At 44.1% G+C, this 72,089-nt stretch overlaps 1 protein-coding gene and 1 pseudogene across 1 annotated transcript; one reads left to right on the top strand and one right to left on the bottom strand.

Moving 5' to 3' along the window:
* Positions 1–5,221: 5,221 nt before the first annotated feature.
* Positions 5,222–18,793, bottom strand: LOC115853937 (protein FAM32A-like; annotated as a pseudogene).
* Positions 18,794–20,616: 1,823 nt separating this feature from the next.
* Positions 20,617–50,230, top strand: MTURN (maturin, neural progenitor differentiation regulator homolog). The gene is made up of 3 exons (XM_030857451.3): positions 20,617–21,145; positions 30,764–30,886; positions 44,794–50,230. The coding sequence occupies exons 1-3, from the start codon at positions 20,984–20,986 to the stop codon at positions 44,902–44,904; spliced, it is 396 nt and encodes a 131-aa protein (XP_030713311.1). The 5' UTR covers positions 20,617–20,983; the 3' UTR covers positions 44,905–50,230.
* The last annotated feature ends 21,859 nt before the right edge of the window (positions 50,231–72,089 follow it).

Below are 72,089 nucleotides of genomic sequence, written 5' to 3'. Positions count from 1 at the left end.
CAGCTCACAGTAATCAAGAAATCAACGCAAACCCATGCAGCTGGACAAAAATGTGCATTTCCTGTAAGTTACTCCTTGGCCCTCCCCAGTTAAGTCACCACTATGCAGTATCTTAGCCAAATGGATTTGGGTTCCAAATTAGGTTCTTAAAACTCAGATTAGTTCCAATTTAGGCTCTTGAAATTTATAGTAGAAACAATAGTCTTAAAATCTAACACTTTTGATTTACAACAGCCAGGATTTTTGAAATAAAAAGGAATTTCAAGTTTCCAAAGACTCTCCCCCCAAAAGATCAATGCACAAGGTTATTTTGTAAGCAAGATATTAGAAAGAAATCAGAAGAATAACTACAAGGCTCTACTTCCTGCAGATTAAAGATTGTTCAGATTTTGTCAAAACCATTTTTATTAAAAACAAAAAGATATAAAAAGATTTGGATGCTAGTGAGTTCCTAAAAGGGGCACAAAAGTGTCTGACAGTGAGCAAAGAGCTGTAGAGGGCTGTGGTGCAGAATCAGGTGACTGGAGAGTGGCTGCAAGGACATGATGACCCCAGAGCAGATGGAATGCATCGAACCACGGTTACACCTCTCTCCAGGGAGGTGAGCATGGGCTAAGTGCCTCCTCTTGTTGGCAAGAAGGATGCCCAAGAAGTCTGGAGATGACACTATGGTGAGAAGGAAATGTGTGAAGATACCCTGAATTGAGTGAAACCTAAAATGCCCAAAAAACGCTAAAATGACTGAGTTTACCTGAAGCTGAACTTGACTGCTTTTCTGCCATCAGGTGGAATGAGAACTCACATGTAGTTATGTTACAGGAAATAAAGTTCAGTCACTTGCTCACTGGAGTTTGGTGGCCTGTGAAAATCTTGCCCACCAAACTCCGAGAAGCGACCTGAGGGAATTTATTATAAGTCTGTAGGTGGGTGTCTCATGGAATCCAAGGGAAAATGTGTGAGCTGGGCTCAGAAAATACTAGAACCAAGTACTGGAAAACCACTGGGGTCTCTTCTAGGCTCTCATTGCTGCTTCTTTCTGCACATCTACTTCCCTCTTCTCTCTCTGAGGACCAACTTTCTGCACTCCCCCATCCATATGCCAGAATGTAGTGGCATCAAGATTCTAAATTACGTGACACGCTTCTAACCACATACAGATTCTAACTTTCTGCCTCTCGGTCTCAATTCCAAATTCTTACACAAGAATGTAATTGGCCCACTTTAATCCCATGTCTGTCTCCCTCAATTCAATGAGCAATGACCTGAAGGCTGTGCCTGTGGTACGAACATGACTGCTGTGGTCCATCACCCTGGTTCAGCATGCAGTCCTCAGGGAGCTGGAAATGGCTGTGAGCTGGGAAGACAGGATGATGACTCATTCACTGTGAGGCTTGTGCCTCACTCCTCCCATCTACAAAGTAGGAGGAATAATATCTGTAATATCCCTACTTCTAAATGAAGGCAAAGAGAGCTAACATTATTAACTTCTCTCCAGGTACCAGACATTGTAGTACGTTAACCAGGTTATCCTAGCTCATCCTAAAAACAACCTAAGAGATGAGCGTTTTAATTTCCATCTTTCCAGATAAGGAAATTGATGTTCACAGAGGTTAAATCTCATAGCTAGTGAGGGGCAGAGCTCAGATCTGAGCCCAGACAGAACCAGTGCTGCAGCAGAGGAAAGAGCTATTTATTAAGATTGAGATAATGTCTGAAAGCTGCGCATTACGTTCTCAGCTATTAATAAATTGCCTGGGACAGAATCTTGCATGGAGTAAATGCTCAGAATTAAAAGTCTCATTAATAAGAGCACCTGACTCTTCAGTTGCAGCGGACGTCTTATCATGAAGTGTTTGGCTCACATTAACCCACCAAACACCTCTACAAAGTGGGCACCCATCTGCCTTAAGAGATTTCTGCCAAGACACGTTTTATTAAAAGTGAAAAGGGAGATGAAAACAGAAGCCAATACCGATTTTCATTGTAATTGACCTTCAGCCACCATTTGGTGCAATGGATCAAATTGCTTCTAAAGCTTCCATTGCTGTGTCATGTTGAGGTGTGAATCTGCCTTCTTAGGGGCCTGTTGTCAGAGTCTTTAGAATGTATCCATGTGCTCTGATCTTCTGACCTCCTGAAGCTAAATAGAACTCTTGTTGATTGGTGCTGAGCTCACACGAAGCCCAGACTCTGCTTGTAAATGTTTGCCAAATGAAAAATTTGTCAGCAGGCAATGATTAAATCACCTACTGTGTTCTCAGCCCTGAGAATATTAAACCTCTAAGGTACAATCCATGCCTCTGAGAGTAAACAATCTTTTCTGTGCAATCAAAAACCTAAGAACTTAGTTATTAGAGAAAGGCAACTCGAAACCACCTTGAGATTCCCTCTTCATACTCACTAGGTTAGCTGTAGTCAAAAAACGGAAAAGGAATGTTGGCCACGATGTGGAGAAATTATAACCCTCATCATGTAACCCTGGTGAGAATGTGAAATGGTGCGGCCGCTCTGGAAAACATTTTGACAGTTTCTTAATAAGTTAAACATAGAATTATCATATGACCCAGCAATTCCATTCCTGGGTGTATACCCAAAAGAATTGAAAACAGGTGTTCAAACAAGAGCTCGTACACAAATATTCACAGCAGCACTATTCACAATAGCCAAAAGGTGGAAACAACCCAAATGTCCATCAACTGATGAATGGATAAAAATATGTGGCATATCTGTACTAAATGGAAGAAGCCAGACATGAAAGACCACACATATTATATGATTCCATTTCTATGAAATCTCCACATTTATTTCTCTCTATATATAATATAAATATTTATTTATAAATAACTATAAGAGGTATGACCAGAAATGAGGGTATCAGTATGAAATGCCTTGTGATTCCACCTGGGCATTCCGTCAGATGGCCTTTCTTCTAAGAGGTGGGATCAGAACATATTAGCTTGGGAGCTGCTGTTGGAAATTGATCCATCTGGTTTTCTAATTGAGTTCAGAAAAGAAATACCACCAGATCCACATATTGATTATCAGAATCCTCATTGCCAAATATATATAAATCATACAAGACACTAAAACTGTTTGTGTTATACTTTTGGTTACACTTCCCACTGTGTTTTTTTTCCCTACTGCGTTTTTAAAATGGTGTTATTATGACTCATGCTCAGTTTCCTCTACTCTATGAATCCATCCCCTTCCAAGAAGTTTTTTTTTTTTAACTCATGTTTATCTATCTAAAAGCCTTATAGTTGTAAAGTTCTTTCTTTTTCCTTTTTAAAAAATTGAGATATAATTGACATATAACATTATGTTAGTTTTCGGTGTACAACATAATTATTTGATTTCTGTACATACAAGTGTTGTGAAATGATCACCACAATAAGTCTGGTGAATATCATTCACCACATGTAGCTACAATTTGTGTGTGTGTGTAATGAGAACTTTTAAGCTCTACTCTCTTAGCAGCTTTCAAATATACAATACAGTATTATTAACTGAAGCCACCATGCTGTACATCCCCAGGACTTATTTATTTTATAACTGGAAATTTGTACTTTTGACCACACTTTGACCCATTTCACCCACTCCCCCCCCCACCTCTGGCAACCACCAATCTGTTCTCAGTATCTATGAGCCGTTTTACTTGTTTTTTTTGATTCAGCATATTAGTGAGATCATATGGAATTTGTCTTTCTCTGTCTGTCTTATTTCACTTAGCATAATGTCCTCAAGATCCATCCAATGTGGTCAAAAGTGGCAAGAGGTCCTTCTTTTTCATGGCTGAATAAAATTCCATTGTGTGTATATATTCGTCTGTGTGTGTATGACATCTTTTTTATCCATTCTTCCACTGATGGACACTTAGACTGCTTCCATGTCTTAGCTATTATAAATAATGCTGCAATGAACATGAGGGTTCATATATCTTTTCAAGTTAGTGTTTTCATTTTCTTCAGATAAATACCCAAAAATGGAGTTGCTGGATCATATGGTAGTTCTATTTTTAATTTTTCAAGGAACTTACATGCTGTTTTCCATAGTGGCTGCACCAATTTACATTCCCACCAACAGTGTACAAAAGTTCCTTTTTCTCTACATCCTCTCCGACATTTGTTATTTCTTGTTGAGTTCTTCTTTCTTAACAATAGTACCTTGCACTTGTCGGTAAAAAAAAAAATTAGCCTAACTGTTGAAATAGATACCTTTGGGGGTGTCTTCCCAGTTCAGTACCCCCATTTCATTGAGAACATCTCCATCTCCATGAGGCAGCCATGTTTATGATTGATGACCCTGCTTTGCTGGCCACGAATGGACACCTGACCTGAGGTGAGGCAATCAGACTTGGAGGTGAGCTTCAGGGATGATTGTGTTGTGCCTTTTAGCTGGAATGAGGGTTATGGAAACTGAAGAGCAGAAGCTGCCATCATGGAAAACCATTCTCATCCACATGCCGGGAGAAGCAGAGAAAGTAGACATTTACAGAGGAGAACGGAACAGATGTGCAAAATATAGGGAAAAGGGGGAAAAAAATAATCTGGTTAGAGAGAGAGAGAGAGAGCAAGAGGGAGGTAGGAAGGGAGAGGGAGAGACAGAGACTGAGAGAAAATAATAGTTCCTGGTAGTTTTGTAGTTCCTGCTGCTTGGCTTTCGTGATGTCCACTTCTGTCCTTGGGTTCTGTGAGATACTCCGGATTTTTGTACAAAGTTCTCCTGACTTTTTTTTCTTTCGCTTAACTTAGCTTGAATACGTTTCTGTTATTGACTAGGACTACTAGAACTTACTTCTACATCTTGTTTTGAGCCCCCAAACAGACAAATAAACATTGATTCTTTCTGAATTAATGAAAAACATTTATAGACATTTAAGTCTGGAATCACCTAATCCAACCCATTCATTCTATACCACAAAATACTGGTGTCTGAGGAAGTGAAATTGCCTGCCCAAGGTCACACAGTTAGGAGGTGGCAGAGCAGAAGCAAAACCAAGGTATTTTGACTATCAGTTTAGTGTTCTTTTTGCTAAACAAGGCTGCCTTTTCTTTATTTTAATAACTTTTTTGTTTTATTCTGCCTTTCACATATGACAGTCCCAAACCCAACACTTGGTTTTTCTTTTTTGACTTTCTTATTCTTTCAGCATCTATGTCAACACACTTTCTCCCAATAGCACATGCAATTTGATCTTCATCTGGTGGGTACACATAGGCCCTCAAAGATCCTGGCTCTCCAGCATGGGAACCTCAGTCCTTCCTTTCAACTGTACCCATGTCTGTTGGTTCTGGAGCTCTGCATTGGTCCCATCACACCTGAGGTGTCCTGAGGCCAGGAACGCCAAACATGTTATGTGCCAACTCTGAATAAATACGGGGAGCTGCTTGGAGCCCAGGGTGGAGGGTAGGAAGGCAGGTTGGGTCTGGGTTCCATTACAAAGAATTCTGTGCTCAACTGGCAATGTCTGCCATGGCAACACCCACTAGACATGTCTGGAATGGGGACATTGGGGGAAGAGGCTACACACTGGCCACAGCTTCAGAAAGGGACAAGATGTACGTTCCATCCTTGCCTTAGGTGGTTGTTCTGTTTCCCAGGCCACATTGTCTCAGTGGCCAGGTGGCTGAGGAGGTAGTCTGAAGGCCACGAAGCTACAAGTGGCTTCCCTGGACCCTGGACGGGACAGCATGAGCCCCAAGCTAGAGGGAGCTTGGAAAGGCAGCCCCTGCAGGGCCCTACAGCGGTCTGCATGCTGCAGGCCACGCTGGCATTAGCCCCTTGTCTCTGGAGTTGGTTTCATCTAGGCAAAGCCAGCTGGCTGGCTGTCAAAGAGTCAGATGCAACTCGGGGGTAAAAACACTTTTCCACAGCACTTACACAGAAATAACCTTAATCTCTGGGTAAACTTTCCAAGCTAAAAGCTTTCTCTTCTACGTCCTACCGAGAAATCAAAATAGAGTAAAAGGACAGTCTTACTTTAATCAAGTTCCAGAATGAGGACATAACAGTTTTGAAAAGCACTGTCTCAAGCAGAAGACGTAAGGATGGGTGTAAGAGAATATTTCTAGAAAATGCCAAAGGCACCAAACATAATCCCAACTTTGCCTCGATGCTACTCCGTACCCCGGATGGGGAGGCTCCTTTGTTCAGCTAACTTTAGGAATGTCATAGTGCTCCGTGAGTGTGTCCAGGTGTCTGTTGAAGTCTTCTACTGTCTGCTTGTGGGTTTTGGATGCTTTCTTCAGGATCCTTTCCATTTGCCATTTCTCCCGCTTCTTCTCAGAGGCCACCTGGGCCAGTGTCCGCTTGTCCAGGCTGCGCCACTTCTCCTCGTTCTTTTTGCTTGTTCCCATCGCTTACAGGAGTTTCACCTTGTCTTTGTTCTCTTTCTTCTTCCGCTTAGTCACTCTGAGCTCTGCCACGCCTTTCAGCTTCAGGGGCTCCTTTTGGATCTGCTCGTAGGCCTCCGTGGCGCCCTGCTGAAGTTTCAAGACTGCCTTTTCATGAAAACAGTGAGCATCATGCTTGGGGCAGAGAACACCTGCTCCCTATTCTAAATGATCACAGGGGTGGGCAGGTGGTCCAGGCTGAGCATTTGGAGTATCCCAGACCTCTGGAGTCAGCTATTGGCCCAGGGATGGGCTTCTGCTCCAAGTAGAGCTACTTAAGGACCTTTTAGGGAGAATAATCAGATACTAAAAGAGATGATCTGAATCTCCATTTTCTGAGCTGTTAGACACTAAAGATCATGTGAGCTTAGTGCTGCTAGGGACTTTCTTTTCGTCATGAGAAGGCAGACGGCTCTGAAGAACAAGGCCAGCTCAGAGGAAAACAGAACCAAGAGATGAAAAGAGACAGATGCCCAGTGACTTTATTTGAGCAGCTAGAGTCAACCATGCCAAAGTTATTCCACTCCTAAACTTCTCAGTTACCCGACCCCGTGTATTTCCTTTTTGCTTAAGCTGGTTTGGCTTTCTGGTATATGCAACCAGGTAAGTTAGAATACCAAAATGTGGACTAGTAACCACTATTTAATTGTATGTACTTTGCTTCTTATTTTCATATGCTACAGAGAGGATACATCTTTGGGTCATTATAAATGGAAGTTAATTATTGTGATTTAAAGTTTAATTAGTATGAGTTATTGGGACTTCCCTGGCAGTCCAGTGGTTAAGACTCCATGCTCCCAATACAGGGGGCACGTGTTTGATCCCTGGTCAGGGAACTAAGATCCCGAATGTCGTACAACACAGCCAAAAAAAAAAGAGTTATTGAGGCTACGCTAGGAATAATAGCGACAAAGAAATACAACTGTATGTGCTTTTTAAAAATTGAGGTATAGTTGATTTACAGTATTACATGTTTCAGGTGTACAACATAGTGATTCACAATTTTTAAAGTTTATACTCCATTTAGAGTTATTATAAAATATTGGCTATATTCCCTGTGCTGTACAATACATACTTATAGCTTATTTATTTTATACATGGTAATTTGTACCTCTTAGTCCCCTTCCTCTATCTTGCTCCTCCTCCCTTTCCTTTCCCCACTGATGATAACCACTAGTTTGTTCTCTTATCTGTGAGTCTGTTTCTTTTGTGTTATGTTCACTAGCTTGTTTTGTTTTTTAGCATCCACATATAAGAAATATCATACAGTATTTGTCTTTCTCAGTCTGACTTATTTCACTAAGCATAATACCCTCTAGGCCCATCCATATTGCTGCAAATGACAAAATTTCATTCTTTTTTATGGCTGAGTAGTATTCCACTATATATATATATATATATATATATATATATATATATATATATATATACACACACACCACATCATCTTTATCCATTCATCTGTTGATGGACACTTAGGTTGCTTCCATACCTTGGCAATGTAAATAGTGCTGCTGTGAACATTGGGGTGCATGTATCTTTTTAAATTACTGTTTTTGTTTTCTTCAGATATATACCCAGGAGTGTAATTGCTGGGTCATATGGTAGTTCTATTTTAAATTTTTTGAGGAACCTCCATAATGTTTTCCATGGTGACTGCACCAATTTACATTCCCACCAACAGTGTTCTCGGGTTCCCTTTTCTCCACATCCTCACCAACATTATTTGTAGACTTTTTGATGGTAGCCATTCTGACAGATGTGAGGTAATAGCTCATTGTGGTTTCGATTTGCATTTCTCTGATGATATATGATATTGAGCAGTTTTTCATGTGCCTGTTGGCCATCTGTATGTCTTCGTTGCAAAAACATCTATTCAGGTCTTCTGCCCATTTTTATTTTTATTATTTTTAAAATTATTTATTTATTTATTTGGCTGCACTGGGTCTTAGTTGTGGCGTGTGGGATCTTTAGTTGTGGCGTGTGGGATCTTTAGTTGCGGCATGCACGTGGGATCTAGTTCCCTTACCAAGGATTGAACCCGGGCCCCCTGCATTGGGAGCATGGAGTCTTACTCCTGGATCACCAGGGAAGTCCCCTTCTGCCCATTTTTAAATCAGGTGGTTTGTTTTTTTGATGTTGAGTTGTATGAGCTATTTATACATTTTTGGATATTAACCCCATATCAGTCATATCATTTGCAAATTCTTTCTCCTATTCAGTAGGTTGTCTTTTCATTTGTCGATGGATTCCTTTGCTGTGCAAAAAGTTTTAAGTTTAATTAGTTCCCATTTTTAAATTTTTGCTTCTGTTTCCTTTGCCTTAGGTGACAAATTGAAAAAACATTGCTATGATTTCTGTCAAAGAGTGTTATGCCTATGTTTCCTTCTAGGAGTTTTATGGTTTCTGGTCTCACATTTAGGTCTTTAATCCATTTTTAGTTTATTTTTCTATATGTTGTTAGAAAATATTCTAATTTCATTCTTTTATGTGTAGCTGTCCAGTTTTCCCAGCATCACTTATTGAAGAGACTGTCTTTTCTCCATTGTATGTTCTTGCCTCCTTTGTCATAGATTAACTGACCATAAGTGTGTGGGTTAAACACAGTATATCTTTCCATCTGTTTGTGTCATTTTCAATTTCTTTCATTAGTGTCTTATACTTTTCCTAGTACAGATATTTTACCTCCTTAGGCAGGTTTATTCTTAGGTATTTTATTCTTTTTGATGCAATTGTAAATGAGGTTGTTTCCTTAATTTCTCTTTCTGATAGTTCATTGTTAGTATATAGAAATGCAACAGATTTCTCTATATTAATTTTGTATCCTGCAACTCTACTGAATTCATTCATGAGCTCTGGTAGTTTTTTTTGGTGGCATCTTTAGGATTTTCTATGTATAGTATCACGTCATCTTCAAACAGTGACAATTTTATTTCTTCCTTTCCAATTTGGATTCCTTTTATTTCTTTCTTGTCTGATTGCTGTGGCTAGGACTTCCAAGAAGACTATGTTGAATAAAAATGGCAGGAGGGGGTATCCTTGTCTTGTTCCTGATCTCAGAAGAAATGCTTTCAGCTTTTCACCACTGAGTATGATGTTAGCTCTGGGCTTGTCATACGTGGCCTTTACTGTGTTGAGGTAGGTTCCCTCTATGCCCACTTTCTAGAGAGCTTTTCTCATAAATAGATGTACAACTGTAGGTGTGCTTTTGTTTTCCAAGGAAAAGGAATAAATTTATCCTAAGGCAGTACTTCTTGGACTTTTTTTGTTTGTTAGTTTCTGGGCCCCTTTGTACACTCATGATTTATTGAGGGCCCCAGCGACTTTTGTTTATGTGGGTTATAACTTATCGACATTTACTGTATTAAAGGTGGCAACTGAGAACTTTTAAAAATACATATTGATTCATTTGCCAACAGCAATGATTAATGCACTGCATGTTAACATAGATAACATCTTAGTGTTATAATAAAATTAGTTTTGACCTTGCAGCCCCCTAAGATCTGTTCTAAAGTAAAATGTCAGTCTGTTTCAGAATAGGAAAATGGATAATGAAAGACAGAACTTGGAAATTACATTTTATTTGCCTTAGTTTCTAATACTCGAGTCTGAAAAGTAGCTCTGTAATGTGTTAAAATCTTAGCAAAGTTTGCCCAATTTTGGTAGGCTTGTTGCCTTGATTTACTGAGTAATGCCTCAGCCTACAATGTAAAGGTTATCATTACCTGCTGTGTAACCAAAGATTCTGGGTTTTACCAGAATAATTTCCTGTGCTTTATGTTGACTTCACTATATTCTTGATTATTTAAGGAAGAAAAAGAACCAAGGTTCTTCACTTGTGAAAGAACATAGATTTTTTAAAATCCTGCTACCATCTATGTTTATTGTGACTCTAATTAAATAGGTAATCAATTACTGTTTCTAAGTCATCCATGATCCCATCTTAATTAAGTATCCAAATATCTTCTGATAAGTTTTTTATTTTCATTTCCCCAAAAATTAGATCTTAAATTTAGAAAAAGTAAAATAAAATCAGGGTTCGGGGTGGGGGTATTCTTTAATTGTAATTTAAATTTTTAAAAAAATCTTTTTGTTGTGGTAAAATATATATAATATAAAACTTACCATTTTAGCCATTTTAAAGTGTACAGAAAATCAAGATGTCTTTTACATCTAAAACAATCTTGAGGTTCCCTAGAGGGTCCCTGGAAGTCACAAAGCCTTGTTCTTTCACCTTGTAAAAGGAGAGGCGCTAGATTTGTTTAATGCATTACTATTGTAGGACTTGCATGAGTAGAGCTGTCAGATCAGAAGAGGAGCTCAGCTTTCCCTAGGTTAAACTTGTACAGATAAACTATTGTTAATATAAATATTTCAGAAATGGTACGCTTTCCAGGAAATCCCTGGAGATTTGTAAATGCCCTGTCTGTCCGTGTTCTGTTGTTTTTGTTTGTTTGTTTGTTTTGCCATACACGGGCCTCTCACTGTTGTGGCCTCTCCCGTTGCGGAGCACAGGCTCCGGACGCGCAGGCTCAGCGGCCATGGCTCACGGGCCCAGCCGCTCCGCGGCATGTGGGATCTTCCCGGACCGGGGCACGAACCCGTGTCCCCTGCATCGGCAGGCGGACTCTCAACCACTGCGCCACCAGGGAAGCCCCCGTGTTCTGTTTTTATCCTCAAGGAAAATACTGATCAAAACTCTTACGAAATAGGTGTGTCGTGTTTTCCTGTATTTATCAGAGTCCTGGCAATACTTTGCCTGATGACATTCGACAACAGTATAGTTATACAACAGTGTAGTCTCAATCATAATTTCAGTAATTAACATCTTACCTTGGCCTGGCCATAGTCTTATTTCTTTAATTTGAACCTGGTGTCTACTGGTTGTCAAAATGGGAATGCACGTCAAACTTACCTGTGGAGTTTTATAAAAAATACAGAGGTCTGGGCCCTACTCCTGAATCTCTTTACTTGCTATTCTTAGTATATTCTTGGTATATTATGTTCTATGATCATTACGTTATATCTCAAGATTTTTCCTCCATAAAATTACGTTTCTCCATTTTAATGAATCAGATATCTTTGAATGTAAGCTCAATCATTATCCTTAAGGACAGACTTTTTTTTTGCCAGGGGGGTGACGTTATTATCTTTCTTTGGCATGCTATAGAAACAACCAAATTTCCTTGTGGGTTGCATTATTATTAGGCACCCCTCATCAGACCTTTCACATTTGAAGGTTACTAGTCATAAATTAAACATAGCCATTTTAAGTCTCTGCCATCTACAAGTAGTTTTTATTTTACTCTGATGCTTGCCTGAAGGCTTTGCTGGAAGCTGCAGCCCAATTTTTTTTTTTTAATAAATTTATTTATTTATTTATTTTTGGCTGCATTGGATCTTCATTGCTGCACACGGGCTTTCTCTAGTTGCGGCGAGCGGGGGCCACTCCTCGTTGCGATGCGCAGGCCTCTCATTGCGGTGGCTTCTCTTGTTGCAGAGCACGGGCTCTAGGCATGCAGGATTCAGCAGTTGCGGTACATGGGCTTAGTTGCTCCACAGCATGTGGGATCTTCCCACACCCGGGCTCAAACCCGTGTCTCCTGCATTGGCAGGTGGATTCTTAACCACTGTACCACCAGGGAAGTCCTGCTACAGGCCAATTTTGTCTTCAACCAAGAAGGATGGTCTCAGAGTCTTTTCTCAGTATAGAAAAGGACTGTACCAGGTACTTCAGGCTATCAGTGCTTTAAAACTTAGCCTCTAGTGTACATGCTTCTGAGCTGGCATCTCTTAGATAACTTTCATACCATACCAGTGGACCAAATCAAGATCTCCAGGACTGTTTTTAGTCAAGAGGACTACTAACCCAAGGCTCAGAGAACAAGAATTAATTACATAAGACAGAGTGAACTGATGAGGAAAATTTCACTGTGGTTATTTTTTGGAATGTTGATTTCATTTCAGTGTTCTATATTCTGGTTGTATAAATAAACCCTTTTCTTTCTTCTTAAGCTATTTGTAACCTATAAAATTTAGTAGGTTCTGCTTTTGTAAACTGAAATGGAACATTTAAAAATTATATTTGATCACCACTGATCTTACAGAATTCAGAAACTCTTACTGATTCTCCATGCTTTTCATGGCAATATAATTATTTGCCAAGGTTCAGAAAGAATCTCTTCTCCTTACCAGGATACAATTGAATGAATTGATTGTACAACCAGGGCCTTTCCTGGAGAGCCATATTTGAGAATGATGCTTATTTCGTCAGATATGACCAACCACTTTTAGGGAGCGAAGGTTGACTTGGCTTATGGAGCTGACGCTTACAAAGCCCTCCTAGGAAAACTGGGTGGTGTCTGGCTTATAGGATCCCAGCCTCACAGGAGGTGAGGAAGGTTACTTCCTGGCAGACCAGGAGCCTTAAGAAATTTGGAAGATTTTAAGAGGAAAGAAATTCACCCAAATTTATAGATACTGCAGGCATAATTTGATGGCAAGAATTTCCTAGCCATAGGAGAGCAAATCTTTTAAGAGATCATTCTGGGATTCCTTATGAAAACTTCAAGACAAAAATTAATTTTGTAGTTGGTCAAATTACTCTGTGGACCTGGATCTTGCCAGTCAAACTTAAGAATAATCTTTCTACGAGAGCTTCCCTGGTGGCACAGTGGTTAAGAACCTGCCTGCCCATGCAGGGGACACGGGTTCGAGCCCTGGTCCAGGAAGATCCCCCATGCTGTGGAGCAACTAAGCCTGTGCGTCACAACTACTGAGCCGGCACTCTAGAGCCCATGAGCCACAACTACTGAGGCCCGCGTGCCTAGAGCCCGTGCTCCACAACAGGAGAAGCCACCGCAATGAGAGGCCCGCGCACCACAACAAGGACCCCCGCTCGCCGCAACACAGCCTGCGCACAGCAACAAAGACCCAATGCGACCAAAAATAAATAATAAATAAATAATTTTTTTAAAAAAAGAGTAATCTTCCTTTGAGATTGTTATGATCATAGAAGGAGAGGGGACACTAGGGAACGTTGTGAAGGACTAACAGAGCAAAAGCTTCCCTGGTGTCTTCAATGGAAAATTAAGCATTGTTTGAGAGCACATCCCGCTGAGTTTTCAGGTTCTGTAGTTTGTGCCTTTCCTTGTCTTTGAGCTGTCTTATAGAAAACTGATAGCAATGCAAATAATTTTTCTCTGTCGATATAAAAATTGTGTTCAGTGAAATGTAATTGATTATCACCCTGTGGATATTAACCAATTTTGCATCTATTTGTGTATTCATTCCTGATTTAACTATAAAAGTGTAATACTTTGAATTCTCTTTTATAGCATCTTACTAGTTCCCTCACTAATTAAAGAGTTAAATAAAATCTTTGATGTTTTCTTCTCTATTTATATAAGCATCGTGATATTATCTTTTAAAAACATTATCCTTTAACAGGAATTTGCCTGTTACATATTTTCCCAGTCCTTTGCTTTCACACTTCCTCTGTTATAACTTAAGTGTGTCTCTTATAAACAGCACATGGATGACTTTTGTTTGATTTATCCTGTCTGACAATCTATGTTCTCATCTGTGGGTTAAGTCCTTTCACATTGATTATGAGTACACTTAAACACTGGAATTATTTACTCCATCTTATTTTGTGTATATCATTCATTAGAATGATTTTTCTTGGCTTCTGTTTATTCCATTCCTGCCATCTGTTGGATCGATGGACTTTCTTTGGTCCCCATTTTCCTTTCTATTTGTTTGGAAGTTTCTCATTCTTTCTCTAATATTTAGTGGTTACCCTTATGGCAGAACCTGCTCGATGTCTCTGCGATAGCGATTCTCCCTTTTTTCCTTAGCAACGAAACTGGGAAATAAACCTTGCTGAGAAACTACATTTCTGAGTATCCCTCAAAGATAGAAGGGAAACAGTGTGTGAGAAGTTAGTTGGAACTTCTGGGAAGGCTCATTAAAAGAATAATGACAGTTGGCCTATGTTCCTCTGTCCTTCCCTCCTTTGTCCTGCTTGGAATGTGGGTGTGATAGTTGGAACTCCAAAAACCATGATGCACCCTGAGGCAACTTTGAAGATGGAAGCCACACCCTAAGGATAGTAGGACAGAAAGAGCCCGACCCCTGATGACCAAGGAGTGGCCGAATCTGCCCTGAACTGCCCACCTCCACATTTCATTCATATGAAACAAAAACCAACTCTGATTTTGTTCAAGTCACTTTAGTCAAGATTTTTATTATTAGCTGAAGGCAATTTCTAACTGTTACGTCTTAAATTTTTTAACAGGCATACTTAATTTAACGAAACCTAAACTTAATCAATATCTCTACACACATTATAGACCAAGGACCACTACTATCAGGACTTTAGATATATTGTCAAATTTCTCACTTTCTAAAAAACTTCATGCTGATCTTTGCACTGTCTTCCCCTATTAAACACACACTCACATACTTATTTTCTCAAATTCTTACAAGTTCACAAGGAATATACCTTTATTGCGTTTTTACAGATGAGGAAATGGGGGTTCACAGGAGTTAGGTAACCTATCCAAGGTCACAATTAATTAATTGAAGTCTTTCTAACACCCCAACTTCCATTTGTGTCACAAATCTTAGCTGCACTCGTTCTATCAACTACTTTGCTGGCGTTGCAGCTGAGGACAAGCACGCTCTCTGTCTGGGGCAAGGCTGGAGTAAAGCAAGCTCTGCTGTCATCCAGATCATTGTATCTTACTAAGTGGATGTATCATAAAAGATCAGTCTGCTAATTTAAGGACAGCAGGTTCTGGTTTAGCAAATTTCCTGGATACATGTCTTTTCCCAGAGGGAAATCTACATCCTTGTAGGAGTTCTGGAGTAATGCTCTTGGGACACCTCGCTAGAGAATGAGCTAATGTAATGAGGTGCTAATAAGCCTCAGCAGACAAAATAAAGGCAGAACTATAATCATGATCAGAAAGAGAAAAGAAAAGTATTAAAACAACCATTTTGGGCTTCCCTGGTGGCGCAGTGGTTGAGAGTCCGGCTGCCGATGCAGGGGACACGGGTTCGTGCCCCGGTCTGGGAAGATCCCACATGCCGCGGAGCGGCTGGGCCCGTGATCCATGTCCGCTGAGCCTGTGCGTCCGGAGCCTGTGCTCCACAACGGGAGAGGCCACAACAGTGAGAGGCCCGCGTACCGCAAAAAAAAAAAAAAAAAACAACCATTTTGCCACCATAAAGTCTGTGTTTCTCTTTCAGCACCACCAAAGAGATATCGCTGAAAAGGGAGTTCTGTGTGTTATATGGAAAGAAGGCAATGAAAATGTTTAGAAACAGGGAACATGAGAAACTATTATAGTTGAGAGTAAGGGCAAGGAGGGGAATGACTGAACAAAATAGAATGCTGAGGTGTTTAAATGTATTTTAAAAAATAAAAATAAAATAAAAATAATTTCTGTTTCTTTGACATATATAAAAGGAAAATGTTTATCAGGGAATTTGATCAGGTAGACATGCTTTGAAGGCAAATGTAGCGAAATTATGTAACCCGAAGCTTCCTCAGATTCTAGATGCAAAGCCTTTAGAGGGATAACAAGAAAGAAATGATTTTGTAGAAGTTAAGATCGACAGATTCAGAAACAAAATTCAGAATGAATTTTTCTGGCCAGAGGGCAAGAATGCTGAAGAAAATTCTTCTCCTGAGGTTTGTGGGGTATTTGGGTCACAGTGACCCATTTATGTAGATTTTTCATTTTTGCTGATCTTCCAATTTAATTTTTTTTTCAAACGCCAGTTACAATGAAACATAAACTTTGGCATAGGCTGAACTCACCCGACTACCTTCTATTTATCTGCCCCACCCCACTGCCCAAGTGTCACCTCTCCTGAGTGTATTGGGAAGACGTGGGGATGGCTCTCATCCCTCTTATGTTGACTTCTTGGGGGTTTTTGTCTCCAGATCCTGGAGTCCTTTCACCTCTCCCATCACTGCTGTGACAAATCACACACCACTCTACTGACGGTCACCTCCTGGAGCTTGGCGGCTACAGTCCCTCACGATAGAATGCAACTACCTTGGGTTCAAAGGGTGAATGTGGAGCCAGCCACACTTCCCTTTCTGCCTCGTTCCTTGTGCCACATGACCACGAGGCTCTGTGGATGAAGCAGATTCACCAGATGGTAGGGCTAATTAAATGCACTTACAATGTGGGAGTAAATAAAAGGTAAAATTATATATCCAAGTCAGCCTTACTCACACTAGGATAACAGCCACAGAGTCAGCTTGAGTAGGAGAATCTTGGGTGGGCTTTGCAATTCTGATTCGGGCTTCTGAGACCTCCCAGCCAGGTTTGAAGATGCCTCCTCTCCTTAACAACACACATCTCCCAAAGACAGTGTTCAGAAAGAGTAAAGTCTAGATTACTGTAAAAGAAGAGAAACATTTCTCTGAATGCAATGAAGCCTGAACAACTCTCTGCCCACCAATGGGGCTATGGTTTAATTTTCCTTCTACTTCTGAACAATGGCCAAAGGCAAAAAAAAAAAAAAAAAAAAAAAAAAGAAAGGGGATTCAGGGGTCCCTGATGTTCCTTCAGCCTTGGGCTACACAAAAGACCTGGCTGAAGTTCCGGAATGACCACTGCCCTGTACCTGGAGCCTCACAGGACTCTGTCCAAGCAGGAGGGAAGCAGAGTGACTTATTGGCTTCCTGTCTAAGCAACTGACTTTTCCAGTTGCATTAAGGAAACCTAGGTTCAAGCAGCCTCTGTAGATGCACTTTCCAGAACTAATTTCTACTGCTTTTATATGAGCACCCTTTCCATAAAAAGTGCAAGACTTTTCTCTCTAAATCTGTAGTTCTCAAGTGGGGGTGATTTTGGCCTCCAGGGAACAGTTAACAATGTCTGGAGACACTTTTGATTGTCACAGTGGCAGGGGGGGTGGGGGGGGGATGCTACTGGCATCTAGCAGGTAGATGCCAGGGATACTGCTAAACATCCGACAATGCAAAAGATAACTGCCCACAAGAAAGAAAGAGCCAGTTCCAAATATCAATAGTGCTGCTATTGAGAAACCCTGCTCCAAATGCTTGGAAAAAATATTTTACATCATCTGTGATCAGTACTCACCATGCTATCACCCTCATGTCACTCCTGAATTTTACTTTTAAAATTCATCAGCTGATCTTCCTACAAATTATTCCCAAGAAGCAGATTAAGAGTAATCATGGCATTTACTGAGTTCTTACTGTGTGCCAGGTTCTGGAGAAAGGAATTTACATACTTTATCTCACTTATTGTCACCATTTTCAGAAGCGAAAACTGAGGCTCAGGGCAATTAAGTAAATTGCAGATTATCAATACATGAAACTTAAAGTCACTGAGGTGGGAATCAACCCAGAACTCAAGTTTCTGCTCTTTAAACTCAATGCCTTTCTAAGGAAACCAACGATGTCTATTCAATTTATTGAACAATTGCTTTATATTCAGAATTCTCTTTTTATTTTATTTTATTTTATTTATTTTTGGCTGTGATGTGTCTTCGTTGCTGCACACGGGCTTTCTCTAGTTTTGGCGAGCGGGGGCTACTCTTTCTTGCGGTGCTCGAGCTTCTCACTGTGGTGGCCTCTCTTATTGCAGAGCACAGGGTCTAGACGGGCAGGCTTCGGTAGTTGTGGCTTATGGGCTCAGCAGTTGTGGCTCGCGGGCTCTAGAGCGCAGGCTCAGTAGCTGTGGCGCATGGGCTTAGTTGCTCCGCGGCATGTGGGATCTTCCCAGACCAGGGATCGAACCCGTGTCCCCTGCATCGGCAGGCAGATTCTTAACCACTGTGCCACCAGGGAAGCCTCAGAGTTCTCTTTTTCATCCTGAGAATTTTTCATCTTCTGACAAAAAGTATTTGTTAAATAAAATAAAACTTTGTAATTATGGTCATCCATCACTTGGAGCAAACTTGATAGATGGATTTAAAAACACATGTATTTGTAAAACTCCCTCCTTTCCAAAAAGAAGAAAAGCGGTGTCTTTTATATATTTTAGTTCCAAATTTAAAGAATCTCTTCATTTATGAAACTTCCAGACTAATGCATATAATGCTTTAAGTGGCAGAACCAGGTAAGACTACAAGGACAATTGCTCTATCTTGAGGTGTCCCTATTTAAAAGAAAGAAAGAAAGAAAAAAGCAGCATTTTGTAACACAACAGCGTATTGAATTTTTTTATTCTTGTGTCTGTCTCCTTCATTGTCCTGTGTATTAGTTTTCTACTGCTGCATAACAAATTAAAACAAATTTAGCAACTTAAGACAACACCCATTAATTAGCTCACAGTTCTGTAAGGCAGAATTTCTAGCACAGCCACGGCATAACTGAGTTCTCTGCTCAGGGTTCCCAAGGCTGAAGTCATGCTATCAGTCAGGCTGAGCTCTTCTCTGGAGGCTCTGCAGAAAATTCACCTTCAAGCTCCCTGAGGTCGTTGCAGTTGTAAGACTCAAGTCTCATTTCCTTGCTGGCTGGTGGTCAGGGGTTGCTCTGAGCTCCTAGAATCCTCTCCAGGAGAGCAGCCCCCTCCATCATCAAAGCCATTAGTGGAGAATCTCACTGACGATGAATCTACTTCACGCTTTGAATCTCCAAGAAAAGCCCAATCCCTTGTAAGGGCTCACGTGATGACATCAGGCCCACCAAGGACAATCTCCCTCTCTGGAAGTCAACTGATTTGAGACCTTAGTTACATCAGCAAAATCCCTCACAGCAGTGCCTAGATTAGTGGTTGTTTGAATAATTGGGAGAACATCTGTGTATACCAGGAATCTTGGTGTACACAGGGATCTTGAAGGTCATCTTAGAATCCTCCCTAGTTCAGTCTGTAAATTCCTCGATGGCAAAAACTGGGCCTTGTGCATCTTTGTCTGGTACTCAATAGATACTCCAGGGATGTTCACTGAACTGAACTGTTTTAAAGGGATTCGGAAATTACGAAGTCATGAAATTGTTACACGTGAGCATTAACTTCCAGGTAAGGACAACTCCCATCAGGAAAAAGATCAGATAGGATGCAATGCCCAGGATGCCTTTCGGCTGATCACTATCGTGACCTCTTCCTCTACCAAAAGATTAACTGGATTTTCTACTTTCACTATGGGAATACAGCTTTGGTTTTATTAAGGGAAGTCAAGGGAAAAAGAATTCCTATCCCAGAGATGTGGAAGAAGAACAACTTTCCAGAATCGCATCTATTCTATTGAGGAAGTGGTGTGGTCAATGGGTTTGTGGTGTCATGAACTTCCCTTCCCTAGTCTGCCAGCTCTTTGAGGGTGGAACTACATATTATTCATATTTACATCCCTAAGGAAAGCACAGTGCCTGGTTCAGAAGACAAACTTTAAAGATAAAAGCTGATTAAATGTTTGTAGAATGAATGCTATTTAGCCTGTCTCTGCTACTAGTCGTTCACTTCCTGCCGGCCAGGGCTCTGTCCAACGCATTTTCTGCAAGCCAGCAATGCCTGTCTGTTCCCCGGCAGCCAGTGAGCGTTCACCAGGTGCACTCTTTGGGCCTTGTACTCCTGTTTTAAAATGTATTTTCTTCTCTCCCAAATTAGCAGTTGATCATTTTAGGTTATACAATATGAATTGAAGGTGACTACTATTCAAGCTAGTCTTATAAGGCTTATTTCTAAGAAATATTCAGCTTTAAGTTAACACACACACAAACCCCCCAAATCCCAAAACTTTCATCTTCCTTTCCAAATGGACATTCATTTCAGTGTCTAGTAAATGTATTTATGGGAAACATTTCTTTACGTTGATCAGAGAACAGAGCTGTGATTTCTGAAAAAGAAAAGCTCTGTTTCCCTTAGGTTTTGTCAGCTCCTCCATTGCTAGCCTCAGACAAGGTACACGTTATCTGCAATTCTGTGAGCTTTCCTGCATTTCAGTCGCATCGGGGAAAACGCTTTCCCGGCCTTCCAACGGCAGAAAAACGCGATCCACATAACTCCACTTCACTGCAACCTGGGAGCCGCGGATTTCGGGCCCGCGCTGTGACGTCACCGGGCTCGCAGGCCGCGGCGCTGGCCTCAGGCTCGGCTGATTGGCTGGGGCCCATGACGTCACGGGCCGGGGCGGCCCTGGGTTCGGGAGGGCCCAGCTATGATCCGGGTTAGTTTTTAAAAAGGGCGGGGGGGGGGGTGAAACAGGGGAGCTCGCGGAGCGCCCGGTCCCTCCCGCCGCGCCGGGTCCCGCCCGGTCGCGCCCACAGCCAACCTCGCCCGGCCACCGCGCCAGCCTCGGTGGCTGCCCGAAAGGGGGCGGGCGGAGAGGCGGAGCGGGGAGGAGCCGGGCGCGGCGCCGCGCTGTCCCTGGTCGCCGCCCACCCCGTTACACACAGCATGTAAACAGTCCCCGCCGGGAGGAGCCCCGGGACTGGAGGGAGCCCGCGTCGCCCGGCCCCGCCGCCTGCCCGAGAGCCCACAGAGCCGCGCGCTGCCCGCCCGGGAGGAGCGCGCCCGAGGAGAGGAGGGCGGGCGGCGAAGGGAGCGGGAGGCGGGCGGCGCGTGAGGAGGCTGAGGGAGCAACGGGCGCGGCGGGCCAGGATGGATTTCCAGCAGCTGGCTGACGTTGCGGAGAAATGGTGTTCCAACACGCCCTTCGAGCTCATCGCCACCGAGGAGACCGAGCGCAGGATGGATTTCTACGCCGACCCCGGCGTCTCCTTCTACGTGCTGTGTCCGGACAACGGCTGCGGGGACAATTTTGTGAGTGCCTGGGGGAGGGACCGCCGCAGCGCGCGGGAGTGTGGACTCGCAGCCGCTTCCCTGCGCCCGAGCTCCCTCGCCGCGAGGCGGTGGGGCGGGAGGTGGGGGGGCGTAACCGGCTGACCGCGGCGCACCCAGCTGCTCCGCGCTCCGCCGGGGGAGCCCTCGGGCCCGGCCCGTTGGGGTCAGCGCTCCGGGTGCGTCCGGTAGGCGGCAGGCAGGGGCGTCCTTAGGATCCGGGGAGCCGGGCTAGAGACGGCTGGTTCCGGGACGCGACCCCACGGCTCGAGCGCTGTGCTCGGCTTGGAGCATCTCCGGGGGTGTCTCAGCCTCGCACCAGTGCGGGCCAGGGCGCGCGGACCGGGGCGCACGGACCCTCCCCTCCCACAGGATCCTGAGTCGGGAGCTTCCTACACCCAGGCGTCCCGCCCAGGTGAGGAACCCCGTTACCCTCTAAATACGCAGACACAACTCCTCGAGTTGCCCCCGCCGGGGAGAACCCGCTCCCGTCCCCCTCCCCCATGTTATTCTCAGCGGTGTTTGGACACAAAGCCTCCGTCCACACTAGCGATGCCCCATCTCCTGCACCTTCTTTGCGGAATTACACCTCGGATCTTAAAAACGCACTCGCGCGTGCGCATACACACACAAACACACAGGCACGCCTATCCCCCTTTCCTCTCGTGCTTCCATTGCTTCTCTGTGAGCTTCCAACGAGGTGTTTGGAGCCCGAGAGGTTCTGTCCAGCTGAGGCGGCGGTCTCGGCCCTGCCACAGCCCTTCGGTTTTTCCAGAAGAGGGGGAATTCCCCCTCCCCACCCCACTCCCCGCCCTGCCCCAGGCTCGGAGGTACCGGGACCTGGAACTGCGGTGTCCAAAACCTCGACTTTGCATCCTGCGCCCACCTGGGATCTTGGCGCTGGTAGTTTAGGAAGGGGATGTAGAGGGCCGGGGAGTTGGGCTGGGAGGTGCAGAGACTGGGCGACGATGGCGCTTCATGAAGTGTTTGTAAGGACGAGGAAAAAATAATGGTCCCCAAATGTAAGATGGAGGCGGCTGTGGGCTCAGGTTACCGGCCTGAGTCGCCGGCCTGAGCCTGGAGCTGGCGCTGCTGCCGCCCCTGCGGACGGAGGTGGGGCAGCGCCTCAGCGAGGCCTGGCGCTGGCTCCTCAGGTGGGGTGAGACAAAGCTGGGCTGAGGTCCAAGCTGTCGCGCGCCCCCACCACCCACGGGAAGTTCGAGAAGGAGTTACAGAGACAGCAAGATTGTCTCTCTTGGCCCCAGAGAGATGAAGGCTTCTGTATGACTTGTCGATGAAGCATTCCCCTCCCACCACCTCCACCCCACCCCGCAAAGGTGAACAACCCACCTGGCCCCAGCCCTGCCACACTCTAGAGAAGGGATGGCATTGGGGGACAGCCGGATTTGAGTTCTGGTTGTGTGACTCCGGTCAAATGCATTTTAATGTTTTCAGATGCTCAGTGTACACATCCAAAAAATGGGTAAAATACCAACCCCCAGGTGATCAAATAGATAAAGCACCTAATAGTCTCCACTGCACAGCAAGGGCCCCACAAATTTGGGTCAGAGATCTGGGGTTCCAGAGTTTAGAACTTGTCTCTTTTTTAAGAGCCTCAATTTCTCACCTGTAAAATGAGGTTAATCAGAATGCCTCCATCATAGGTACTTGTGAAGAGCAAGTAAACTATAAATGTATGTAAGAACACTATTAACTAGTTAAAATAAGTAAATTAGTGTTGTCAGTGGGAGGTCATTAAAAAGGGATTTACTCCATTGTAAAAGTAAACTCCAGGGATATAGTGGAAAGGGCATCAGGGTCCAAGTAACTGCAGTGTTAGGGTTTGATTAGGAGTCCCTTCTAGCCCTGGACTTCCTTGGACTGCCAGTGACCTTTCCCCCTCTTAATTGCTCGAGGTGGGACAAGAATCACTCATGGTTCCGGATTTTATGGGGGAGAGTTCCACACAGCCTTCCTGCTGGCACTGCAGGAGACATATCCAAAGAGAATAAGTGGGTAGAGAAAAGCAAGGCTATTCTCTTGCCTTGAATATGTTTATCAAACCATCATTCAGAAACATTAAGTATATCAGGCCTTTTTCAAGGCCACCCATATTATATTTTAAATGTTTTCCCACCTGTATGAGTAAAGTGCTTGAAAGTATTTCTTTTGAAAGCATTCATTCACTGACAATTAAATGAAATAGATAGGGAAGAAAGATAATGGTGGGCATGGTGGGGGGGAGTAATTCATTGGGTAGACTGGAACTTTTTCAGTTTCTAGAGGCCATAATGGACAAGATGCCAACCACTGGAGTTTTCTTCACCCAAAACATCTCTAATCTGTCCCAGGCCAGATTTGTCAAGTGCTGTTTGCCTCTAGCTAAGGGAACTCAGACATGAAGTAAATGTCCTACCTCTGTTCTTTTCCTTTCCCCAGGAAAACCTGCTAAACATTAGAAGAAATTTGAGATGAAGGGAATGTAATCTGAAGGATTTGTTAACAATAAGAATATTTACATAGCAATTCTCAATTTGCAGGTTGTCTTTATATCATTCATTCATTCATTCAACAGACATTTATTGAGGGCTCACTCTGCACTTGGCCAGGGCTACCTAGAATGGGGCCATTCTATTCATCTAAGAGGCAGTGTTGTATAATGGTTAGGGGCACAGGCTCTGGGGGTCAGGCTACTCGAGTTTGCACCCCAGCTCCCCACATCTAACTTTGAGCCTTGGGGGAAGTTATTTAACCCCTCTCTGACCTGATTTCCACATCTGTAAAATAGGGATGATATTAATACCTCCCTAGCAGACTTGTTTGGGAAACGTGCCTAAAGTGGGGGTGATGATATTAGTGGCTCTGGCAGGGTCTCTGCACAGCAGTCCCTCTGGATCTATTTAAAATATAATCCAAGTCATGTTCTCACCACTCCCTACCTCTCCTAAACTGACTTCCCATTATTGCAATAAAACCTAAGCTTTCTTGGCTTCAAGTCCCCACATGATTTGTCTCCTGCCACCTCTATGACCTCATCCTGGACCATTCTTCCCCCTTGCTTACTGTGTTCCTGCCACACTGGCCTTTCTGGTCTTCAGACAAGCCAAGCTCGTTCCTGCCTCAGGGCCTTTACGTTTGCTGTTCCCTCTGCCTAAAATACTCTTCCCCCACATCTTTACATGGCCAGCTCCTTTTTGCCATTGTGGCCTGGGAGAAACCTTCCTGACCACATCCTCCCTCCCTCCCCCTTTTATTCTTATCATAGCGCTCATCAGCACTTGATAGTCCTCTGTTTATTCTCTGCCTGCCCCACTAGTCTATAAGCTTCACGAGAGCTTGTCTTATCACTGTATTGCAGCGCTTGGAACAGTGTCAGTGTCAAACATGTGATAGGCGTTCAATCCATGTTTGTAAGAATGAATGACTAACAGTCTAGTGTAGAAGATAGATGTTAAATTTCAAGAGTGACAGCTTCAAAGACAACTACCACTTAAGTGCAATTTACTGTGTGTCAGACTTTGCATATATGAACTCATTTAATCTTAGTAATCTCACAGACTACCCTGTAATTATCTCCACTTTACAGATGAGAAAAGTGAAGCCCAGCAAGGTTTACTAACTTTCCCACAGCTAATAGACGGTAGAGCAACTTGAACGGTAGCCTTGTAGTGATTATATAGCACCACAGGAGTGACAACAGGGGACCCAGTTCAGACTGTGGGTTCCAGGGCTACTTCTTATTGAGCCTCACAAATATTCTCTGAGGTGGGTATTATTATGTCCCCATTTTATAGGTGAGGAAACCGAGGCTAATGAGCTTAAGGGACTCATCCAGGACTATGCCACTAAGAAGTAAGAGAGCCAGGACTTGAGCCAAAGCCCAGAGGGCTGTGCCTTCTGCCATGCAGACTGTACCCCAGGCAGCATCAGGCTGGGGGCTCCAGAGGCCTAGGAACAAGGACTTCTTTTTGTCTGCCCTCTCTTTGGCAGCTCCTGGGTCCCTTGTGCACTCCTTCCCCTTCTTGCTTCACAGGCCATCCTGTCCCTGCAGTCCGTTTCCAAACTGCTGCCCTGATTCAGGTCTCTCTCCATGGATGGCCAAGGAGTTCAGGTCCTGGGATAAGCTGCCAGTGCCTTGTGTGTGCTGGAAGTTCAGGGACGCAGCTACTCTGCCTGGCTCTTCAGGTGTCATGGGGAAGTGGCCGACAGCTCACACAGTCAGTGTGCTCCCCTCTTCTGCCAGCTCAGAAGGTCCTGAGAGCTCGGTCAGGCTTGAGGAATGGAGTGTTGGCAGCCACTAACATGCCAGCCAGACAGAGGGACACGTGCTCCTGGGCATGGCAGCACCAGCTGTTTCCCTCTTCGCCTAGGCCAGGAGAAAGGAGCTCTCAAAGTGCACTGCCCGGCCCCTCCCTGGTGCCTGGGCACTGCCGACAAGGAGGGGGGTGCTCCCTTACTGTCCACGACATGTTTGGGTCCACAGTTTTGTAGCGTTTAATCCCTCCTCAATGCAAAAACAAAGGTAGCAGTTGTCATAGTATTGAAGAAAAATGTTTTATTTATAGAGGGACTGTGTGATTTAATTTTATATGTGTGCCTGTGCCTATGTCTTTCTCTCTCCATTTTCGTCCTAGGCATGTCTCTATTCTTAACTATGTGACTAAATAACAACCTTTTCATTTTGGAGAAAGAAAATACAACTTGTTTGAATGAGATTGCATCATGTTTACATGGTGGTATAGTGGAAAGAAGGCACTTTCTTGTTAAATTCAAACTCTATTCTCAGTTTCCTCTTCTGTCAAATGGGGATAATCATACCTATATCACATTATTATTTGCAGATTAAATGAGCAATAGTGGTATACTGTAATGCCTTCCACAGTGGCCATGCATTATTCATACAGAGAGATTATTTCAGGGAAAAAGATATGCCCTTCATCATTCATGGGTGATAATCCTGAGGAGAGTAAAATTCTGCTAATATAAGTTCAAATAGGAGGGAATAAGCACTCATTGGGCCCCTGCCAAATGAGAGGCAGGGTTATCTACAGATTATCTCATGGAATGTTTATATCCACCCTGTGGGTATTATTATTTTCTGCGACTTACAAAGGAAGGAGCTGAGGCTCAGGTTGAAGGCATGACACCTCACTTGACATCCTGGCTTTGCCTGTTGCTTCCTGTGTGACCACAGACAAGTTGCTTAACCTTTCTGAGCCTCAGTTTCCTCCTTGGTAAAACAGAGCAGTGTTTGACACCAAGAGCAGGTGGTAGGTGTGGCCAGCCATGCTCTTCCCTGGGCAGAAGTACGTTGGCTGGCATGAGACGGCTTGTAGCTCTTACCCTCTTATACCATCTCTTCTGTGGAGAGCAGTCAGTTTTGTGTTAAGCTGCACCAACTTAAAATGCACTCCCCAGTACTGCCGACAGCAGAAAACGCATGCAGTGAGAGTGAGGCCCTTGGCAATGGCCCTTTGACACAGATAACTGAGTCCTGGGAGGACGACGGGCGTGTTCTTAGCTCCCCTGCCACCCCCAGCTCTGCCTAGGCACCAGGAAGTCAAGCGCCGTCCCCACAAGTGGCAGAACAGTAGGAGCACACAGGCTGATCAGTAAGATGTTTGTGGGATTGAACTACCTCGATGATCTACTTCCATTTTTGGGTAAGCTGGATGTTCTCATCTATACTACAGAAAACAGAAAGGCGCTCATTTTCCTGTTTGCAGATGACATTGTTATAATGTCTTAAGCTGGGCGAGCTTTGATAATAAACTCTGACCCAACTTAATAACAGAAAGAACGGCCGCAGATGGTGTGTGCTGAAATCAGAGTTCTCACTGGGGATTTTCAGCTCTAAATGAGCAGGAATCTATAGGCTGCTCAAGGTGGGTACAAGGGGGGCCACTTCACTGCAACCCATGCCATCCTGAAGATTCGAGGTGGTTTTAGTCAGTAATGACATTTAGGTTTTTTTTTGATGTAACGCCCACCCTCAAATACGTAGTTAGTCAAAGTTCCATTCTGGTTCTTGTTCTCAGATTGCGGTCCCAGAACCAGCAGCAGAAGCATTACCTGGGAACTTGTTGGACATGCAAATTCTCAGCCCCATCCCCCATCAGAAACTCTGGGGTGAGACCCAGCAATTGTGTTTTAATAAGCCTGCAGGTGAATGTGATGCAAGCTAAAGCTTAAGAACCACTGCTTGGGCTTCCCTGGTGGCGCAGTGGTTGAGAGTCCGCCTGCTGATGCAGGGGACACGGGTTCGTGCCCCGGTCCGGGAAGATCCCACATGCCGCGGAGCGGCTGGGCCCGTGAGCCATGGCCGCTGAGCCTTGCGCGTCCGGAGCCTGTGCTCCACAACGGGAGAGGCCACAACGGTGAGAGGCCCGCGTACCGCAAAAAAAAAAAAAAAAAAAAGAACCACCGCTTTCCCCTCCTTTGCGAAGCCTTTTCTTGGCATTTCCCCTATTATAATAGTCCAGGTCTGCAATCTGCCTTGGCTCTAACTACCCTATTGGAAATTCAGTACATTCTGTCCTCAGATTTATATTTGCCAGGGAATTACATTGTTCAAAGCCATAGGTTCTCTGACCCCCTGCTATAGTTTTTTCGTGGCCAAAGTGGATGTTTGGTTACATATGCTTGATATTTTCCAAGTTGAAGGCCTTGTAGCCACGCCCTGTGGTACAGGACTGTGGGTCTTCAAGTGCCCATTTGTCTTTGTACAAGACTAGATCCCAGATCCTGCTTTCAGTAGCTTCAGCCCAGCCGCTGCATGCTCTCTCTGCCTTCCCTTGGTTTTGGAATGGGCCTCTCTATTTTCCTGAGAGGTAACCCTCCTGTCCCTAGTCCCTTTCCTGTTAGTTCTGAAGAGCTGGGCTGTTTTATATGTGGGCACTGCCTCGGGGCACTGATGGCATGTCTTTCTTTGCATAGCATAGGCCTCTGGAAAGCAGTGGAGGCAAATCTGTGTCCCATCCTTGGCAAGTGCCAGGCTTGTCTACCGGCACTGTTGGTCCTAATCTCACTTGGTTTTACATTCTTCTTCTTCCGTTGTTTCCCCTTTGTCTTTATGTTCTCAACTGCAGACTTAATTTTTAGTTCATCTTATCTTGTATGCTGACTGTCTTGATTAATTTTAGAAGGGGACAGTTTCAATGAATAAAACTGAATACCTTTTATCATGAGATACAATGGACATGAAACAATTAACGTTTAGCAAGTGATGTCTTTTAAGCGGCCGTGGACACCTGGGCCTGTCTTATTCCAAATCCCCTGCTCCCTCACGTTATCATTTGGGCAGGGCTTCAGTTAAAACTCTTTTTTAAACCGCAAAACCAACACTACTGGGAATTCAGGATGAGTTAGACAGCCACGGGAAGGAGATTTAGGCACACTGGACATAAGGCCCTTTGGCAGGTGTTAAGTCTTTCTTCTCCAAAATATTCATAAATCAACAACTCCGTCAGTGGAGTAATGAAAATTGTGGCATGAATAATCTCCTCATGAGGCTATAGATGCCCTAGAAACACTCAAACTGAATAAACTGATTACCAAGCAGTGGTGGATACTCTGTGATTCTGTTATTGTTTGAGTGATATACTTTCCTTAGTTTACTTTGTAATTTGAAGTACTTTTTTAAAAACATGTAGTTTAAAAATAGCCATGCAAGGTTTTCATAGATACACCTGCTTCTGAATGAACTATATCCCAAGTTGCCTTGGATAGCGTTCTCAGTGAAATCACACAGGGTGTCTGATTTAGCCTTGTGGCAGGTGGAAGCCCCTCCCCCCAATCCTCCTGCAGATGCAAAAGGGGAAATAGGCGACTTACATCCACCATTTATTGAATATCTACTATTTGCCAGCCAGGCACTGTGCCAGGCACTAAATAAACATTTTACTTTTTCTCTAATCTTCACAACAAGTCTAGGGAAGGCAGGTTTCAAATTTTCCATCGTGTGGTGCTAGGTGTTAACCCCATCTCTAACTTGGATAAGAATTGGAAATATGCTTGAACTTTTTAAAATTTGAGTTTGAAAATGGGTGCTGAGCTGAACTTGTATAAAGTGGGACTCTATTATTGGTCTTGCAGAATCCGCACTAATCAAGAATCAAGTGCAGTAATGGATATAAAAGCGCTTTGTACTATTACGTTTTTGTACAATGCGAGAGACTTATATAAATGGCATTTCAGAGGCTCAACAACTTTAAGGGCCTCTAATTAACAGGGAATCGTGTTTGAGCTATTCTCTAAGGTTGGAGAATCTAGAAGTTATCTTTATTAGGTCAAGGCGATAGCTACTCTAGAAGTCTGCTGGAATTAGAGCAGCACGTGTCGGAAATGGACCTTCACATCTATGAAACACAGATAATTGGGTGGTAAAGATGGCATATTAGCACCTTGTTATTCTCTCTTGGATCTGAGAAGTGTTTTAAGTTCTTTCTAGTTCCTGGAGATCCTGCAGTGAGAAAGAAGGAAGTGAAATATGTTTATTGAGTGTCGGGCATATGACTTTCTGGGGTGATGCTCTCATCATTTGTATTAATAGGAGGGGGCAAGTGCTTGACATGGACCATTTCTCCAAATTGATCATGTCTCTTGCTGCCTAGTCCCTACTCCTTGCTCTCATCTGCCAAATATCTTCCTCTCCTCTACACTTTTTTCACCAACGTTGAGCTGTCATTGCTCAGGCCCCTCTAAACAGTGATTCTTGGTACCTGACTGATACCCCGATGTCATCCTGGTAGCTCAGTGCCCCCTCCATTGCTCAGATATGCAGGGGCCTTCTGCATCTCCATCTCTCAAGCCTGTTTCTTGGACTTATTCCAGATCCTTGAACATTTATGGGAGAAACTAGCCTAGTCTTAAAGATGTGCTAAAATGGATATCCTCATTTGGGGAAAAAATACCCCACTTGTCTAGCCCTAAGAAAAAAATAAAACCTAAATCAGTCTTCTCTTGGCGCGTGTTAACATTGCAAAGTGTTGCTTGGGTACGATGATGCCCTCTTAAAGCATTTTAAGGGAAGGTGAGCTTTCAGAAAGCCTTTGTTTCCTGGTGACTTAGTGATGACTTTTCTGTGTGTTCTCCTGAATTCATTTCATCTTGAGGTAAATTTTTCATCACAGGCTAATCTGGGTAAAGAATATGTCCAAGTAAGCAGTTACAAACTATGCCTAATTAATCCATCAGCCAGTGCTGAAGGCAAAGGTAAGGATTACACAGGCTCTCGGTTTCTCCTTCCTTCTGTTTTAAAACCACCCATAGCTGGCACCAGAAGGGGGGCGGTGGAAATCATGGGTGGGGGAATGTTGATCCCAATGCCGCTTTTACTACGTATGAGCAGATCTGATGGAAAATTGAGCAGGTGAGATTATGGCCCAGAAGCGTGGGGGTTTTCTGCAGGGTATGCATTTTCTGATCTCCTTCAGTGCAAACAAATCAAGGATGACTATATGGAGTTTACTCTGGAATGGAGGCCTTCTTCAAATTCACGTAATTAAAGAAAAAAAAATCTTCTTGGCTTTGTTTATTTCAAACTGAGTATAATAACTGTGTGTCTTTGTTTTCTCCTTTCCCTTGCCGGCGGGCATGTAGCACGTGTGGAGTGAGAGCGAGGACTGCCTGCCTTTTTTGCAGCTAGCACAGGATTATATCTCCTCCTGCGGCAAGAAGACGCTCCATGAAGTCTTGGAAAAAGTCTTCAAGTCTTTCAGACCTGTAGGTGCCTGCTTGGTTTCTAAAGCCATCTTGTTGTCTCCAGTGATTGTGCTTTGAATGACATGGATTGTGGGGAAAGTGGGCAAAACTTGGGGTGACTAATTGTTTTTCTCTTGTCTGCCCTGTGGCTTAAAGATAGCAGCTAGTGGAGGGAGGCTGAGGGCGGAGAGGGAGGGGGAAACGGGATGCGACACAGCTGTTTGTTGCAGGGATGATGGTTATTTCTAGCATCACTTGAGTTAAGAATCTCTGATTGGGTGGGAAGCAAACAGAGCCTTTATGAGACAACTGAGTATTCTGGTTCTCATCCAGTAGACTTAAAACCAAAATGCTTGGAAGTGCTATGGAGGTTCTCTTATGATAGGAAATTGCCAGAAGGCTATATAAAGGATGTACCTCCATGTCGATGGATATAGAGAAGGAGGAAATTGGATAGTTGTTCTGTTCTTTTCTCTTTTTATGAAGTCTCTTATAGAGGTTGCTTTCCCCCAACCCCCTTAGGATTTAGGAATCTGTATGTCTATGGTTAGCTGACAGTTTGTTTCATTATAGCTGAAAAACATGTAAAATGAATACTCACCCCTAATTTGAAGACTACTTCTCTCTTTATTTTTATTGGAAGAGAAAGTCAGATTACGTGACACTTGCCCTAAGTTCAATTCCCTGCCCACCATAAATACTCCACATGCTCAGTGTTATTTGCTCTAGGATTTCTTTATTTTTGTTTTCTTTTTTCAAATCTTTTAAAATAGTATCTACTTCTTTCCTGGAATTTTCAAACTTGTCTTTTGTTTCTCTGAACATGGTAGGCTTGGCTGCATAAGAGACTGTCAGATATTCCAGTATTTCAAGGTTTGGGAGTTACCACTGGTTCCCCGTCCTGGTATCTTGTTTCTTTGCATGTTGGATTATCTCTGCATGCTTGAATATTTGTATTTGAAAATTTATATATAGGGGTATATTGAGGCCTAAGATGATGGTACTCTCCTCCAGAGAGGATTTTTATTTGCTTCTGCCAGGGCTGGAGGGGCCCTGTCAGTCAGAGACCACCCTCAATCAGTTTGAGACTTGTGGTTCTTAGAACTCTCCAGGTGATGGACAGTCAGGCTGCAGGCCTGGTTTATTCTGGTTCATCCTTGTTCTGAGAGCAGCCTCCGTCTGTTCAGGCTGATATTACAAAATACCATAGACTAGGCGGCTTATAAACAAAAATTTATCTCTCATTGTTCTAGAGGCTGGAAGTCTGAGATTAGAGTGCCAGCAGATCTGGTATCTAGTGAGGGCCCACTTCCTAGACAGATGGCCATCTTTTCACTTGAACTTCACATGGTGGAAGGAGACAGAGAGAGCCCCAGGGCCTCTTTTGTAAGGGCACTAGGCCATTTATGAGGGCTCTACCTTCATGACCTAATCACCTCTCATAGGGCCCACCTTCTAATACCATCACCTCGAAGGTCAGGATTTCAACATATGAATTTGGAGGGGGGAACACAAATACTCAGACCATAGCATAGGGGTCCTAGCCTAAAGTGACAATGGTTTATAACAGTTTGCTCCTTTGAAAGGCCCTGGGTTTGACTTTGGTCTCCCTAGCTCTTAGAGTAGGCCAAGGATGCAGTAGAAGTTTCTTCCAGGTCAGCAGATGTCCTTAGGACAAAAGCAGCTTTTTATGATAGGTTTACCTCTCTGGGTGCTAATTCTCAACATATTTAAGAAGGCATTTTTCATACTGAATCCAGATTTTTTAGTTCTCTTTGCAGGAGTTTGTCCTGATCACTATCACTTAATCCATCATTATAAAAAGTGGAATTTCAAGTGGCTTTTGTCAGTTTATCTGATCTGTATCATTTGTCCAACCATTTCTTTTTGTTGTTTGTTAATTTTCTAAGCCTGTTTGGCTTATTCAAAATAGATATTTGACTTAAAGATACTGGTCTATCCCACTTCCATTCATTCAAGATGTATTTACTGAGTACCCAGTAGGCACTTGGCACTCTTTACTGCTCTGTTCCTAGCAGTTGAACCAGACAGATGAAAATCTTAGACCTCACAGAGCTTGTATTCTAGTGGCAGAGAGAGAAGATAAATAAGTACAACATAAGATAAATGAGTACAACACATAATGTGTTAGTGACAAGTGCTGAGGAGAAAAAAACATGAGTCAGGGAAAGGGGGTGAGAAGTGTCAGAGGCACTGACAGTTTTGACTAGGGGAGCAGGGAAGGCTTCACTGAGAAGGTAATGTGAGTAAAACTTGAAGTGAGATGTGAGCCATGAGGAGAGCTACAGGAAGAGCTTTCCGAGTAGAGAGAACAGCAAATACGACCACAGAGGGAGGGAGAGAAAACTAGTGTTCAGAGAACAAGGAGGGGCTGGTACGGCCTGAGTTGGGGGGGAGGGGAGGAACCTCGAGAGATGAATCCGAGGAACCTCAGGGGCTTGCAGGTCACAGAAGGACTTGGGCTTGTACTCCCGTGTGCTGGGGAGCCGCTGGAGGGGTTTAAGCACAAGAGGGATCTGCTGAGTAGAGAACAGGCTGTGAGGCAGGGGTGGGAGCAGGGAGCGCAGTGAGGAGGCTGTTGCTTTCATCCAGGCGAGGCCATAGGTCTTGGACCAGGATGGTCACAGTGAAGGTGGAAGAAATGGGCCGGATTCTGGAGATGCCTTGAAAGTAGACCCAACCGGACTTGCTGATGGGTTGGAAGTGTGGTGTGGGAAAAAGAAGACATGGCTGACTCCAGAGGTCCTCATCTACTCAGTGAAGGGAATGGTGTTCCTTGACTGGGATGGATGAGGCCGCAGGAGGAAAGTTCAGGGGTGAGACTATCAAGAGCTCGGTTATAGACGTGTCAGTGTTTGAAATACCTGTTAGACATCCAACTAGAGATATCAAGGCAAGCAAAATTTTTTTAAAAAAATTGGTTCCCTCAAATCTTAACCCCCCCCCAAACTATCTAATTAGCAAATGATACTCACTGTGCAGCTGGCTTCCTCAGGGGGGTTCCACCCATTAGCCTGCCACCTGATTCTCTGTATGTGGCTGTCATCTGTGGGGGCAAGCAACAGACTACCTGCAGAATGGGCTTAACTGCAGAAGGTGAGCTCCCACCAGGACTTCTTTTGCCACCTTGCTTTACCAAGTCTATGGCTGTATTTCAGCAACCCGGCCGCCATGTGTAAATGGAAAAAAGTGCAGTCCAAAAAATCCAGATGCATAGCTAAAAGCGATTGACTTGGTTGAATACTTTCTTTCAGATCAAGCTGCTTTGTGTCACGGAGACACACGGATTTCGTTTAACGCTGTTGGGCTTCCAGAGTTCATTTCTAAAGCAGAGCCTTCCGCCACAGTGGGCAGGGATGATGCTCCCAAGGTGGGGCCTTTACCTGGCACGGCGCCCCCTTTGGTGGGGAAGCTTTTGCGTGCTGGGCACTCTGGCTGGGTCTTTTTGCCCGCGGGAAAGGCTGGAGGCCTTCTCAGGACTAGTGAGGGTGAAATGCACACAAGCTTTGGGTTTCTCTCAGTCAGGATGTGCCCCAGATCGGATGAGAGGGAGTGTTACAGACCCAGGTGAGGGACTGCTGGAGATCGGTGGGGAAGCCTTTACCCTCTCCCTCTCCACTGAAGAGTGTATTTCTTCCCACTGGTATTTACCTGTTTTATATAAAGGAGCTTTGGATTTAGAAATAAGACCCAGGAAAGGGTCTTACTGCTGTTGTAGCTGCAAGTATTTGTTGAAGTAACACATACCCAAATGCTACACGGTTATCACGCTGGTAAGCTTGAGCACCTCATCCCCTGAAAATTTTGGATAATCTGATCAATCTGTGTAGCTCCTTTTTGTTTATAGTTGGGGAAACCACAGAAGGAATATTTTTACCTTCATCTTAGAACAGCCTCATTCATGGCTTGGAATTCTTGCTTTACCTTGGCCAGCCCATTGCCAGCCCCTACGCTGGGTAATCTCTCCAGAAAGATAAGGACCTTTCTGTTGACAGCCTTCTGCTGCCTTTTGGGGCATCAGTCAAGCAGGGTCAATTAACTTTGCTGAAGCCCACGCATGCCTGCCTGCATGGGCCAAAGAATGGAGTCATCTTCTGGCCATCCTCAGCGATCCTGCCTGCAAGGCTCAGCGTGCCACAGTAGCACTCTCTACCTTTGGACATTCCAATTTTGTAGACTGTGTGCTTTTCCTCCCCTTTCTGTTTGCCTTCCCCCCGCCCTTTCTGTTTGCCTTCCCCGCACTGAAACAATCAATATCACAAAGTCCATGCCCTACCAAAGAAATCTGTTATTTGATTTGACAAGGAAAAAATAATTATTCTTTTTCTTATTCACCATGTTACTCCTCCTCTTCTTTCTCTATCTCTTCATCACATGATCAACAAAATGTATGATCATCTGCTATTTGCCAAAGCACCGCTTTGGAGAGTAAGAGGCAGGGCAGGGTGCCCAGCCCTTGCGCTCAAGGAGCTGGCTTTCTGGTAGGAGACAGAGCCACAAAAACGTACAGGGAAACTCCAGGTTACAAAATTGAGCATTTATTTTGGTCTAGATACTCTGCTAGATACAGTGCAAAGGAGTTCCGTTCCCTGCTCTGCTCACTCCGATCTGCTGGTTCTCTGGGGAAGTGTTTCCCGAGAGGATGTCAGTGAGTGTGCACCGACCGCAGGGTGTTGGTTGTGGTCCCTTTACCTAGTTATGCAGAATCGGGTTACTACAGTGATGAGGAACCCAAGCTCTGGGGGCAGGCTGCCTGGATTCAAATCCCAGTTCTGTCACTTGCTGGCTGTGTGACCTCAGGCAAGTTTCTTGACCTTGCTGTTTCTCAGTTTTTTCATTTGTAAAAGTAGGAAACAAATGATGATAGTTACCTTAGGATTGCTATGAAGATTAAATGACACGATTCTTGTTGGGGACTTAGTGCAGCGCATGGCACAGAGGATAAGCACTGAGTAAATGCTGGCATTGACACGGACGGGATGGGGACACTCGGCAAAATACTGTTGAGAAGTGAGCTCAGTAATGAAAGCTTTCGTAGGACCCTTAGGTTTTTGATGGAGGAAGAAAACAATTTGCTAAGTGATTTCAACACACGCTTAACAGAAGCATCTGGCTAAGATAAGAGATTCTAAGGGGGCAGTGTTGGGGTATTATTGCCAAAAGTTTATCGACACTGGTTTTGGCAAAATAATAACCATCCGTTCAGTACCTGATCCGTACAACTCAGTGGGTTTGAGGCTAGTGCTACAAGGGGGACAAATGGATGCTCCTGTCCCCCAGAGGGACATATGACCAAAGAGCCTCTGGTGACAGGGTTATGGGTGATATTTATTTTCTCTTCTGGATTTTCTAAATTTTCCATGATGTCACAGAAAACATTTATAATCAGGAACTATGTTGTGTTTTTTTTTAAAAAAACTGCCTTATCTACTATGTGTCAGAAGGACTGGGAATATCAGATGTGAGTGGGCTCATCGAGGAACAAAGTGCTGGCAGTGGCTTCGCCAGGAGGGGGGCTTGAAAGGGTGAGATCTGGACAATGTTGGAGCAGGAGGAGGGCCGGCCAAGAAGAAAGACCAGAAGGGCCCATCTTGGCCCCATAGCCCAGAGAACCTTAGAGATGTCCCTGGGTGGGGCAAGGTGGCTTAGCCCTGGCCTGGCCGGCTCCCAGCCCGTGTTGTTCAGCCTTAGTGCCCCCATCTTTAAAATGGGGGTCATACATGTTTCTCTGCCTCGTGGATGCATGGGGAGCTTCAAAATCAGAACACAGAGGGCTATCAAAGCCCAGCCACCCCACTGAGGTTTGTTTCAATTTCCAGCTCCTAACTGCTGTTAGGAAATGCTTATTGGGTGGATATGTGGCTCCGTGCATGCAGTGGGACAGCTTCCTTCCTGGACTGACCTATATTCTGCTCCACTCCAGGGGCCGCCTAGCTTCTACCTAGTTTTTTTTTTTCCTTCCTGTTGCAATGTCATATCCAAATGGTACATGTGTGCAAATGACAGTGCTGTCATTGCCATCTGTGAGCAGGAGGGTTTATCCATGTCCTGGCACCAGTAATGGCTTCGGAGACACCTGTCACTAGGCTTGATCAATGCGAATTGGAGAATCGTTGGAGTCCTACTTTTTTTTTGTTTAAGTGGCCCTGGATTGACAGTTGCCAGCCATCACATGATTGAGTTAGATAATGAAATAGTGGTTATGGGTCTAAATAATGCTGGCCATGCCAGTCATTTTTTTCCTCCATGTTTTTATATCTTTTATTTAGTGATGATTAACAGTCCTTCCTCCCCTCCACCCCCTCACTAGAAAACAGTTCACAAAAGAAGAGAGAACTTACCATTTCCAAGTTAGCTGCAAAACCAAAACTAATCTTTGCCTTTCAGTTCTCTCAAAGCTTTACTCTATTCTCTTGGAGTATTCTCCTCTTACTAGCACTGTGGACATTAGGGTCATGAGGCACCTGTTGCTGTGATGATTTTCTGTGCTGTTTTGGTTGATGTTTTTTTTTCTTTTAATTGGGGTACAGTTGTTTTACAATGTTGTGTTATTTTCCACTGTACAGCGAAGTGAAGTAGAGTTCCCTGTGCTATACAGCAGGTTCTCATTGTTGCTTTGATGGCCCTACCTGGAGTGAGAGCCTGTGCTTCCCTAGGTTTTCTCACTCTGATTGACCCTGGTCCCCTGCCTAGGGTTGCTGTATGACTCCACGTTTTTTTCTCTTGAGAAACAGAGATCCTTCCACCAGAAAAGTTCCCTTAATTAAGTCTTACTGGCATGAGCAAGATTGGTTGTTGTTTTTTTTTGCCACTAGTGGCTGGAGAGCCAGGGATTATACCCCACAGGAAAACCCTTTGTGACCCAGAAAAAGTTCAATTCTTGCTTCTACTCTTCTAGTCTGGTCAAGAGTCTGGACGAAGAGAGAGAATCCACTTGTGGGAAGCTGCCCCAGTTGGTCAGAAAGTCTGGTAGGAAAGATTATGCACAAGTGTGGGTTTTAATAAAAACACATTGAATTAACACAACATTGTAAATAAACTATACTTCAGTAAAAAACTATTAATAAGAAAACAAAAAAAACAACCTACTACATCCAAAAAAAACCCAAAACAAAACCACACACACACACACATTGAATGTTGACAATTTAAGTTTATCATGGCATTTGTTTTTTGCTCATATGGTGAACATTCAAACCCTTGTCTTTTGTAGAACGTGCGATAGCCCCTAAAATAAGAGGGTACCTATTACTCTTGCCCATTTGGGTGTTTCATCAGTCTTGCCACCTACCCCCCCACCTTTTTTTTTTCCTTTATTATCAAAAAGACAGACTGACCAGGATCCCATCAGAGGTTTCTTGGTAACACCAGCATCATGGATCATTAAGATAAATCGTGACAAATTCCCCAGATGCTTTAGGGTCTCAATACTCAGAGTGTGGTTTCTGGACCAGCAGTATCCCCATCACCAGGGAGCTTGTTAGGAAAGCAGAATCTCAGATCCCACCTGAGACCCACTGACTCAGAATCTACATTTTAGGTAGATCCTGGGTGAGTCACATACACAGCGAAGTGTGGGAAATGCTGCTTCAAAGAATCATCTGGAAGGAGCTTACAGGAACCTCTAAAGCCACAGGGCACTTAATGGAAGCCCTGAAGGCCTAGCTGGTTGCCTGTGCTCTCCAGGGCCTAGATACTATCTCCTCTTCTTTTATAAAGACACTCTAGGGCTTCCCTGGTGGCGCAGTGGTTGAGAATCTGCCTGCCAATGCAGGGGACACGGGTTCGAGATCTGGTCTGGGGAGATCCCACATGCTGCGGAGCAACTAGGTCCGTGAGCCACAGCTACTGAGCCTGTGCATCTGGAGCCTGTGCTCCGCAACAAGAGTGGCCACGATAGTGAGAGGCCCGCGCACCGCGATGAAGAGTGGCCCCCGCTCGCCGCAACTAGAGAAAGCCCTCGCACAGAAACGAAGACCCAACACAGCCATAAATAAATTAATTAATTAATTTTTTAAAAAGATTATTAAAAAAAAAAAAGACACTCTAGCCCAAGTGTTTGAGTGAGAGACAGCAGATGCTAAGTGCCAACTGAATAGAGCCTCAACTAGTTTATAACACTTTCAAAAAGACCTGGAGTTAGTCCTACAGAAAACTGACACTCTCTTGGGTCTGAAGAGCTTTAATTCTCAAGGGTTGGCATCTCTACCCACCAGGTACAACCCTGTTAGGATGGGTGGGCTCCAGTAGTTCTTATGTGATCAGAGACTGTTCTGAAGAAGCAAGACCCTGGGAGTGCCAACACTTGTCCAGAGTGATCATAAAGATTTTTTCCCGTCAACTGAAAAAAAAATTTACTGAAGTAGGAATGAATGACTCTATCAGGAGCAATTTAAATATACTTGACAGGGTTTCTTGGCCTGTCTCCTTTCCCTTATAAGAGTGTGTGAGTGCAGTAAAAGCAAGGACTCAGGATTCTTCCCAGTCTGTTTATAGTCCTGTTTCTGATATGAATTCTTGACTGTTAAAAATTTGGATCCAGAAATTAAATTTTTTTTTCCAGTCTGGCTATTCAATCTATTCTTTTTTTTCCCCTCCAGTTTTATTGCGATATAATTGACATACAGCACTGTATAAGTTTATGGCATACAGCATAATGATTTGACTAACATACATCATGAAATGATGATCACAGTAAGTTTAGTGAATATCCATGGTCTTATATAGATAAACAATTAAAGAAATAGGAAAAAAACACCTTTTTTTCCTTGTGATGAGAACTCTTGGGATTTACTCTCTTAACAACTTTTTTGTTTTTTTTGGCTGCATTGGGTCTTTGTTGCTACACGCAGGCTTTCTCTAGTTGTGGTGAGCAGGGGCTACTCTTCGTTGCAGTACGCGGGCTTCTTATCATGATGGCTTCTCTTGTTGCAGAGCACGGGCTCTAGGCACCTGGGCTTCAGTAGTTGTGGCACGTGGGCTCAGTAGTTGTGGCTCACGGGCTCAGTAGTTGTGGCGCACAGGCTTAGTTGCTCCGTGGCATGTGGGATCTTCCTGGACCAGGGCTCGAACCTATGGCCCTTGCATTGGCAGGCAGATTCTTAAGCACTGCGCCACCAGGGAAGCCCCTCTTAACAACTTGCTTATACAGCATACAGCAATGTTAATTATATTTATCATGATGTAAATTATATCCCTAGTACTTATTTAAGTTATAACTGGAAGTTAGTACTCTTTTGACTGCCTTCAGCCAATTTTCCCTCCCCTCACCTCTGCCTCTGGTAACCCAGAAGTTAGACTTACCTACCATAAATGAGAATGGAGACAGAGGTGGGAATGCTAGATTATTACATATCTGTATGATGTCCTTTGGCATCCCAGGCAAATTCTAGCTCTTGTGCTTTTTCTCTTTTCCTCCTCATGCTTCCAAATTGTACATACTCATAAATGTTGATATTAACATTGCATATTGAATTTTTTTAAGTGTATTACCGAGTAGAAAACATTGAAGGCTCCAGCTATAGGAGCAGCATGGACAGCTGGAAGGATATCTCCCAGGTAGCCTGGCGGTTAGGTGTGTAATGTCTACAACCTGCTGGCCTGTGTTTGAATCCTGCTCTGATTCCTACTGGGCAACTCTGAGCAAATTTACTCAACATCTTCAGATCTTCTTTGTGAAAGGGAGATAATAGTGCCTACCCCATAGGGTTATTATGAGGCCCAAAGGAATTAATATACAGAAAAGCTGCTTATACAGTGCCTAGCAGATAGTAACTTAACCAATATAAACTATTATCATTGAATCCGTAGTGTGACAAAATTGGTTGGTTCAATGGAATGTAAGCCTGAGAATCTAATGCAGAGGCTGATAGAATTGAGTTTCTTAGTTCTCTTCCTACTTCCTACAGTACTAATTAACAATGAGGCAGTCCAGAAGCAAGCCCAGCAGAAGAGAGAGGAAGAAGCAGGGTCTGGAGACAGTCTACTGATGCAGCAGTAACTCCCCTTGAATAATTGAACTGGCTGTGCTTTAAAATGAGAAGCAAGGTAATATAATGTAATTAGATAATTCACATAAGACTACAGTTTGCAGACCATGGCCACATTCACTTTCTCACTGAATCTCCATAGTTTCTCTGGAGTAGAGGAGATGTCATGGTTCCCACTTTACAGAGAAGGACACCGAGGCTCAGCAAAGGCAGTGGTCCCCAGCTAGAGCCCTGGCTTCCAGACGCGAGGTCCAGTGCCTTTTCCACACAGCCTCTCAACAAATCTTCAGATTCTCCGCTAAGGTGCCTTAAACGTCCTGACAGCCATTGAGAGCTGCTTCTCTTCTCTCTCCCTCCTTTAAGGACAGGGGGAGAGCAGCTCTCAAATGAGCATCTGAAGATTTCCTGCCAAAGGGAGGGGCTTCCCATGTGGCTAATGCTACAGACCTAGAACTATGTGCTTTGGATTCACATCAAGGTAAGGTACAGAGCTAGGCAGAGGAGAGAGGGGAAGGGTTTCACGCTTGGCTTGCTGGAACCTCTTCTACCAAGCCACCCTAAGCTGAGGAGAGGGTGGGTGTTAAGGGGTACCTACAGTTTGAGTCCATGTGAATTATCTAAACGTATTATGAAAAAGAATAATCAGTGGCATGTCACTTTAGGACAAGATGGCAAATATGTGGATGCATACCTCAACTGCGCCCCCTGTACTCATGACAGCCATTGCTAACTGACCAGGATCTTTCCCACTGAGCTTCAGAATCCTCCTGAACCCAAGGCTCCAGGCATCCAGTCAGATTTGTTAACTGAGAAGGAACCCATTGACCATTCCTCTTTTAAGGAGCATCCCTTCAGTACAATGAGGAGTTATATTTATTATTGAAATAATGCATCTTCTTTTGGCATTTAGGTGATTCTGGAGTTCTTGGTAGTGGCAAAAATATTTATATTTTATAAACTGTTTAAATGTTACCACTCTTTTGATACTTTCACCTTGCTGTGTCATCTAGCAGCTCTTGAAATAAACTTGAACACCATTAGTCATCTGTGTTCATTGTAACCAGCCATTTTTTTCCCTCTTTAGAGGCAAACTTTGCCTTTTATTCCACCCAGTAAAATATGGAAGGGAGACAGTAGTAGGGGAAAGGGGCTTTTCCCCTCTCCCCAGCACACACGAGATTGGTGCAGACTATGTGATTGGTGCAGACTGTGCGAACAAGCTGAGATGCGCCCCTCCCACCCCTCCCCGCAGTCAGCAGTGTCTCTGAGACAGCTGTAGCCCTGAGCTCTAAGGGGAAGGCACGTGCCTGCAGTTGGCCGTAGTGCTGGCAGGCCACGTGCATCATATGACCCATAATGCCTGGCAGATGATTTTGTCCTGAGCGTGTTCAGAGGGCTCTCTGAGACCTGCAAGAGTTGTGGTCTGCAGGACCATGGTCCTGGTCCATCTCACTTTGTCCTAATGCAGTTAGTGTTTGGATCATAGGGCCATTCAGTGAAGTTGCCTGAAAATGGTCAACCAAGGGGCTACCATGTGAGAAAGGTTCATCAAAGAGCTGTGGGTCGGCATCCCCGTGATGGCAGACAAGGCCAAGCAAGATGCCTGCAGCCATGGCTTCCTGCCAGCACCAGAGCGTTCGTCCATATTGATCAGGCCCAGCAAAGGGCACTCACGGTTTCTAACCCAGGACCAGCCAGTGTTTTAAGAAAACGTTTACTGTGTGTTTATTGTGAATTTCCCTGATGATAATTATAGAGCATTTGGAAAATACAAAAAGATGAACAGGAAAAAATTTACCGATAATCACATTGCCTAAAAAAGTACTCTTAAAATTTGGATATATTTATTTCATTGAAGTCTTTTTTTCTATGCATTTGTGTATACTTAAAAAAAAATTTGTATCATAATGAAAATGCAATTTTCATCATGTTCTTTTTACACACATGAGCACATTTTTTATATCACTCAACTCAAAAATAGTATTTTAAGTGGATATATAAGATTCCATTTTACAGATGCACCATAACTTATTTAACCGTTTTGTTGAACATTTCAGTAGTCTCTGTACCTTTATATGTGTGTTACGAATAATAGCAGCGTGCATTTTTAGAGATAAAGACATAGAGGAGAATAGATTTTTAACATCTTGATGGGCTAGTCAGCACTGTTCATTGTACTGCTGACAGCCCAGTGTGTGTGTGTGCATAGATATTGTATCTTTGTGTATGCATGGATGATACTTAAAAGTAGAGAATCTCCAGGCTCTCCAGTAAAACCTAGTCCTTTGGGCACCAATCCATTGTACGATTGACACTTCCATCTAATAAGCTTATGAAAATAATTATAGAGGTAGCTGACTCCCATGAGAAATCCATAGCTACTGTGCTAATTCCTGTTAAGTGCTGTTGAATTTTTTTTATTGAAGTATAGTTGATTTACAATATTATATTAATTTCAAGTGTATAACATAGTGATTCAGTATTTTTATAGATTATACTCCATTTAAAGTTATTACAAAACAATGGCTATATTACCCTGTGCTATACAATATATTCTCGTTGCTTATTTATTTTACACATAGTAGTTTGTATCTTTGAGTCCCCTACCCCTATTTTGCCCCTCCCTCCTTCCCTCTCCCCGCTGGTCACCACGAGTTTGTTCTATATATCTGTGAGTCTTTTTCTGTTTTGTTATATGCATTCATTTGTTTTATTTTTTAGATTCCACATATAAGTAATAACAGAGTATTTGTCTTTGTCTGATTTATTTCACTAAGCATAATACTCTCTAGGTCCAGCCATGTTGTTGCAAATGGCAGAATTTCATTCTTTTTTATGGCTGAATAATAATCCTCTGTGTGTGTCTGTGTGTGTGTGTGTGTGTGTGTGTGTGTGTGTGTGTGTGGTGTGGTGTGTGTAACTCACATCTTCTTTATCTAGTCATCTGTTGATGGAAACTTAGTTTACTTCCATATCTTGGCTATTGTAAATAATGCTGCTATGAACATTGGGGGTACATGTATCTTTTTGAATTAGTGTTCTTATTTTCTTCAGATATATACCCAGGAGCAGAATTGCTGGGTCATATGGAAGTTCTGTTTTGAATTTTTTGAGGAACCTCCACACTGTTTTCCATAGTGGCTACACCAGTTTACATTCCCACCAACAGTGTAGGAGGGCTCCCTTTTCTCCACACCCTCTCCAACATTTACTATTCGTAGACTTTTTGGTAATAGCTATTCTGAAGTTTGAGGTGATATCTCGTTGTGGTTTTGATTTGCATTTCTCTCATATTAGTGATGTTGAGCATCTTTTCATGTGCCTGTTGGCCATCTGTATTTCTTCTTTGGAAAGATGTCTATTCAGGTCTTCTGCCTGTTTTTTGATTGGGCTGTTTTTTTGATATTGAGTTGTATGAGTTGTTTATATATTTTGGATATTAACCCCTTATCAGTCATATCATTTGAAAATATTTCTCCTGTTCAGTAGGTTGTCTTTTCATTTTGTCAGTGATTTCCTTTTCTGTGAAAAAGCTTTTCAGTTCCATTAGGTCCCATTTGTTTATTTTTGCTTTTCTTTCTTTTGCCTTAGGAGACATATCCAAAAAAATATTGCTACGATTTACGTCAAAGAGTGTCCTGTCTGTGTTCTCTCCTAGGAGTTTTATGGTTTCTGGTCTTAAATTTAGGTCTTTAATCCATTTTGAGTTTATTTTTGTGTATGGTCTGAGGAAGTGTTCTAATCTCGTTCTTTTACATGGAGCTGTCTAGTTTTCCTAGCACCACTTATTGAATAGATTGTCTTTTCCCCACAGTCTATTCTTGCCCCCTTTGTTGAATTTGGATCAGATGCCTTTGGTTGTCTTCCTGCCTGTGGGCCATTTGGCACTCACAGCTGCTTCTCTTCTCTCCCCTGTAGTTACTGGGGCTTCCGGATGCAGATGACGACGCATTTGAAGAGTACAGTGCGGACGTGGAAGAGGAGGAGCCAGAGGCGGACCACCCCCAAATGGGGGTCAGTCAGCAGTAGACTTCCAAGGGCTCCCACCTGAGAAGGAGAGTGGGCCCTGTGGTACCCGAGGTGGGGTCCCAAGCTCCTGGGTTAGCATTTTGCAATAGCACTTCGAAACAGGACGTCTGACTCCCAGCATCCAAATTAAAATGAAATACCTTTTTAACGACCACACGATATCTGGGATGAGCTTTGCTCAGAAGTGACCTGAATTTTACTCCCGTTTCAGTGGGTCTCTAATGGAGTTGTCTCGGTAGCCTTTGCCATTTTGAATTTAGAGTCCATTTTGCGGCTGACTGTTCTCTCTTGAGTTTATGTTGGAGAACTAACATTTGCTGACTCAAAAGTAGAGAACTCTGAATGTATTAAGGATATGTTTTGAGTCATCACAGGTGACATTATTGAGAGAAAGCATGGCAGAGAAGAAATGCAGTCTGCACTTTTTATGTACCTTTTAAGCGTATGTAAATGGAAGGTTTTGCTTATAAAGCATGAGTTTTAATATCTAGTCATTAAACTGCACAAGTGCAAATACAAGGGCAGAAAAGGAGAATTACTTAGTTTTGGTTTAAGAGGGTAAGAGAGGCAAAGAAGCCTTTAAGTGTTCTGCCATTACTGAGTTACCTAGATATATAGCAGCTGGTTCATGGTTAGGTAGAAACATTATTTGCATGTTCAGTTATTTTAAAACATGCTGATTCCAAAGCCACTTTTAAAGTCTAATAGTGGAGAATATAAATGGGGTGACATAAATTATTGATTTCTTTAAAATGTTTATAAGCCACCCCACATATGAAATGAAACATTTACCTTCTCTCTTTATAACAAGATGGCAACTTGTTAAATCATGAAAACATCCCAAATCCAAGTGCCACTTAAACTTTGAAGCCATAGATGAATTTAATAGGAAAATAAACCAGGATAAATTTTTTAAAAATATGATGGAATCCTTCTTTACTTTCTTAATCTGACTTTTATTCTTCAAAAAAAAGTCAAGAAAGGATCCCACTGTATAATTTATTTAAAAATTGTAATCAAGTGCTTTGAGGAACCTAACTGCAGTGAAGTTTTAAAGTCGTATGAAAGTGGGAATCTTTTAATCGTGGGTTAGCTTGGTTCAGAAGGGAAGTTTTAATGATCAAATATTCAGACAACTCACAGAAACAACTACTATCATAACTGGAAACACTGCTGTCATCATTTAGCAACACACACTGAGGGGGGAAATTCTTTGCAATGCTAACATGGAATTATTTAAAACATTCATTTTGCTTAGACCCTTCTGCATCTCTGGTTCTAATAAAAGATGCAGAATGCCTCTTTTACAACACTTAACATAACATCTGGGGTGGAATTGTTTTTAACATGCACACACATGCCTGTTGGGTTGTCAAAGTTTTAGATTAAAAAAAAAAGCAGCGGAGGCCACGGAGTTTACGGGAGTCTTGTATATCTTCCAGGCATGTTGGTGTAAACCTGATTATCTCAACATTTTCTGTTTAATTGATTGGTGCCGTGAGGAGTACAGCTGCTCGTGGTAAAATGGTGTCCTACAGTTTTAAGTCATCGGGTAAAATAATTTCGTGGTTTCGATCCGTGCTTCAGTACCCATGTTTTTTTCTTTTCTTGGAAAAACATATTAAAGGTTAACTTCAAGTGAAATGAATTATCTTTGGAGTAGCCTATTAACAAAACAAACCTTGGGGTTTTATCCAGTGGAGCAAGCGGATTCCGTGCTTTGCTCCCTCGCCTGTGTTCTGATTGGCTGTGAACCTGAGCACAGGTGATTGGGAGCTATGCCTCCCGTAGGTAGAGCCCGCGTCTGTAAAGCTCCGTGCTCACACTGTAGTCTGAAAGAATGACTTCTGCCACCGAAATGAAGAAGCTGGACTGGCTTGCTCCATTCAAAGGTAAACTGGAATTTTGTACGTAGAGGCTTAAAATCTAAATTTACATATGTTTGAAAATGGAATGGACATATAAAATGTATTTTATGGAAAAAGTGTTTAGGCTTTGACCAAATGCATTGTGGTATTATTATGTGAATGTTCTCTGTTGATAAAAATTGAGCTGAGATAGACTCAGCCATTCAGTGGGCTGAGGAGAAATCTGGCCTTTGTTCTGCCCCGGGGGTAGGAAAGGACATAGCTGTGTGTTCCTTATTTTCAAGGCAAAACCCCAGAGGGCGTTGCTTGCGAATCGGATTGTTTCCTCTAAAGCTTCATTTTCTCTGATTGTGCACATCCTGGCCAGTGCATGCTGACACACATGCACATGTACACACTCACCTGCGCTGTGGATTCTCTGTTTGGGTCGTGGGTGGCATCAGAACTGGCTCAGTGCAGAGCTTCACCTGGCCGCTCAGGGACGCGGGCAGCCTGTGGTTCTCACTATGGAAGTGGTTCCCTGGCTAGACCGAGTTCCGACTCTCACAAACATGTAAACACACCTACCGAGAGGCAGTGTGGTACCACAGGAGAAGCGTAGACCCAGGAGTTAGGAGAGAGACCCGGGTTTAGTCCTGACTCTGCCAGTGACCATGTACGTGCCCTCGGACAGGTCATTTAACTCGCCTGAAGAAAGGGGAGTTGGCCCTTCCTGCTTGAACCACCGTCCTTCCTTAACTGCCTTACTATGTGTGTGTGTATGAAGAGCAACAGTCAAGGAAACTTCTCGAGAAATGCGAAGCAAATGCATTTTGAATCTTGCTGTCCTTAGGATCCTGGCCACAGGATGACCTTAGAACAGGTTTGTGTTAGTCTGTGCGTGTTGAAACCCCCTCAGGTCTGATGCTGAGGGGCTGATGAGATTCTGTCCTCAGATGAGAGGGTAAAGGGGGGCCCCGGAGATATGGAAAGCATATCAATACTTGTCCCAGTTGGCTGCTGTGCCGTGGAAGGTATGGATTTGCCTTGTGCTCTGACAGACTGGGGCTTTGGAAGTAGAGTAAGTTTAACTTAACTTAGTCGGGGAATTCGCATGAAGAATAGCTGGAAGAGAGTGAGAGATGAGTGCTTTGTTGCCGTGTCATCCAGTAGAGAGAAAGAGAAGTAACAGAGAAAGTGACTGAGTGTGTGTGTGTGTGTGTGTGTGTGTGTGTGTGTATGTGTGTGTGTGTGTGTGTGTGTGTGTGTGTGTGTGTGTGTGTGTGTGTGTGTGTAGGGGAATGGTTGATTGCTTGTTGATCACTGTGGGCTAGCTGCGAAGTCACACCTGTGATAACGTTCCACAACCTTGGTCCCAGGTTTGAGTGAATCACAGAGACATTTTTCTAGTGGTTACCCGGTTACTTTCCCTGCCTGATAATCATACCAAGGAGACTTCGGGGAGTCGGAGAGCAGATTCTGGAGGGAGGTGAGACCCCACAGTATGCCTGCCACCACCACGGACACTGCGGTGTCCACTCAAGTCTCCCAGGCTGCCAGCAACACATAGTGCTTTTTTTCCCCCATGCCTAGAACATGAAAAGTCTCTAATTTAGGAATTCTCCTTGTGTCCTGGTGCCAGAATTGAGGTTTCCAGTGTCCTTAAGTGAAAACCCCTCTCCTCTCGTAGTCACTGTGTTTCCACATAGGAGCAGAAACCTTTCCCTAGCACAAGTACATGTCTAAATATTGCTTCTGTTTCATAAGAGCACAAAGTGTATGGACCTAGGAGAGCTGTGATACTAGAGCATCATTGGAATTTATATTTTAGGAATCTGCCTCATGTTAAAATGTACAAGTTGGGAAGCTGTGGTATGAACAGATCTTATTTCTCCTGGTTTGCGAGACACATAGGAATAGGCAGGACTTAACCTGGGGTAGGAGGAGATGAGTAAGGTAGAATGGGAGAGTTAGGGTCTGATTTTTTAAATAAATATAAAGGCAAGAGGCAGTTATCATATAAAATACAAGAGAACTGTTGTCCTGGCTATCTCACCAGGATCCTGCTTTCCTCAGAGGGGCTGCTTGCATGTTGAGAGGCAAGGCCTCTGTCGGGGGTGGCCTTGTGGCTTTAAAAATGCCCCCCTCAAAAAAAATGCCCCCCAGCCAAGGAGACAGTGGGTGTCTTGCAAATCTGGTGGAGTTCTGTTCCTCACTAAACCAGCTGCCAGAGAAGCCTGTATTTCCAAAGTGCTGGCAGATCTGCAAGGGGCTCCAATCACCTGGCAGGCAGAACGGGAACCAAACTTGACCTCGCTGTCAGCTGCAGAGGAGGCTACAGTTCAGGAATGCCCCAGCCGGCCAGAGGGCAGAGCCCACCTCCTCCACCACGCTTCCGGGTTGTAAAAGAGCACAATTAAAACTCAAGTGGATCACAGACCCCTCTTCCCTCTAGTGAGTGTTAACTCCAAAGAGACGTCATTGCCTGATTGCTTAGTCTTCAGATTACCAGAGAAGCCTCAAGTTTTTTTGAATCAAAAACTAATCCTCTTCCATAAAGACACAAGCAGTTATCTTGGTTTGGTGATACCAGGTATGGCATGAAAGGCTGAAGTCTTTTAGATTTTATACAGAATAATTCTCAGACTTGCCAGAATGCCGGTAGCCACTGGTATCCGTGGCAACGTGGTGTCCATGGTAAGATATCTATAGCTCGTGTTCCTTGGGCAAATTGTTAAATAATGTGTTGTCTTTGGTATTTTTATTTAAATCTGGATTACAAAAATAGAGGACCTATGAGCATTTCATGTTGTAGAAAGTCTACTTAAAGCACGGTATGGCCGAAGAGGCCCAAGTAGTTAAAAGCAGGCACCAGGCCACATACAAATAAACATTTCATTTTCTGAGAACTGTGTATTCAAGTTACTCGGTACCACAGAGAGAGCTGACAGTCTGTTCCCTGTAAAACTGCCTTTGCCTGTTTTTTTTTTTTCTTTTTTGTTTCTTCAGATTCATTTTTTACTTTAAGTACCTTCTGATAGCTAGGCAGATAAGATACAGAGCCATACTCTGTACAAATGTCAGCTTTTTAGAGGAGAAAGTAAGTCGTCAGTTCTAGGGAAAACTTGAAACTATCTGTGAACCAGTCTTAATTTGTGTAAGAGAGCAAAGTTTAGTGTCTACATAAGAAGCAAAAGCAAGGAATGGTTTGGGGGTTTTGTTTTTTAGGTGAGAAATGTTTCATGCAGGGTGTCTCTGCTTTCTTTGCCTTTATATTCCTTTCAAAGAACTCTCTTGTAAATTACAAAACTGTGAAATGGGTTGCCAAACACCGTTGCCCTTCATCAGCTGCCTCAGCAGTGTAAAGGCAGAATTGAACCCTGGCCACACCTGCTCCTTCCTCTCTCCCCTGAGGGTGAGGATCTCATCCAACGATGTAATTACCATATGCTTGCTATTAAAGAGCCTTCCGAACTCTGCTGTGATGTGCCTCTTGTTTACTTTCTCCACCACCTTTGGTCCTAAAGGACGCCTGACCTGCTATAAAGGAGGACCGGGAATAGGGACCATCAGCCAGCTTTGTGGTTGCTGTTGTTGGAGCCTGGCTGCGGTGGGGCAGGGGGATGGGGAGGGAGGAGTGATTACAAGAACCACTGATATGATTCAGATGTTAATAATTGATGTATTTGGAGACATTAATCTATCCTGATGCTGTACCTGGTGTTTCGTAATTTTCCACTCTTCCTTCGAACTTTAGATTTTTTTCCCCGTCCTAGTTAGGAATCCTTCATGGCATCAGTTAGAAACCTGTGGTCCTTCTACGATGACATGACACCATTTCCCATTACTTTCTGCCCAATTGTTATTCAGAAACAATGGCATTTAAAAAATAAGTCTGGAAGTTGGTGGTAAGTCCCATTATTTGATCAAGAGCAATTTTCTTTCCCCAAATGAATAGGTCTCCATAGATTGTTAAATTAGATTTGCAAGTGCCTTAATAGGCACAGCCTAGAGGCTCCTGTGTGTGTTTCAGGTAACTTAATTCGTGCTTCCTCGGTTTGGACATGGATGTTGTCAGAGATTGTACTGAGTGGTCGGCTGTGTGCAAGCGTTCCAGACCTCACTTAGTGTAAGATCCTCAGACAAAGGCTTTCTTACAAGAGAACTCATTTCTTACTGTTAGTTGAGCGCTAACAGATAGACTTTTTTTTTTAACTTTGTATTTTATATTGGAGTATAGTTGATTAACAGTGTTGTGTTAGTTTCTGTTGTACACACTGCTATATTTAAAATGGATAACCAACAAGGACTTACTGTATAGCACAGGGATCTCTGCTCAACATTATGTAACAACGTAAATGGGCAAAGAATTTGAAACAGATGTAAGCTGGCTCTTCTATCTGAGTGCAGGGACTGGTGGTGGAAAGAGCCACTTTCCCCTTTGCAGTGAATCTTTCTCAGATTGGTTCCCCGGGGACAAGGTTCTAGCCCAGTCTCCTCCCTGACTGGCTGTGTGATCACAGGCTTGTCACCAGCTCCCCCTTGCCCCCTGCCCCACCTTTGTTTCCTCATCTGTAAAAACAGGAGTGTGGACTCATTTCCAAGTTCCCTCTAGGCACTAGCATTGTAGGAATGTATCTTGGCTAGTGAGATTAGGGCAGGTGGGAAGCAAAGTTTATAAGGAAAATACCGTCTCAGGAAACGAGGGCTGGGCGACTGACATTGACCTATCTTCTCTAAGGTCCCTTTTAGAAATAAAGACCCCCAAAGAGAGGGATTAATAGACGGAGCAGAGAGGATTTTCAGGGATTTTTAGTAGGGAAAGTATTCTATGTGATACTGTAATGGTGAACACATATTATAAATTTGTCCAAACCCATAGGATGTACAGCACCAAGTGTGAACTATAGTGTAAATTATGGACTCTGGGTGATAAGATGTGTCATTGTAGGCTCATCAGTTGTAACAAATGCATCACTACATGGGGGATGTTGAAATGGGAGGTGCATGTGTGTGGACTGGGGCTAAATGGGAAATCTCTGTATCTTCTGCTCAAAATGGCTGTGACCCTAAAACTACTGTAAAAAGTAAACTCTAATAAAAAGAAAAGAAATAAAGATCCCAGCCAAAATAGTGGGTGTATATTAGCTCCAGTGCTGACATCCCTGGATACTTTCTCCTGCCTTCCTACATGTCCCTTCTTTCTGTGATCAAGAATACAGGATAAAAACTACCACGAAATAGGAATATTTGGGCTGTTTTGCTTAGGGACGTAACAAATAGTCTCGTTTCCTTTAGAAACGAGCCTGGTTTTCATAGTAAAGTCAGGCCGGGTGGGATACCCCATTGTCCCTAGTGTTCACTGTGGATGTGAACAGGTTGAAATAAAGTAAGCAGAACAAAACCCACTACCCAGTGTTTGGACCCTGCCGCGGGGCTGGAGCCAGTGGGCTGGCTGCGTGTGTGCCGGAGGGGCTGGCAGGCAGTACCCGCTCCCCACCCCGTGCTCTCCTGCTGAATCAGGGCGAGGGGCGGGGTGCGGAGCGAACATGCCTTCCTCCCTTGGCGGGCCTGGCCGTCTGGTACTTTGAAAACTCAAGAAATGTGTCCCGAAATAGCTGGCACAGTGCGTCTCCTCTTAGTTTCACCGTAGGGCAAATACTAACTTTGAAATACTCTCCTGATCTTTGACCCACCTTTTTTCCCTTTTTTGGAGCAAAAAGCAATGGCATTTCTAAAAATCTGAGCAGGCTGTAATTAGGGAGCCAAAGAATAAAGCAGGCATTTCCTATTAGGCCACATTTAAAGGAGCAGAGAGATTTTTCTCCTCTTTGTTTTCCAGGAAAATATGGCAACGATGTGGAATGTAAAAACCTACAGTAGGGCTTCCCTGGTGGCGCAGTGGTTGAGAGTCCGCCTGCCGATGCAGGGGACACGGGTTCGTGCCCCGGTCCGGGAAGATCCCACGTGCCGCGGAGCGGCTGGGCCCGTGAGCCATGGCCGCTGAGCCTGCGCGTCCGTAGCCTGTGCTCCGCAACGGGAGAGGCCACAGCAGTGAGAGGCCCGCGTACCACAAAAAAAACAAAAAAAACAAACAAAAAAAACCTACAGTAAAACGAAGTTGGTCCTTTGGGATGCTTTTTAATTGGAAGCCTCTAGAGGTCAGCACTGCATAAGGAAAGGGCTTTCTAGTGCTGGGTAGCCTTTTGCCCATTTCCTTGTGGAGCCTTTGGGAGAGGCGTGCTAGCAGAACCCCAGAGTGGCGTGAAAGGAGCGAGCAGCCCAGCTGTGCATAGGAGACGAAGGTGTAGAGTCCCTTCTTTATACATAAACCCTAACGTTTGACTCTGGTTGGTTTTCTTCCCTTCTCATCCATCTTTCTCTGCAGCTCCCACACCCCTGTATGTACACACTGTCAGCTCAATAAACATGACTTATTGACCGATCGGTGAACCATGGCATTTAGCTCACTCTGAGAAGGGCTGGGGAAATGCCAAAGAGGAGATGGATGGCACATTTCATTTTGCTCTGAGCAAGGTGAAAGGCTGCTCTGTGTTCCAAGGCAGCCCGGGACATTCTGATGATCAGCCGGCAGGCTTTGTGAAGCCCTGTGACTTCCAACCCAAATTCAGGGTGCCGAGGGCGGTGCCGGGACCACAGGTTTCTACTTGGCTGAAATCAGTCTGCCTGAGGCCTGCACAGATCAGGAGTGGGTGGGGAAGGATTTGAGCATCTGTAGGATATCTGGCCAGAAGTGAGGTAGTTGGGAGCCCCTAAAAACTGGCTGACACTCCTGGGGGCTCCAGGGCACAAGATGCAGTAACAACATGTGGTGATGGCCAGGGGTGTCATAGACCACCACAGGCCAAAGCCCAAACTGGTGGCAGCCTTGGGAGTTCCCAGCGGCTCCCAGAGTTGCCCCAGGGTTTCCTTTTGGCCCAAGAAGGAACAGGAAGGCCTTTCCTTCCCTCTTCCTGTGTTGCCCCTTCTGTTCAGGGTTTTTATTCTTTCTACTGAATTAGGTCTAACCCATGTCACAGTCATGGGGTTGACAGTTGTCCTTTGCTGGGTGATTTGACTGAGCCTGGGACACACTCCCTGAGAAGGGATATTGGTGAAAAGGACAGTAAACGTGTCACAGGCATAACGGAAGCCCCTACTCCCCCAAGAAACATTTTAACAGTGGCTTAACAGCAGTCTCGCTACTACCGTTAAGTTTCAAAATGATGTTTTTCGATTCTGGTGAGTGTGGACAAGGTCCAAGGTTACCCTGCTCCCCAGTGTTGCTTGCATTCTTTGCAAGTGTGGAACAGCCCGAGGAGGTTTCATTCATTTTGCCATGAAGCAAACAGTGCTAAGTGAATATACCCCAGCTGTGTGCACTGTTACACGCAATAATTTTTTTAAAACAAACATTTATAAAGCCCTTTCTAAGTACCAGACACTGTACTAAACTCCTTTTGACTCCTGCAATGCTCCCAACAAAAGGTAGATGTTATGATTGATACCCCCCTTTTTTTAAAATATTTCTATATCTCAAGGTTTGTGTTTTTTTAATTTTATTCAAGTATAGTTGATTTACAATGTTGTGTTTGATTTCTGCTGTACAACAGAGTGACTCAGTTATACATATATATATTCTTTTTCATATTCTTTTCCATTATGGTTTATCACAGAATTTGAATGTAGTTCCCTGTGCTATACAGTAGGACCCTGTTGTTTATCCATGCTATATATAATAGTTTGCGTCTGCTAATCCCAAACTCCCCAATACTTCCCTTTCCCATAATATCCCCCTTTTATAGATGAGGAAACTGAGGTCCAGAGACATTAAGTAATTTTCATAAGATCACACAGCTGGTAGGTGCTGGAGCTGAGATTCAAACCAAGGCAGTGTGGCTTCAGAGCCCTCTTACCTTCTCTCCTCCACAGAGTGTCATCAGCATTGGTCTTAACTTTTAATGAAATCCCTGGTCCTTTTTGCCCAGCATCACAGAGGCCCTGATGCGGTGAACACTGCTGGTCTGCTTGGTTGCCCGTGCACAGGATGGAATGAAGAAAACTCATTCAGTTTCATCAGCTCTTTGCCTTGCCTGTGACCAGTATGGCCATGCTGAGTGGATTAGGATGATAACTGACACATTTTTTCCCAGTATCCATGTGGTTGCAAAGACTTGAAAATGCCCTAAAGAACCAGAGCAACAGATTCGTTGAAATAATTTAGTGATTGATAAAATCAGAGGATCCTGAGGCAGGGCAAGGCTGTGGAGACAACCAGTGTGCTCCCCTATCTGGACCCTTCTTCCTAGGTCTTGCCCCCTGAACAAGGCCATTACGGACTCTTCTGAGAACAGAAGAGGCTCTTACAGACTCCTCATGATGAAGCGGCTTTTACTCAAGCTTACTCTGAAATAACCAGGAGCAAAAATTCACTCTGCAGTCAGGCTAGTCCCTGAGAACCAGAAGGAAGCTGTTGTCACCCAGTCAGACCCGGTGCCACGCGGTAGGGCCACAGCACACCCTGACGACTTCAGTCTGTGTATCTCCCCGACCCGTGAGAACACCCTTCCAGCCTGCCTTCCAGCCCTTTCCTTTCCCACGTCCCTGCTGAGGCACTAGCACACGCCCTCAGTAACCCTATCACCGCCGCGGAATCCTCAGGCTTGTCTTGGTACAGGAGTGCGTGGGAATTGGAGAACACGTTTCAAAGACAAATTCCATTCACTTTGAGTCTCATCTGCTTGTTTGGATGATCTCTGCAGTTGTTTCCTCCACCAGTGCAGGAAAAGAAAAGGTGGCCACATCATATCCCGTAAGAAATATTAGTGCTCCAAACCTACTTTCCCTGCTTCTGAGATCCCAAGTGTCAACACCCAGGTCCGTCATGGTTGGGACCCCATGGGTCATGCATGCGAGCGTGAGCTTGCTGGTGAGTGGCTCCAGGGAGAGGGTGCTGAATCCCGGGAGCGGTGCTTTTCCATTTTCCAAACGATGCTGGGATGCGAGGAAGGAGAGCAGAAAAGGTGAGTCAAGACCAAACCCTTGAACAAATTCTCCAAGGAGCATGAAGCTACACAGGCTTGGAAAGAGAAGGGGATAATGTCATATGGTGATGAAGAAGAGTGGGGGTCTCGGATGGGAGTCTTGCTCCCCACATGGCCTTGGTCTTTTAAATCTTGAGTTTCTCCTGCTTAGAAATGTTATGGGCGACTTTGAGCCTTGGGCTGCAAGGGGCTCTAAAAAGACAAACTTCTGTGGAGAATCAACTTTAAAACAGGTCTGGAAAGTGTCAGGTCTAACAACTGACTCCAGCAGTCCTTGTTATCAGAAATGGAAATCTAGCAACTGAAGGGACACGAACTACACAGCCTCCCCCAGGTGTCACTCTGCAATGGGACACGAATTTGGTCAGGTGTACCCCGCTGAGGGCTGTCTCCAGGCCTCCGTTTCCCACCACACCCACACTCCTTCCATCCCTTCCTCTCCCAGCTCGCCTGACATTGAGCCCTTTAGAATTCAAAGTTCATCTAAATTAAACATGGGGATATAATGAAATTCTTTACTAGACAACCCTACTACTTCAGAAGCATGTCCTTCATATTTGCAAGCGGCCTTAGCTCAGAGGAAAACCCCTACGTGGAAAGTGACTGTTATTTAACCCGTACCATTTACTAGCTGGCTTGTACAGTGCCATTACAACTGGTGATTTCGCTGTGGAGTGGGTGATACTTGGTGACAGAGCTAAACTATGCACCTCCTTCCTTCAAAGACTATTTCTGACTCTGGCCAGCTCCTCAGCGACTCCTGTAACTGGTTACAAGAAGGGCTTAGTGAGATAATATGAGTGACTTCGTGTAAAGCGCTCTCTGTGCAGGAAACACAAACCAGCGCCCTTCTTGTGGCAGGCGGGAAGCACCTTCTCCACCTGTACCTCCCAAGCTTTTGAAAAAGGTCTGTTATCCATAAGCAAGCCAGAGGCATCATCTTGCTCAGTGCTAATGAACCCATCCAAGCCATCCACATGGTCCAGTCTCTTTAGAACTCTGACCAAACCTTTGCTTAATGCATGAAAGCTTATTCCCTGAGGTGCCCTTCAAACCTTACTCTGACCCTGTGCTCTTCAGCTCTGGAAAAGCACAAAAAAAACTGGCCACATGCTCTTGAAAATTCCATTTGAAAGCTAGTGGTGGTGATTCCAGACAGAATTTTGACAAAAGACAATAAACACTGAGTTCAGTATGCTACTCGCTGCTTAGAGCCCCTCTCCTGGGGACGGTCCTGCCTGCTGCTGAGGGAGAGGATTACGGATGTGGAGTTGGGCTGAGCAGCTGCTGGGAAATACAATGGCCTTGGTGTGTTAGTCCGCCATCAAGACAATGGCACTCTTGTGAATCCTCTAGAAATAGAACTTTTCATCTGGCACCACAGTGGGCTATGCTTTGGAGCGGTGATGTCACAAGCAGGCAGAAACTAGGGAATTCATCCTCTTGGGCAGGGTGACTAATTCTGTCTCCCAACCTCTGGACATTTACTGATGTCATCCATCTTCTCCAAACCGCACCAGCCTGGGGTGAGGAGAGACTCACAACTACAGACACGAATTCTTGTTTCTCTGGCTCTGACACTTACTTTGGGGATTCTCAGCCCTCCTCAGATCCCTCCCAAATATTCCGGGGTGGCCCTCGTGGTGTCTCATGTGTGTTTGACAAGCTCATTTCTGTGGCACCTGCTGTTCTCCTTCCTGGGATTGCACCTCCCTTCTCAGTCCTGCACAGCCAAGCTTTCCCGTTGTAGGCCTGCCCTTCTCCCTGTGACTGCTGGAGCAGGCTTTGGTTCCCAGGAATGGTCACTCCAGCCATAGACTTGACCCTTCCGCTTTAGACCCCATAGAAGGTTGAGTGGCGTTTCCCTGCTGTTTCCAAGATGGGAACAGGGATTTTGGTTTGAGAGAGCTGTATTAAAGCTCTGACACCTCCTCAAAGCCAGGCCACTGGGTGGCAGAACTGGGTTCTGATTGGGACCAGGTCCCCCCCCTCCCCCCCCCATAGCATCTTCTTCCAGTAGGGTCTGTGTTGACCTCAGGGGGCCCCCAAGTCATAGTAGCTTGTTTACAAAGACCCAACTGGAATCACTGTCCAAGAGGATCAGTGAGTCTGGAGTGACAAAAGAATCAGGTTCATTACCTGCTAGTCACATCAAACCTCTGAGCTGCCTGGACTCACTGTGAAACTAAGCAGAGCTGCCTGCAGCGAGGGTCTGCCCCCGTGCTGGTCTGTGACGGCCCCAGGCTAGGGGATTTGAACAGCTGCCTATTGACAGCACCCCTTCCTCTCCCAAGATTATCTTTCCCACCACACCCACAGCTGGTGCTCTGCAGAATGTATAACATGGCACGGATGCTGTTCAGGCTTCCAGGCAGTGGAAACCCTGAAAAGGACTTCTATTAATAGAGGAGGCATTCCTGGGGCACTCAGACGCTCTCGGGCCTGCTGAGAAGTAGCCAGATTCCCGACAGGCACTGAAGGGCGGGCTGCAAACCCCTGCCAAAGAAAGGCCTTGTTCTGCCACAGACAATGGTCGGGTGGCCCTGGCATGATGTCAGATGAGTTGGCAGCAGCGGCTCGCGCGTTCCCTCTCCAACTTTCCAGCTGAGCTCTGCCAGATCCAGGGAGCCGTATCAGGTTCAGATTTTGGAGAATGAATTGCACCAAAAGCCACGGACTGTCTAGCCCTAATCGGCAAGTAAGGAAATGGCTGTAAACCAGAGGTTGCTACTTAGTTCTGGCTGCCTGTGTCTTGAGGGGCAATGTAATTGCTCTCCAGCTAAATGCTGTAGCATGGGCAGCCAGGGCCAGTGCAGCACGACAGTCGTGGTCAGTCAGATAGCCTGATGGCCTTCCCCAGGGCCTTCATGGAGGCCCAGCCCCTGGAGGGAGCTGTGTCGTACAGCTGGGATGTTTCAGTTAAAAGCAGGAAGGGCCAGGCTTCTGCAGGACAGTGATAGCCAGCCTTCAGGTTTTTTGGGTTGTTTGTTTGTTTGTTTAAGGAGATGAAGGCTAAGAATAATTAGGAATTTTTTTTTTGGGGGGCCACATGGCATGTGGGATCTTAGTTAGCCGACCAGGGATCAAACCCGCGCCCCCTTGCATTTGAAGCGTGGAGTCTTAACCACTGGACTGCCAGGGAAGTTCCAGCCTTCAGGTTTTCATTCATTAGTTAACACTGACCATATGTGAGAAAGCAGAACAACTGACCTGTACTTTCAAGAAACAGAGCCAAGCTTAAGTCCCAGCTCCGCTGCTTACTACTTGTGAGACTTCAAGCCAATTCAGAAGTTAATTTCTCCAGTGCTCAGATTTTTCATTAGTAATTTGGGATAAATAACCCAATAGAAAAATGAACCAAGGCTACAGAGAGACAATTCACTGAAGAACAGATACAAATGGACAATAAATACTTGAAAATGTGTTCAAGCTCTCTAGTCATCAGGAAATTGCAAATTAAGACAAGACCTCATTCGTGGCAAATTTTTAAAAGGTTGAAAAAATAAATAAAAAATAAAAGGTTGAGAGCGTCCAGCATTGGTGCAGAGGCATCGTCACACGCTGTTGGTGAGGGTGTCAATTGGCTCAGACACGTTCAAAGAGCGTTTCGTCAGTTTCCACCAAACCTTTCACGTGTAAACACTTTGACTTTACCATCCCACTTCTAAGATCTATCCTGAAGAAACAATTGTGCATATGGACATGGATGTTCATTGTAGTGTTGCTTGTAATAAAAAAATGGGGGCTGGGGAGGAAGCAATCCGTTCATCAATAACGGAAAGGCGGTAAGTCATGGCCAGGTGGGTGCAGGTAGTTCCATAGGTTCTGATACGAAAACAATTCTAACGTACGTGGTGGGGGAGGAGTGAGGACAGCAGGACAGAGAAAGGAAGATGTTTGCTTTTTACTCTTTTTACTTAAATCTCCATTTGTGTATCTTTCACAATATGTATTGTAAGGTTATTCTTCTATCATCCCAGTTCCCTATAGAGGTGTCAGAGCAAGACGAAAGTGGGAGGGCTGCAGCTGGAGTAGAATCTAGAGGACGAGTTTGAAACCTGGAGTTCAGATTTGGACGTGCTAAATTGCAGATGCCCATTAGATACAGAGCGGAGATGCTGAGCAGGCAGATGGATGGAGAAGGCTGATGTAGGGTTTGGGAATCACCGTCAAAAAGGGGTCCCCTGGGATTCCTGGGCCGTGTGGCGAGGAGTTCCATGAATAAGATGGGGTGAGGGCCTGGAACCAAGTGCAGTGGGTACCCAAGCCCTGGATTCCAGTGCCCTTGACACGAATTGATTTCCGCCATGTATTTAAACAGTCATAGTGTCCTTATCTATTCTTCCCACTCATCGGCATCACTGGCACCATATAAAAGGCTCCCTCCATCTCATTCTTAGCACTGTTTCCCACTTTTCCTTTGAGTCTACAACTCTGTCTGGCTGAACTCCTTTGGTGGTCTCTGGGGCCCCTAACTTTGTCTTTACTTGACATCCTGTCTTTAGATCCCTGTGCTCCAAGCCTCATGGCTACAGGGAAGCCCTTCCCACTCCTGAGTAATTCCAACCACTCCACTCACCCCCATTCCTCCAACTCCAGCCCAGGCAAGGCCCAGATCCCTTACTCAGGAGATTTCAACATTTGCACACTTTTGGGCACACTTTCTCATTTAATTCCTCAAAGTCAGACGTATTATCATTTTTATTATTGTCCCTACCTTTTTGACACATGAGAAAACTGAGGTTTATAGAGGAGAAATAACCTGCCCAAATTCACCCAGACGGGAAGTGCCTTAGTGTTCTAGTGCTGTGTGACAGATTGCCACAAATGTAGCAACTTAAAACAGCTCACCTCTATCATTTGAGTTTCTGTGCTTCAGGAACCTGGGCACATCTTAGCTGGGTCCTCTGCTTCAGAGTCTTTTATGGGCCGACATCAGTGTCAGCCAGGGCTGGGGTTTCATCTGATAGCTCAGTTGGTGAGGATCCACTTCCAAGGCACTGCTGTTGACAGAATTCCATTCCTTTTTAGCTGTTGGACGGAGGGCCTCAATCCCTTGCTCCCTGCTGGCTGGAGGCCACTGTCAGTTCCTTGCCGTGGGGGCCTGTGTGATGCGGCTGCTCACTTCGTCAACGTGTGTGGGCTGAGAAGGCACAGAGTGTCTACAATCTCTTATCCCCTAATCTCAGAAGTGACATCTCATCACCTTTGCTATATTTGGTTGGCTAGAATGAAGTTGCCCCCACTCAAGGGGAGGGCTGACCTAGCAAGGGCATGAATTCTAGGAGGGGGGAGGATGGGGGCCATCTGAGTCAGCCCGCCACAGGAAGTAACACCTGGGGGTTTAACTCAGGTCTGTCAGCCTCCAATGTTTGGGTTCTTTTTTCTGTGCATGCCTGGATTCTCAGTGCTTGTTCCCTGCTATGACCTGAACAAAAAGGTAACAGTGTTGTCACCTTTATCATATGACTCCATCAACTAAAAACTCTTAGCCAGGGATATTGAGTAACCTGAACTTAACAAGCAATAATTGGGACTTTCAAGTAACACACATTTTTTTAAAAATAAATTTATTTATTTATTTTTGGCTGTGTTGGGTCTTTGTTGCTGTGCACGGGCTTTCTCTAGTTGTGGTGAGCGGGGGCTACTCTTCGTTGCGGTGTGTGGGCTTCTCATTGTGGTGGCTTCTCGTTGCGGAGCGCGGGCTCTAGGCATGTGGGCTTCAGTAGTTGCAGCGCATGGGCTCAGTTGTTGTGGCTTGTGGGCTCAGTAGTTGCGGCTCGTGGGCTCTAGAACGCAGGCTCAGTAGTTGTGGTGCACGGGCTTGCTCCACAGCATGTGGGATCTTCCCAGACTAGGGCTCGAACCTGTGTCTCCTGCATTGGCAGGCAGAATCTTAACCACTGCGCCACCAGGGAAGCCCAACACACTTTTCTAAAACAGTGTTATTTAAAGCTGAGCAGCTTACGTGATGAAGGGAGGAGCAAATGTTGCCCTGTTATCAAGGCAGCTGATAACAACTGTCGTCACCTTTTCTTTGTTTTTTAAACAGGAGAGGGGAGAGTGCAATTTTATTTTATTTTAATATTTATTTATTTATTTATTTGGTTGCTCCTGGTCTTAGTTAACAGCAGGCGTGTTCCTTAGTTGTGGCATGTGGGCTCCTTAGTTGCGGCTCACTGGCTCCTTAGTTGTGGCCTGTGAACTCTTAGTTGCAACATGCATGTGGGCTCTAGTTCCCTGACCAGGGATCGAACCTGGGTCCCCTGCCTTGGGAGCTTGGAATCTTAACCACTGTGCCACCAGGGAAGTCCCAACTGTCCTCATCTTTTAACGCCGTCCTGCACTCAGAGACCACTGGTAAATTATCTCTGTATGCCCGGCCCAGCAAATTGGCCATTAATGGGACGCTGCCACTCTGGAGAAACAGGTGGGGCAGAAGAGCATGAGGAAAGCAGCTCACACACTGTCACAGCAGCCTTCTCTGGGAGCCACCTTCTTCCATGCCACTGGGGTAGACGGAGCTTCCAGTCTGTGTGATGGACCAGGGCCCGACTGACTGACGGCTGTAACATCCTTCTGTGATGACAGCTGGGAGAGATGGTTAGTGTCAGCCCTCTCTTCCTATCTCCTGCAGCCGCCACCAACACACTGAAAACTCCTGGCACGGACAGATTCTAGCGCTGTGGCTTCTTGGCAGCTTGGACAGCAGTCTTGGACATCCCCTCTGCTCATACCTGTTTCTCAGGCCGCTGTTAGGTGGGTCTTCTCTCCCCCTGCCTCCCTCTCAGAATGCTCACTCAGTTCCCACAACCCTCATTCATCTCGTCATCTGTGACCTCTGTCTCTAGCTTGAGTCACATGGGCGTATTTACTTAATAACTATTTATTAAGAAGCCACCATAGGCCGGATACTCTTGCAGGCACTCTAAAGGAGATAGTGCTTGTATGTGGGTATGAATGTACATAGATACCTATGAGATAGAGGCTAAGAGCATGGCTTTGAAGTCAGATAGATCTTGCCATTTAGTAACAGGAAACTCTCCTTTGGCAAGTTACTTAAACTTTCTGAACCTTAGTTTCCTCTTCTGTAATTTGAAGATCACTATTCCTACCTTGTAGGACTATAGTGAGAATTAAGTGAAATAATTTGTGTGCAGCACTTCGTATCATGCCTAGCACATGGTAAATACTTAACAGTACTTCTATGCGTTAGGCACAGGACAGACCATTCGCAGAGATTCCCCATCCCCACCAAACTCTAGGCTCCGTGAAGGCTGGGACCACATCTGTCTTGTTCACAGTTGTGTTCTTAGTACCTGGTACAACACTTGGCACATGTTAAGTGCTTAAAAAACATTTGTGAAATGGCTTAATCAATGAATAAGTAATATTGCAGTTAATGACAGCATAGTTATCTAGTGCCTCTTTCCAAGATGCTCAAAGACATCTCAATATCATCTAATTCAAAGTCCAGCTTGGATGATAAATAACAAGTTTGGCCATTTATTTAGGCATTTGACCAAGGTCCAAAGGGGTAGGCTTGCCTTGCCTAGGACCATAGAGTTGAGCTGGCATGGTTATAGGGTTGGGATTCAGATTCTCGTACTCTCAGCTCACAGTTCCTACATATCCAGTATGCTGAGGTCATCTTCCCAGCCTGACTGATTTAGCAAATAGGGAAAAACCCCATCTGAATAGGGAACGTTCTAATAGGGAAAACCCCATTAGAACTTTCTAATTCCTTGTGACCATGACTCACTTTGGAAGAAACCAATCAGTTGTCCCAGGCCTTGTTCCTGAGCAAATGGTGGAGCAAAAGCCAGCTGCCTTCTACTTGTTAGTCCAAAAGTATGATCTGAACATCCCTGCAAGAGTTCATCCAGTGCCCCCATGGGTGACTCTCCTGCATCCAGAGGTTATCTGCTCAAGTGCGACCAGCAGCCATTCTTGGAGAATGAGAACCAATCTCAGTATCCAGTGATCTGGCTTCTAGTCCCAGCTGCACTAGCTGTGTGACCTTGAACATGTTTCCTTAACCTCTTTGCATTTTTATTTTCTCCCTCGAGAAGGAGGGGAAAGAACACCTTGTAAGGATTTAATGATATGATGTATGACAAAAGGTACCTAGCACAGTTCCCAATGAATACTTGTGCAGTTTAGATTGGAATGCAGAGCAGGCCCGGGAAAATCTTCCTATCCCCCGTTTCTCCCCCATAGTCTGGCCAAATTCCCACTGGCATTTTGGGCAAGGGAGTGATTTTTAAGATTTATCTCAGAGCAGAACTCTTGTGTCAAGCACTTAATATGGAATGGAACTGAAGTATATGAAACTGACAGAGTGGAACTTACTCATCAGAGCAGAGCTGGGGGCAGCCTAGATCCTTGTCTGGGATCTGCCTGTCACCATTTTTCTGTGAGCCCCAAAGCTTCCCAGAACTTGGTTGGAAAACAGCTGAACTAAAGTATTCTGCATGGTCCCTGTCAAAGCAATAATAATATCAATACAATATTATGATATAAATACTAGCTTATTATTATTATTTATTACTACTGGCATTTACTGCAGTGGTTTTCAAACTTAGCTTGCGTCAGTATCACCTAGAAATCTTATTAAAACAAAGATTGTTGGGCCCACACCCAGAGTTTCTGACTCAACAGGTTAGGGGAGGGACCAAGAATGTGCAGTTGTAACGGATTCCTGGGAATGCTGATGCTGGGGTCTGGGAACGCACTTTGAGAACTGCTGATTAACTGTGTGCTTTCTGTATGATAGGCGCCATGCCAGGCACTTTACCAAGATAGTTTTATTTAGTGCTCACAACGTTGCTTTGAGGTAGGTATTATACTATTTATATCTCTTATTTACAGATGAGGAAACTAAGCCTTAGAGACTCTAAGTGACTTGCTCGAGGTCTAACAGCTATTAAGTGGCAGATTCCAATTCAGGTCTGACTCCAAAGACTTAACCGAAGTTTCACGCTTAAAATGAAAATGCGTTATAAGGGATGAATACACTTATTCCCATACACTTATTTGCATTCATTGACCCATTAACAAACAAGTTAATGGAATGAACTGGCTCTGAGGGAAAGAATTCAACATAGTTAAAGCTTGATGGAGAGCAGAAAAACAAGACCGGATTTCCTGAAGAACATACCATTGTTCATCATGGTCTGCCCATTAGGAGCCTCTGGGCGGCCATAAAACTCAAGTCACCTTGGAGATATTTGACCAAGGGAGGTAGACTTGTGACAAAGGATAGAAAACAAATTTCACTTTATTCATTTATTAATTAATTTACAAAATACTTACTGAATGCCTGCTCGAAGCCGACTGCTCTTTGGTGCTAGAGGTACAATGGGAAGCAAAAATAGACATGGTCCATGACACTTGGAGCCTACAGACCACTTAACATTATTAAGTCCAGTAACAACTTTGCCCAAGTCTTGAATTCTTGAAATTCAGCTTTGACCACATGATTATTTTATGTCTGAGCCCATTGGTTCTGACTCTTCCAAGTCTTATTATCTTATACTATTCACTCTGTCCATTGACCCAGTGAATTTCCATTCTGACTCATGTAGTTCAACCCAATTCTGACATCATGATCTCAAAGGTCCGCCTTCTCAATAGGTGTTTTATTTTTCTTGATTATTAGAATTTGGCTGGTGTTTGATAATTGGCAAGTTGCAAATGTGACTAATAGGTAGAGATTTTTTAAATTGGTCTGCTCTTGTGTTCTTGCTCATTATTGCTAATTACCCAATGTGTCCAATATACCAGATAGACGCTCAAGGAATGGCCTAATGACGAAACGTGACACACCACATTCAGGTGCAAGAGAACCACGGTCCTGGGAGGGAGGTTGGTGCCGTTCTCTATTCTACCATCCAGCACCTTTCCTTTTAGAGCAGGTTTGAGGAGGCCAGATTAGATCCTGAAGATCTCATGACATTGTTTGATTCCAAGGAAATTTCCCCTGCATCCTGGGCTTAGCATACTTTCTGTGCAAACTCATTTTGAGGAAAACTCTGTCTTGTTCCAATTTAGATTTGCTCACTCTGGCAGTGTTGTGACCTATAAAAACGTAGTAATAGATACGGTAAGTCCTGACGGCTGAAAAGCCGAATTTCAAGGAATCATGTGAAAGAAAGAAGAAAAGGAAAGAAAGGAGTGCTAGGAAAGAGGGACTAGTAAGAAATCCATGACATAATGAAACGCGGGGTTTTCATGACAAGCTAGAGAAAACCTCTAGGCTGCCCCCTAGAGATGCAATTTCCTCCTATCTAATCTACAGATTTATTTGCATGAAAAGCAAAACTAAATTTAAGCTTCAGAGCAAACACTCAACGTTCGGGGCAGGCATATGGACTGTTCGCTTTGAATGAGTGGCAGCGGCCAGTCTGATAGAGTTGACCCAGAGAAAAAGTTTAAAAAGCAGACTGTAATGCTAGCTGGTGCCTGAGACCTGTGGAATGAAATAAGTTTTTTCAAAAAGAAGAAATGAAAAAAGAAGAAGGAGGAGGAGCTGCCGCCCACACATTCAGTTTTTTGGGTTAATATCAAATTTTTCTCGCCAATCCGAACAGACCCAGCAGTGATTATCCTTATTTGGGTATTTCCAGTGGAAAAGTATCCGGTTTGCGAAAAGCCTCAGTAGCTGTGTTATGAAGGACGCTACTTTCATTTGGGCACAAAATTAGCCTGGGCTGAATTACCCCCAACTGGAGAGTTCATGCTGCCTACTCATGCCCAGCCCTGCCCTCGCCTTTGGCAGGGTGCCCCTCCAGCATGACATTCAGTTTTGGCTCTGTCCCCAGGTTGACCGGCCAGGCCCACATCGGAGTGGGGGGCGGAGGAGTTGGTAGAGCTGAGAGTGTAAGAGCTCAGGCCCTGGAGACAGAAAGACCTGCGTTCAAATCTCAAGTCGGCCTCCTACTCTATGCTCCTGGGCCTCAGGTTCCAATTAAGTCTTGATAGTAACGTGGGTTTTTTTTTTTTTTCTTATTTTCAGTAACTTTTAAAAATTGAAGTCTAATTGGTTTACAATAGTGTTTTAGTTTCAGCTGTACATCAAAGTGATTTGGTTATACATATATATATATGTAAATTTTTTTTTATTCTTTTACATTATAGTTTATCATAAGGTATTGAATCTTTACTGTGCTATACAGTAGATCCTTGTTATTTATCTATTTTACATACGATAGTGTGCATCTGTTAACCCCATACTCTCGATTTATCTCTCCCCCCAACTTTGGCAACCATACGTTTGTTTTCTATGTCTATGACTGTTTCTGGTTTGTAAATAAGTTCATTTATACTATTTTTTTAGATCCCACATATAAATGATATCATAAAGTATTTGTCTTTCTCTGTCTGACTTATTTCACTTAGCATAATACCCTCCAAGTCCATCCATGTTGTTGCAAACGGCAAAATTTCATTCTTTTTAATGGCTGAGTAATGTTCCATTGTACATATAAACCACATCTTCTTTATAACGTGGGCTTATAAAGATTCAGTGAGATAGTATACACTAAGGGCACAGTCAGTGCCTGGCACAGGACATGTAATCAATCAATGGTACCTGTGATCCCTGGCAACCTTGGTCTTAGTATTAGTCTGAGCAGTTTAAAAGAAGGAAGTAGGTGGGTCAAGAGCAATTCTCAAATGAATTAGTACCAGATTATGAAGTTTGTCAAGTTAGTTTCTAAATCCATTATATACTGCTGTCCAAAAGAACATTCTGCAAGAATAGAAAAGTCCTATATCTGTGCTGCCCAATACAGTACAGCCATGTCACATGAGGTATTGAGAGCACTGGAAATTTGGCTAGAGGAAGTGAATTTTCAAATTTATTAAATGTAAATAGCCTTATGTGATCTGTGGCTACCATGTTGGACAGCAGAGCTTTTTAGGATTAAATTTGCCATATCTACGTGAGGAAGGGCAAACACTGTCAGGGAGCAGTTAAACGCAAATATAAGGAAGCATAGAGGTTGTAGGGTTGAAAACATCAGAAGGAACCAAATTTTTAACGCATGGTGAACATCATTCTTATTCTATCCCTTTAGTGTAAAAACAAGCAAAATCTGAACCATTTCTAAATGTTAGATGTCAAAGAGTCCGGTCTTTAGAGCTATCTGGCAAACTGTAATTCCACTGGAATAAAAGGATTGAACTTTGACCCAGAACTTACCATCACAAAATGTGTGCCCTTTGGTAAACAACCATAGTGCACAAATGAGGCAGCATCAGATCTCATCAGACAGAGGAGCGTTTCCTGTGTCCTTCTCAAAGTACATGGTGAACCTGTACAGGTGAGGGTTATTTGGGGGGGGGAAGATAAAAGAGGAAGCAGTGCTTATGTAACCCACTCTGAGTTGGCAATGAGTTCGCTCATTGACAGCCTAATGAAAGAGCCCATATGGGGAGAAATTAATGAAGTTGGCATGTTTTCTGTTCCTACTGGCACAACCAAGGATATAGGTATAAAAGGTGTTTGTTCACTAATAACTCAAACGTGTCACAGACATTGTGGGAGAATGTCTAGTGTCTATGGTAAGTTTAAATATTAGGAGAATTATAACCCAGAGGGTCAAGGATCCAAGATGAAAAAAATAATGTTTCGGGCTTCCCTGGTGGCGCAGTGGTTGAGGGTCCACCTGCCGATGCAGGGGACACGGGTTCGTGCCCCGATCCGGGAAGATCCCACATGCCGCGGAGTAACTGGGCCCGTGAGCCATGGCCAGAGCCTGTGCTCTGCAACGGGAGAGGCCACAGCAGTGAGAGGCCCGCATACCACAAAAATAATAATAATAAAATAAAAAAATAATAATAATGTTTCAAATATCACTGCTTTTACATTGCCCTTAATATTTACATGGAGGCCCCACAAAGCTGAAATGAAAGTGGCCCTGTATCAGGAATTAAGACATATGGTTTTGAGACTTGGTTTCTGCTGGTTACCAGTTTGGAGTCCTTCAGCAAGTTACTTACGCTGCCTCCTGGTTTCCATACATGTAAAAATGGGGTTGAGACTAATTACCTCATGAGATTCTTGCAAGGGTTAAATGGAAAACAATTTGGAAAACTATAAAGCACTTTGCAAATGGAAAGTATTGTTACCATCATTATCATCATCGTTGTTTTGACTTTCTCAACAATCCTCTGGGGGAGCTAGATAGAGCAAGTTGACCACTTTATAGTTGAAGAAACCAAAGCTGAGAGGGGTTAAAGGATTCACCCAAGGTCACGAAACCATGACCACCGGCATTCTTATCCGGCTGATGAACAGGAAGGTTTCACATTTCTTTTGAATCCATTGCTTTAGAAATGCTTAAATTCATGGGATTGTAGAGTTGGAACAGTCAGAGCTGCCTTTAGATTCTGGGAAGAGAGGCCTCTGCCCAGGGTCCTGCGTGTGTGTTAGTGTGTTAGCGAGTGAGGTAGTGTGTTAGTCAGTTACTTAGTGTGTTAGTTAGCTAGCCTGCCAACTGGACCAAATCCAGCCTGTTTGGGTAAATAACGTTCTATGAGAACATGTCCACACTCGTTCACTTAGGAATTGTCCTTGGCTGCTTTTGTACTACAAGAGTGGAATTGAGTACAGTAATCGCAGTAGAGACCAAAGCCAAAAATACTTACTCTCTGACCCTTTGCAGAAAAAATGTGCCCGTTCCTGCTTTCAAGGACCCGAATAGCACAAACCACACCAAAACAAAAAATTAAAGAACACACAGCCATCCTGTCCCTGGCCATCTAAGGATCTCCACTGGCAGCGGGTGACCCATACCCCTTAATAGCCACTATCGTGACTAGCACACCTCAGGCTCCAGACCTCCACATCGGCCTTGTGTCCATCAAAGGAAGGTTTAGGGCTTCTGTGTTCCTGACTCAGGTGGGCACCGCTTTGGGGTGCAAGGACGATTTGAGCTGCCTAAGTACTTAGATAACAGAAATGACAAATCAATTAACTGGTCAGATCTTTCCTCTCAGACAACATAAATGTGCTGGACTCTTGCATACCGAAAGTATCAGTTCCTGGTGCAGCCAGGCATCCTGGCTTCTCTTTGAGTTTCAGTTCCTGGTTCTGGTTCTGGGGGTGCTCAGCTTGGCACGGTATTTACAACAGATGCACGTGGCAACTGGAGAACATTTTGCAATGTTAAACAACTTATATTAAGACAATTTTTTTTTTTTTTTTTTTTGCGGTACGCGGGCCTCTCACTGTTGTGGCCTCTCGCATTGCAGAGCACAGGCTCCGGACGTGCAGGCTCAGCGGCCATGTCTCACAGGCCCAGCCGCTCCGCGGCATGTGGGATCTTCCCAGACCGGGGCACGAACCCGTGTCCCCTGCATCGGCAGGCGGACTCTCAACCACCACGCCACCAGGGAAGCCCTAAGACAATTTTTTATATAGGTCTTGCTATAATGTGAGTGAAATGTGACACATTTGTTGCATTGGTGACTCGATGGACATTGGATACTAGAACTGTGAATAGTTTTATTTTTCTAAAATTATTTTATTTAATTTTGACTCAAACTTTTAGCATTCATTGTAATTTGTATTTTGCCTTTGAATCTTAAAGATAAATTTTAAAGTTTTAGAAGACAAATACATATTCGATAACATTTTAAATTTTTTTACATTTATTTTAATTTACATTATTTGATGAAAACAGCCTCAAATTTTATATCCTTTGAATACCATTTTATCTTATCTTTATAACCCTTTGAGCATTAATGTCAATGAAATAAGATCCAGGTTTCTCATTTATGATGGTTGTCACACTTTTCTGGTTTTGGCAAGAGCGAAGTAATATGCCTGTCTTTGATTTTTTTGTTGGTTTTTTGGGGGCTTTATTTAGACAACAGGTGGGAAAGTGACTGAACAGAATCATTAATATGGTTATTTGTCCCCCATCCCCCAACCTCCCGATAGACATTCTCTATTCGGAGTTATGTTGATTCCATCCTACCTCAATATCTCTGGGAAGCTGTTTCTCAGAAAAAAGTTCTCTTCAGTTTGGGGACTACACAATCCTATTTAACTGCTTTCCCAGTGGGTTTGGATCTCTTTTTACACTGACTGGTTTACTGGGAGGCTGATAGTCAGAGCTTCCCGTGGCTGCCAGCACCGAGCTCCTTGAAGCGCCTTCTGAGGCTACCTTTCCCAGGAGGAGGAGGGAGGGGCTGCAGGGCTGGCCTGGAAACTGGGAACCTGGTGGCTTTGGGCCCCTTTGTCCCGAAGACAGCTGCTTCCCCTGGGGTGCCACTAGGACCCACCATTCAGGGAGCCAACCAAAACCCTGCTTCTCTTGTAGTAAAGAGACACACTTCCAAATCCACCCAGGGTGCTGCTGGAAAACTGGCGAGAGCGGTTTTTGATTACCTAAGTGGGCTCTGGGGCCAAGGCTTGGTTCTGCCATCCCAGTTCCTGGGGGAACTTCTCCCACACGTCAGAGGGAATAATGTGTTCATTTGTGAGCTCATTCATTCATTGAACAAATACTGACTGCAGGCCTACTGTGTGCCAGGCACAGCACAACCGTGAACATGGTCAGCATTTTCCTGTGGTGTAATAGGAAACGTGTTTGGGCTTTTTTTTTTTTTTTTGTACTGAAGTATAGTTGATTTACGCTGTTGTGTTAGTTTCAGGTGTACCGCAAAGTGATTCAGTTATATATATATATATATATAAAACTATATTTTTTATATACTTTTTCAGATTCTTTTCCATTACAGGTTATTACAAGACATTGAATATAGTTCCCTGTGCTATACAGTAAGCCTTTGTTGTTTATCTATTTTATATATAGTAGTTTGTATCTGCTAATCCCAAACTCCTAATTTATCGCTACCAATCCCCCTTTCCTGTTTGGTAACCATAAATTTCTTTTCTAATCTGTGACTCTACTTCTGTTTTGTAAATATGTTCATTTGTACCTTTTCTTTTCAGATTCCACATATAAGCAATATCATATGATATTTGTCTTTCTCTGTCTGACTTTACTCAGTATGACAATCCCTCGGTCCATCCATGTTGCTGCAAATGGCACTATTTTGGTCTTTTTTATGGCTGAGTAATATTCCGTTGTACCTGTATACCAAATCTTCTTTATCCATTCCTCTGTTGATGGACATTTAGGTTGCTTCCATGTGTTGGCTATTGTAAATAGTGCTGCTATGAACATTGGGGTGCATCTATCTTTTCAAGTTAGAGATTTTTCCAGCTCTATGCCCAGGACTGGGACTGCTGGATCATATGGTAACGCTGTTTTTAATT

This window comes from Globicephala melas, chromosome 9 (assembly GCF_963455315.2).
Source record: "Globicephala melas chromosome 9, mGloMel1.2, whole genome shotgun sequence".
In the NCBI taxonomy this organism is placed as follows: Eukaryota; Metazoa; Chordata; class Mammalia; order Artiodactyla; family Delphinidae; genus Globicephala; species Globicephala melas.
The sequence above is the reverse complement of the archived record's forward strand: the minus strand, read 5'-3'. Positions and strand labels throughout refer to the sequence as shown.

Bases quoted from the DNA above. Each gene is read 5' to 3' on its own strand.
- MTURN (XM_030857451.3), top strand. From the start codon at position 20,984: ATGGATTTCCAGCAGCTGGCTGACGTTGCGGAGAAATGGTGTTCCAAC. The intron at 21,146-30,763 runs GTGAGTGCCTGG...GCGGGCATGTAG, and splicing joins ACGGCTGCGGGGACAATTTT to CACGTGTGGAGTGAGAGCGA. The intron at 30,887-44,793 runs GTAGGTGCCTGC...TCTCCCCTGTAG, and splicing joins TCTTCAAGTCTTTCAGACCT to TTACTGGGGCTTCCGGATGC.